General features: G+C 46.9%; 2 protein-coding genes across 2 annotated transcripts in view; both read left to right on the forward strand.

Annotated features, from left to right (window-relative positions):
- LOC119386216 (uncharacterized) overlaps window positions 1–148 on the forward strand; it is a 5,096-nt gene extending 4,948 nt beyond the window's left edge. The window contains exon 4 of the mRNA XM_037653553.2: window positions 1–148. This exon is cut by the window's left edge and continues 140 nt beyond it. The gene's annotated coding sequence lies outside the window, so the exon portion shown is untranslated.
- A 22,948-nt stretch (window positions 149–23,096) lies between these two features.
- On the forward strand, window positions 23,097–58,850 carry LOC119406383 (protein regulator of cytokinesis 1-like). Its single transcript, XM_037673157.2, has 8 exons — window positions 23,097–23,147; window positions 35,270–35,503; window positions 37,883–38,050; window positions 39,922–40,071; window positions 44,266–44,410; window positions 47,078–47,307; window positions 55,349–55,492; window positions 58,608–58,850. Exons 1-8 carry the CDS (start codon window positions 23,097–23,099, stop codon window positions 58,848–58,850), a joined length of 1,365 nt encoding a protein of 454 aa, XP_037529085.2.
- Window positions 58,851–60,948: the final 2,098 nt, after the last annotated feature.

A 60,948-nucleotide genomic window follows, 5' to 3' on the forward strand; every position in this document is an offset into this window, starting at 1 on the left:
ATCACCTTCAACACGCTTTGCGCACTGTGGCACTTACATCTGCGGTTCGGTTTGTTTCTGTGTGCTTGAATGTAAAACGATTTCAGATTTAGTCGGCGCTACGTGGTCATTCTATTCGCATGAAATTATACCAATACCGGGCGAAATAAAGGCAAAATATTATTGAAGATGTTTCTTGGTACCTTCGAAGGGTAGTAAAAATAGAACTACTGAGACTAATTGAAATCTGCTCAGAATCATAAAAAAAAAAACATAGGAAGGCAGCAGGAAATGATGGTTCTCCGCAGCATAGATGGTCAAGTTTATTTAACTGCAAAGGGCGTCAGAGTCAGGAACCGAGGGCGAGTCAAATGCCTTGTCTCCAGCCCGTGTCTCGTCTTCTATGGCACCGTTTGCGGCTATACAGGTTGTCCCACATAACTTGAGCCAAGACTTTGACAATGAAAGGCACTTCAGAGGCAAATTGGACCAAACGTATACTACTCGCACTAGCCTATAGATACTCAGGCTATTTTTAATTTTCCCTAAACTAATGAGTTAATTATTTTTAATTACATAACGTTTTAATTATTGGTTGAAAACCCAAAATATGAACACTGAGCTGTAGAGCACTTTTAGGAACCACGGCCTGAATTGTTTGCTGTACGATACATCTCGCGGTGTTATTTTTTCCGCGTTGTAAAGAAAGCCCGCGAAATTTGAAAAGAGGCCACGTGACGGACCGCGAGCGCACTGCTATAGTGCTGCTTTCAAGCGTGCAACCGGTGAACGAGGTCGCCTGCAGCTGCCACGGGGAAGCGACAGGGTGCTTTGAAAGTGGCCGATGTTTGGGCGTCCGTCTTTCGTTGAATGACGGTGCAAATGCACGCTGCTGGCCGAGCGCTACCGCGGTGATAAAGCGGTCACGACTGCGAGGAAAAAAAAACAGCAGTTTGATTCTGATTCATGCAGAAAGGGCGAAACGTGACAGAACGATGAAAGGCCCCGACGACTCCTGCAATTTCGCAGTTTCAACAAAATGAGACCCCACAAAGCGTCTGCGTCGTGCGAACCATTCCTGACGAGTTGTCTTTGTTCAGGTGCTCCTCAGACACCCGTAACCCTTCGTGTTCTGGGCAGCAACGTTACATTGTTTTAATCTGTGTAAGCAGCTGACATGCCGTACTCGAATGAGCAACGAGCGGATATGGTTCTGGCCCTAGGTGCATCACGCGGACACAGAAGGCAGGCAGTTAAGCTGTTTCAACGCTACCATCTAGGTACGCGGCCAAGCTCAATGACCATTGTGCGTACATATGAAACGCTGAAAGAGAATGGGACATTTACCACGAAACGGCACAAATCTTCAGTTTTGGGCGAGGAAGTGGAGAGGGATATCGTGTCCAAGTTTTCTGCAGACCCCCAGGCAAGTGTCCGTAGTGTGGGTGCTGAAGCTGGTGTCTCGAAACCTTCGGTGTAGAGAATACTAAAGAAGAGACAACTTCATCCCTTCCACGTGCAGCTGCACCAAGCAGTGGAGCCTCGCGACTTCCAGAATCGCACAGACTTTGCAAACTTGATCTTAATCAAGACAGAAGAAGACCCAGGCTTCGTTAACAAGTTACTTGGGACCGACGAAGCTAACTTCTCGCGCAATGCTCAAGTGAACATCCACGACGCTCACTATTGGAGTTACAAGAACCAATATCAGTGGTCTTTCAATGTGTGGTCTGGCATTCACGGTGGTACTGTAATCGGACCTGTCTTCTTCGACAGCACACTTACAGGCGAACGATATGTCAACTATATCTTGGATGGAACACTTCAAGATTTTCTGTGCGAAGTTCCACTGGCTAGGACTAAAGATATCTGGTATCAGCATGATGGAGCTCCTGCGCACGCAAGCAGCAAAGCGTTTTCCCGCAGCAGTGGATAGGGCGGCACGGGCCCATTGCTTGGCCAGCAAGGTCTCCAGATTTAAACCCCCTTGATTTTTTTTCTTTGGGGGTACGTCAAGTCATGTATACCAGGCACCAACCACAACATCAGGCAGTCTAAAAAAATAATGCAAATTTGTATCTCCATTCCCAAAACCATGGTCAAGAACGTCACAAAAAATCTGATAAAGAGATGCCAGAGTTGTATAGCAGCAGATGGCGACCTCTTTGAACATGTTTTGTATTCGCGGCTTAATTTTACAAGCACCGATTCACTGAAAAAAAAAGTCTCCTCATGCCGTTCGCCTACCAACCGCTACCCGTGACTTGCTTCACGTCGTCGCCTCCTTTTACGCATCTCAAATTCAAAAGAGACAATAAAGCTATTTTCTTGTTTTATTTATCCGCCTTGGGCGCTTATCTCAGCAGTGCTTGGCCAGCAGCGTGCATTTACACCGTCATTCAACGAGACGGACGCCCAAACATCGGCCACTTTCAAAGCACCCTGTCGCTTCCCAGTGGCAGCCGCAGGCGACCTCGTTCACCGGTTGCACGCTTGAGAGCAGCACTATAGCAGTGCGCTCGCGGTCCATGACGTGGCCTCTTTTCAAATTTCGCGGGCTACTTTACAACGCGGAAAAAATAACACCCCGAGACGTATCGTACAGGAAATAATTCAGTCCGTGGTTTCTAAAAGTGCTCTACAGCTCAGTGTTCATATTTTGGGTTTTCAGCCAATAATTAAAAAGTTAAGTAATGAAATATAATTAACTAATTAGTTTAGGGGAAAATAAAAAATAGCCTGAGTATCTATAGGCTAGTGCGACTAGTATACGTTTGGTCCAATTTGCCTCTGAAGTGCCTTTCATTTTCAAAGTCTTGGCTCAAGTTATGTGGGACAACCTGTATAATGCGTCCTGCCCCACCTGAAGGCGTATATCGCGTACACTATGGTATGCGGTGCTCTAGCTCCATCCATTGAGACGTTTCACTGAAACAAACACCCAGTTTGATCGTTGGTTCTGGCAAAACACCATCAGGCATACGTTTAATGTGTGCGACCGTCCCTTTTGGCAAATTGTGACGAAGACGCTTAAACGTTCCGGCAGATTCCACGCATTGTGGGAATCAATTTCATGCGTAGCAGTCCACGAGTACAGTATATACCACTGCGGCCTATGCCGCACTTTGAGCCAGGGCTTACTTGATGATCAACGTCTTTCTGTAATTTAGATAGATAGATAGATAGATAGATAGATAGATAGATAGATAGATAGATAGATAGATAGATAGATAGATAGATAGATAGATAGATAGATAGATAGATAGATAGATAGGTAGATAGATAGATAGATAGATAGATAGATACGGTAAAAGTGCTTTTGCTTCACAAATAAATACTTCACATTTAAAAAAAAAGCCGGCAGATCCCACGCATTGTGGGAATCGATGTAATGCGAAGCAGCCAGCAAAGAGCTGCATACATCGTCTTGTATGTCGTTTAGCAAAATGCGTGTCATGGTTTTCATGTTAACTCCTATTATTTATGTTCGTCACACAGTAACGTCGCGCAATACCAACTTCGGGGTAGATCAAGCTAGGGAAACGGCCGCCAGCGCACCATGAGCCTGGCACGTAAGTCATCCTGTACATGACATATGTGTCATGACTTTCATGTTAACTCGTGTTATTTATGTTCGTCACACAGTCACGTCACGCAATACCAATTTCGGGGTAGATCAAGCTAGCATCAAGCTAGCGAAACGGCCGCCAGCGCCCCATGAGCGTGACACGTAAGTCATGCTGTACATGACATGCGTGTCATGATATTCATGTTAACTCGTGTTATTTATGTTTGTTACACAGTCACGTCGCAAGGTACCAATTTTGGTGTATATCAAGCTAGCGAAACGGCCGCCAGCGCACCATGAGCGTGGCACGTAAGTCATGCTGTACATGACATGCGTGTCATGATTTTCGTGTTAACTAGTGTTATTTACGTTCGTCACACAGTCACGTCGCGCAATACCAATTTCGGGGTAGATCAAGCTAGCGAAACGGCCGCCAGCGCCCCATGAGCGTGGCATGTAAGTCATGCTGTACATGACATGCGTGTCATGATTTTCATGTTAACTCGTGTTATTTATGCTCGTCACACAGTCACGTCGCAAGATCCCAATTTTGGTGTATATCAAGCTAGCGAAACGGCCGCCAGCGCACCATGAGCGTGGCATGTAAATCATGCTCTACATGACATGCGTGTCATGATTTTCATGTTATGACTTGTCATTTATGGTCGTCATACAGTCATGTTACGCCATACCAACTTTGGTGTACATTCGATTAACCAAGCGACCAGGAGAGCACGAAGTCGTAGGCGGCTAGATAGATAGATAGATAGATAGATAGATAGATAGATAGATAGATAGATAGATAGATAGATAGATAGATAGATAGATAGATAGATAGATAGATAGATACGCTCAAAGTCGCAGAAGTTCGCTAAGAAATGCTTCGCATTTAATATATAACAAAAACATGCTATATTGCGATTGTCGTCTGTAATGCGAGCTCTTAACGCATTTCATCTTCCTCATCTGTATACATACCCATAATCATTATTAAAGACGATAGTCTTTCTTGGGGAACTTAAACGCAGAAATTTTGGTCTGTCTTTCTGTCTGTCCTTCTGTCTGTCTTTCTGTCTGTCTTTCTGTTTGTCGGCACGTCCCTCGATTCAACCACTCGGCCAAAGTTGAACCACTTGCCCAAGGGCCAGCCATCGTGAACGGCTGACTAGGTTCATACTTGTGTACATTGTTGATCAAAAAGCAAACATTACGCATATCTGAGGCGCAACATCACTAGGTAAGCATTAGGCGGTGTGTTCCTTTAACAGAAAATACATAGATACGCAATTTTAAAGACTTTGATGGTATGCGTTTAACGTTGAGACAGTAACGCGTTTATTAAAAGATTGCCACAGCTGAAGCGATCAGCGCTCCAAGCCGAGCAAGCGCGAGCGCCAACAGCCACCGTCTTCGTCTTCTTCTTTCGCAGGCGTTCTTGTCTGCGCCGTACCATGTTACAAATCACTCCCCCGTGGAAAAGGAGCCATCCTGGCGACCTAAGGAACAGGTACAGCTGGTGGGTCATAATGCGGCTTCAGTCGATCGACGTGAACAGTCTCGCGGCCGCGACGACGGCGGCCCGTAGATGATTGAACAGGCTCAGTCATATAGTTAACTGGGGATGCTTGACGTAGGACGCGGTAGGGGCCTTCGTACTTAGGCAGTAGCTTTGTGGAAAGGCCAGGAGTGGAGGAGGGAACGCGAAGCCACACCAACGTTCCAGGCGAATACGACTGAGGAGGCAGGTTTTCGTCGTGACGGTCCTTCTGGCCCTACTCGCCCTACAATGTTACAACCCTAGTTTCTTAAGCTGCGCTGAAAATGCGACTGCGCTGAAACTTGTCTTCCTCCGTGCCCTCTGCACAAGCTCATGTTGTGTTTCGGTTTCGGTTCAGTATTGCATTGTACGAATGACAGGGGGCGCCGCTCTGGCATTGCTGTTTTACCCAGGCGACGTGTAAATAAAAGAGTGTGTGGAGAGTACTCGCTGAGTGCGGACGTTTCTTCTCCTTCGGCGCATCGCGCCAAACAGCGTGTTCGGGCTGGCCGGCGTCCCCACCGGTCGCGTTGGTCACCGCCGGTCTTCGCCTGCCGCTGCGCCGGGAGTACCAGCCCGCAACACAGCACTCGTGTTTCCCGACGTATTGCCAGATGGCGTCCATATCTCACGCAGCGCCTCTTCTATCGTCTTTAGACGACATTTGCAGCGAAGCACGCAGATACGCGGCCAATTTTTTCTCGTCGGTTTCTTTGCTGCATGCCGCTTGTGCTCAGTGGATAATGAAGAGCGCTGGTTGCTGCTTGAACGTCGTCTTACATCAGACTATGCCCTGTTTCGTCGGAGGTCCTGCCCCTCGTGCAAACGCATCTTCCCACGCGAGGAGCGGCCAGCCGCCAGAGTTTCGGCAAAACCTTGTCTCCCCCCAGCAAAGCCATGTAGCTACGGTTCCAGGGAACAGGTCCGTCTTCGACGGACCTGCGCCGGCCTACGACGAACTGTCTGGGCCCCAACCACGCAGGTGGAATTACTCATACTTCCTGCCTGGGGGAATCAGACTGTCTTCGACAGTGCCGTGTAGTGTCGTGCATGCTACACGATGATCGGTCAACGCGCCGCCTGCGTGGAGGACGTCCTAAAAGTGGGCGGACCATGTGTACCACGCCCCGTACTCCCAGGTCATCCAAATCGTCGAAACTTCTTCTGGTTTTTCTTTCTCATTTGTATTTTACTGACATATTTCTGCGACGGAAATAGGTCACTGAAGTCTTGGTGGACTTCTGCATAAAACACTTTCGGGTTGAAAAAGGCAGAGCAGCAAAAACATCTGCGCATTCACAGGCGAACATATACGTGTACTGCAAGGTTACAAGATAGAAAAGAGCAAAAATTTGCGCTCGTGAAGCAAGCAAATCAAAAACCAAACTGGGATACTAGAAAACTATGAACGGCCGTTCAACGGCATACAAGGCTTCGTGGCCGAAAGCTAATGAGAAACTCTCAGGACAATGCTCATCTAGACAAACAAAAGGAAGACTGAGGTGCGTTCATGCGATATAACTTAAGTTCTTCAAAGAGGCGGTAAAGTATTTGGAGTGTTTATGCTGTAACGATTTACTGCATACGTTAAAGTGAAACGAAGGCATTGGTTACCGCACATCGTCCTGGTTCGGGGAACGTTCCACATTTGTTTAACCGAGCCGTTCCCCTTCGGCATTCGGCGAAGTCTCCTCTCGGTGACCCTGTTTTCAAAACTAGTTTAAGACATTCTGTTTCTCCCGGATCGTCGCGGGGTCTCTGGCCGACACCTGCCTTCCCACGAGAAAGGTTGGGGGATTGGGACACCTGCTTGATGTTTCTGTGAGCGGAATAATGGCCGGGCTTGTACTGCCCCTTACTGAACCGGACGAAACCGCTAACGAACCTTTTTAACGAGTCTTTTTATAACAATGTCTGGCGCCGAAACCCGGGATTCTCTGCGGTTACAAGACGTTCAGCGACAACCGATACAACTGGACCGAACAAAGATGGAGCGTCTCCGAACAAAGAGGACCGTGTTGCGCGTCGAGCTGGCGAAGCTGAGCGAGGAGCTCATTCTACTAAAGGCCAGAGACGACTTGAATTCAGACAAAGACTACCGCATCGCGACAGTAAGAGATGAATTGGAGGTCATCGCCAAAGCACTGAAGTAACAAGATGCGCTCATCGAACCGCACGTTAGCGACGACGACTTCGCCTAGGAGTACGGAGGCGTGCGAAAATACCAAGCGCTCATCATACGTATGCGAACACGGCTTGGGCGCTTGCAACGAAAGAACATGTCCGGTGGAGGTATACGGATAATGGAAGCACAACGGTCTTATCGTACACCAGCAACGCAGGATCCCACAAGCTGCCAGAACTGGAACTCCAAAAGCTCAGTGGCGACCGACTTGAAGAGATCCCTCCCCCCCCCCCCCCCCCAACGAAAACGGCGCCCTTTCAGACTGTACTGGAGTGCGGCTCCGACGGACGGGGCGGCAGCAGTGGTGATTGGCATACGTGTGTCTGAACAAAATTACGAGTGTGCCATAACGACATTGAAGGAGCGCTTCGGCCGACAGGACTAGCCTGTGCAGGAACACCTAACTCCGCCATTGAATGTGCAGACAGTTGAAACAATGGATGATGTGAACCGTGAACGCGTTCCGTTGCCTGTACGACAACACTTTTCGCAATTCACTTTTCCCGGTTTGACATCAACGATTCGCTGTCTAAGTCTATGAAAACATCTATGACACGATTATGGGATGACCCTGATTATCGCCAAGAGCGCCTTTACAGACATGACTCTGGTCATACTTTTCAGCTTCCATTCCGGCTAAGAAGAGACCAGGAAACACTACTACATAGATTGCGGCTGGGTGTTGCATATACACGAAGACACCTTTGCAAGATTGGGCAGGAGCAAAACCCTAACTGCAGTGTGTGTCGCACGTCAGAGACTATTCACCATATCCTGTGCATGTGCCCTCAATACGCGACCGAAAGACAGTCACTTAAGTGCGTCATAGGTCGTCTGGACTCTCGACCCTTTTTGTAGGAGAAGCTTTTGGGTGCTTGGAAACATGAAGACCACGCCCAACGGAGTTTAACGTGCCTCTTAAGATTTCTAAGCAAGACAGGTTTAGATGCTCGTCTTTAGAGCACGTGCGGTATAAAGACTTTCGCGCATGTCCATTCCCCGTGCAGGACTCATTGTGCCATACCATAGTCACCTATCATCGTACCTCCCTCTATCTCTTTCTTTTCCCTTTATTCCTGTGAGGAGTAGCAGGCTAGAAACCCGCTTTCCAGGCCGACCACTCCTCCTCCTTGCCATTAAACATCTTCTTAATGTTACTAACAGCGCAAAAAAAGGACGAGGGACCAGGAAGAAACACAGGCAGCGCTTGTCTGTGTTTCTTCCTGGTCCCTCGTCCTTTTTTTATTTCGCTGTTAGTAACATTATGGATCACCAACTTGCCCAACGAATCGCTATCTTCTTCTTGCGGCAAAGAACACTCCATCGAGGCGCTCGCGATCGACGAGACCTGCTCCGACAAACTGGAGCTACCGGACGACGTAGCTCATTTAGACGGAGTAACTGACCCACAGTGGCATATGGGACACTATCACCGACCCACAACGACCGCGAGGACATGGAAATACTGATAATGACCGACGGCTATTGGAGCATCGTGAGCTGTGAAGTCCGAAATCTTCCGGGAGTGCAAGTCGCAGTGAACAGTGACTTTGGATGGACTCTACACGGCGCGATCCCGCAGGCTGCTTCGACAGCGTGTTGCTCCACGGCGGCCGTCCTACGTACCAACGTCGTGGAGCCGGCGCCCAACCTCCCCAACGAGCCCCAAGCCATCTGGGGAATTAGAGAGCCTCGGCCCCTCGAAGAAGGACTGGCAATCAGGAGATAACGAACACGTGAGGCAAAGATTTATTGATTCATTGAGCTTCGTTAACGGGCGCTATGAGGCAAGCCGAAAGTTTGACGTCACTCCGGCAACAGCAAGTGACCTGCGCAACTTCGACGTGGTGTTCCTACACGACTTTCGCCCACGAAAAAGGTAGAAGTCTGGCCGAATTATTGAATTTCTTCCGGGTCCCGATGGACGCAACCGCGCCTGCACGATACGCCTACCTGGGGGAACCAACGTACAACGGCCTGTTCAACTCGTCCGCCTATTAGAGGCAAGCCCCCGAACTATACTGTCGCTACTATCGCCGCGCGCTCATATTGGGTTGCACCCGGGCTCGCGAATCTTCGACATGACTCATGTGCTCACAGCACAGCGAAGGCTTGGGGAAAGGGCGAGCACCTTCTCGCACATTCGTCTATGGCGGCGGGCGCGGCCGCTGTAGCCGCGTTGATTTCTAGAATTCTCCCAATTTGGCGCGGGAGCTTGATTCTGTTAAAGAGACGGGGCGTGCAAACAGGGACACAAGAGAGAAGTCAAGTCACCACAAACGCCGTTGGCTCTGTCTGTCTCGGCGGCGACTTCTCCGGAGGGAGTGAGGAAGCGCGCTTTCGATTCGAACGTTCTTGGCACCTTGTGTCGTGGCGGGCGCCGATCGGCGCCAGCGCTTTCGATTGCTGTTTAAGCGCTCGTTTGTGACAGTGACCCAAGTGCAGCGTTTTCGGATGTATACTGGCTTCTACGCAGTGTCCATGCTTGGGAGTGGCTACTTGAAATATAAAACCGCTGAAAGTGCTTTCCACGCTTTTTTGTCATTGTTTAAAGCACAGTATATTATTTAAGGAATCCACCGTGTGAAATGTTTATTTGTTGACTGTTTAACACCGCGCACTCAGAGAGTTCAGCTGTCGCGTGCCGCCGCAGTGACATCATTGCCGGCGCGATAAACCACGCGAGCAATGAACGCTTAGGGCTGCTGGCACGTTCAACCCCCCTCCCCCCTAAAAAAACACGTGCTGGTAAAACAACAATTACTTAAAACACACCAGGGTAATGCTCCCTGAAAGCTTCAGTGTAAAAAAATTACACCATCTCCCACTCAAGGGAACCATGAGGGGATGCGAAGCAGCATTGGGGGCGCGCACCAAGTTTCTGTTACGTTCACTCGGCGTTTCCGTTAGTGTGTCAGGTCTCTATTTAGTGTTTGTGTTATCATTGCGTTGTGTTTGTGCGTTGCTTTCGGTTAGCGTCGAGTGAACGAGTGGCGCCGACGTTGACGTTACAACTCATCTGAACGGGTGCGAAGCGAGAATGACCGAAGCCGACCGAGCGCATGACCAGGATTTGGGGACATATGCACGTAGCGCCATCTGTCGTCGGGGACTGCGGTGGCCTGCCGTAACTGAATGGGAAATAGGCGAAAAAAAATCGTATCTGACGAAAAAATACAGATATCAAAAACGACTCCCGGTTCTATACAGCAGAGACTTACTTGAACATTCTGTTAAAATTACAGTGTGGCGCTACTAACCGCGTGGCTTCCCAAAGTGTTTAAAATTTTACAATGGGGCCCCATGTATTTCTAATGGGCGGTGTTCAATTGCCCTGGGAAGCCACAGGCTTTGTAGTGCGATACTGCAATTTTACCAAAATGTTCCAGTAGCTCTCTACTGTATAGAACCCCGAGTCGTTTTTGATAGCTTGCTTTTTTCAAGAGATATGATTTTTTTTCGCATATCTCCCATTCAGTTATGGCAGGAGGCCGTCGTCACCGCCGAGAGATGGCGCCACACACAGATGTCCCCAAATCTTGGGAATGCACGCGCTTATATACACATGGAATGAGGGGGGGGGGAGAGGAGAGAGTGGGTTACAGGATGTATTTGGCTGTGGCGCGGCTGCATCACGTGGGAGGAGAGGCTGCGCCGCGGCTGCAGCGCGGGGGAGGAGAGGAGAGAAGGCGACCGAACACCTGCGTAAAGGAGGAGAGTGGGAGAGAGAGTGGGCGAATGCGCAGTGGAGCGCGGACGCCACCACCGCCACCGGATACAGCCCCGAGCAAAAGCTGCTTCGCATCTAAAATCCTGTGCACATCCACCAAAGATTGAATACCAGAAGCTACCGTCTATGTCACTGAAATAGTAGACTTCACCACCAACCGACGATGATAAGGTGCGTTCGTTTATTCCAGGCATGTCAGGAGCACCATAGAGCACCGTGACGTCGACGCAAATACTAGATGGCACCCTGACCATTCCCGTTTTGCTCAATAGCTAATCAACGCGCACTAAAGGCGACAATTTGGCGATTGTCGCCTTTCGCGATGGTTTCAGAATACGGCCCCACGATCACGGCGGACCCGCCCAAGGACGGCGTCGCCATAGATACCAGCGCTGCTCACAGCATCATGGTGACGTCATGTGAATAGGCGTGCGCAGGGTTCTCCATTAGCAGGGGGCGGCAAGTCTCAGCGCAGCTCGTCCCCCCTCCCGCCCAGAATCCACTGACAGCGGAGCGGATAAAAACATGGCTGATCCCCCTTTCATTAGAATCGGTATAACACGAAAGTGAAACCTGTCTTCACAGGGGTTGTTGAGCGTTTATTTCGCATTGTTTCGCCACAAGGGCGAATGAATGAATGCTATAGCAACAAATTGTAATGCCACGCGAAGAATGGCAAGCAGTTCGAAACTTGCAGCGCGCTCTAAAGCAGAAAGGACGCACGAAAACAGCATACACAGGACGACCGCGAAGTATTAACTGTCACAATTGTTACTTCTTTGTGTGTGAACAGCGCGCTCCTTTCGGAAACGCGGCCACTGCAGCGAGCGAAGTGACCTTCGTGCTCTCTGTAACGTCAACGGAAACTTGCGGTGAAAGCAGAAGACGTACAAACCACCCCCATCACGAGATAAGCGCGCGCGCACGAGAGACACCCCCTGTAGAGGAGCGCTCGCATCGCAACGCGCGGGGCGACGACCTTTAATAAAGCGTGCCCTCAGCACTCTTCACGCCATCTCGCTAGTGATAACAAGAACACGCTGAAGCCACCGAGCTCTGAGTACCGCCAATGTTGAATGGTGTATATAAATAGCTTGCCGTTAGTAAGCTGAAGAATGTACACTGTGTGGCCGAGTGGCTTCGCGCTGCGGAGCGAGGGGTCGTAGGTTCGACTCCTGAACACGGCACTTTTTCGTCTAGTTTTTTTCTTTGCCATCTGTTAGTGTATATTTTACAACGTCATATCCGTGACGGAAATACGTCAGTGGAGCGAGCTGTGGTGGGCCCCGGCATAAAACACTTTCGTGTTAAAAAATCACGCCATATCCACGAAGTGAATGATGATGAGTGGGCGAAGCTCCGGAGGTAATCTGGTAAACCGCCAATGCCCGTAAATTTTGCCCACTCGATCATCATACAAAGACATGACATACAAACGCGGGGGTCCTCATATATGACGGTTAGCTCAGGGGAACGTTTATTGTCGACGTTGCCGTTTTGCCTTTCGAGGCCAAGAGCGCCTTCACGATTGTTTTCATCCATGGCAGAAAGAGAATGTGTGGTCTGCAACACGCTTATACTTCATGGTCATCAGCATGCTCGTTATCACGTGTGGTGGGTACATTCCACTATACTGGAACGCGCTTATTCTTCATTATCATCAGTCGTCACCGTCATGGAACGCGCTTATACTTCATGGTCATCAGCGTCATCGTTATCACGTGTAGTGGGTACATTCCACTATACTGGAACGCGCTTATTCTTCATAGTCATCAGTGGTCATCGTCATCTTTATCACATGGAGTGGATACATCCCACTCTGCGTGGCTACATACTACATACTACAAAGGAGGGACAGGCTCACACCCTGAGGAGCTTCGCCCCTAAAAAATAAAGCGTTGCAATAGCTGCAGAAACGAAAATTTCTGGTCCCAGCCTTCCGGGGGTAAAGGTGGAAGCAGATAGTTCTTGGAATGCAACATCAGGGGTCCTAGGTCGCCATTATCATCCAAAACCTGCATTGTCATGACCCAGCACTTTAAACAATGACGTGTTAGGGCCGCCTGAGTATTGGGGCGAACTTGGAGTCTCTATAGATGTTCTTTGACGCGCCCCTTGGACGATTGGAGGGGCTGGCATATACATGTGTATACTAATGTCCAGCACAACTTGCCTCGCTCTGTAGCCACTCGAACGCCACCCCTGGCAATAACGGGGGCTGCCTGTGCTTCGTGTGCACCAACATCGTCGGGACAGCATCTTGCGTCAGCTTCTTACGGAAGTTTGTTTTTGTGCGTGGGGGCTGTGTTTGTAGCTCTCCGGAGTGAAGTGATCAGAGCACACACAAGCACTCGTACTGGGGCACCAGCTGACGCGCCGAACAGCGCAAAGCCACTTTTGCCGAGGAGCGCTGTTGGAAGGAAACGAGTGATAGCAGACACCCTTCGTCTTGGATGCTCCGTTCTTCCAACCTTCAGCGCAGCACCAGCTTCCACCCATCGCTTTTCACCGTACACAAAACCGAAGAATATGCCTTATCAGTGTTTCACTGCTGTCGTGTCGTTGAAGAGCAGCTAGCTTCGTTGTTACTGTTGTAGCTGCACGGCTGGCAGGGTGGCGAGGCAAGCAATGAATGAATGAATGAGCTTTATTAAAAGTCCGACAGTTTCCTACGGGCGAGGCGGGGGGGGGGGGAAGAGGGGATTAACGCCTGTCCCGTCCCACCCTCCGTCGATGTAGGCAAGCTCAAATTATATCGGTCGCGAAACTTGTAAAAAGTGGTCGGAAACCTATTGCCGCAGACATCAACGCACGCCGTGCGATTGAAGCGCGACTAAGTGAGGAGGGGACAAATAACGAAAACCAAAAACTTGGTGGATTTTTTTCGAATACTGTAAATTTTATACATGCCAAAGTAGACTTGAAATTTACTTTACGGTTTATCTGGTACTTGGCTGAATAGTTGATTGCCTCATTTTTTTTGGTCGAGCGCCATAAATGGGGGGCGTATGCAGACAGTCTTCTATGTGAGCTTGTGTTTAGTTCGGCGCATTGTCGGGTCAACGAGGCATCGCTCCCTTTTGCGCGGTGGTTTCGTGCATATCTTCCGTAGGTTATTTATTTGGTCATGTGTTGTTTACTGGCGTGATACTTCAGAGAAGCTCATCTAGCTCACAGAATGTGTAGATAACCGCTCCTGTGACTGCAGACTGCTTTCGCTAGCGTACGGCCGGCGTGCCCTCGCCTTTCGTGACGGTGAATGCGACACGCTAAGCGAAGAAACGTTGTACTCCTGTAAGGCTGCTAAAGTGATACTTTCAAGGCTGCTGTATCGCTTCAATGGTTTTCCTCGAGCGGGCAGCGTGAGCTTTGGATTGGATTGGATTGGAAAAACTTTATTACCAAGTCCGGAGGCGTGTGCCTTAGCACACGGCGGGCCGCTCCCATGACGGGACAGTCAGGCCGAGACCTACAGCCGCATCGTGGGCCCTCTGGACAGACCAAAGTTGTGACTGAATGTCCGGATTCCTCAGAGCGGAGCCCCACTTGCTGGCCGATGCTGTATCAGTGCCACGTACCGAGGGGCACTCCCAGAGCATGTGGTGTAAGGTGGCTAAACCGCTACATTTCGTACATGAATGAGTTAAATAAACTATTGTGCTATTGTGCTCGTGAGACATTGTATCATAATTTCTTAATCTGCAAAGTAATTTTGGTGTACATTGCAAGTACACTATTTGGCTAATAAAACAAGCTTGCTTTCCCAATCTTTCTTGTTGATCTTCCGTTTCTCTCGTACACGCAATTGCGAGCCATAAAGACGCAATAAAATCGCGTAGTTATCAAAAGCATGCTAAAGGTCAGCAATTAAAAAAAAATCAATTTCGCGCCATGTAGTGCAAATGTACGACGTCGCTACCGCTTCTGGTTGTGACGTTATATTTTATTATTTTTTATTTTTTGCTTGCTATTAGTTGTCCCCGCAATACGCAGATGGCAACGGTGGCAACGAGCCGCCAAATACTTGACACATGGGCTCCTATTGAAATTTCGCTACCAGTTTACATATAGCTTCAGGTAGGCTCCGACGTCACTGTGGACGTCACAAACACAGGGCGGCCCGCAAGAAGTCACACTTGCTTCACTCACCCCGGTTCTGTCTTTTACCAAATTTTGCAGCAACATCACATTTTACGCTATCATATGTTCACTAAACATTCACCTCATTTTCTAAAGAAGCAAGAGGTCACACGAGTAAAGCAAAAAAGAAGAAAGAAAACGTGTGTCAGTTTAGTCAACAAAGGTGAGTCTGAATTCTAAAAAGTGTGCTATTCTTGTTTTCCCTGTTAATGACCATGTGCACATATCTATTAATTACAAGCTGCAGGATATTCTACAAGTGGATTCATTAAAATACCTTGGAGCTATATATAACGAACATCTAAATTGGCGCCCTCATATTGAATATGTCTCGACAAAAGGAGCACGTGCAATGGGGCTTTTGCGCAGGTTGAGCAGCCGTAGATCTGGTATGAGAAGGAATGCACTCTTGATGGTATACAAAATGTACATCCGACCGGTTTTAGAATTCGGCTGTGTTCTTTTTTCCGGTGCGCCAGCATACAAGCTTCGGCCACTAGTTCTATTAGAGCGAGAGGCTTTACGGCTGTGCTTATGCCTTCCAAAATACGCTGCAAATGCTGTTTTATACCTGGGAGCACGAACGCCTCCCCTTTTATGCCGTTTTAGCCTTCTTACCGTACAAACTTTCTTAAGGTTGTACGATTCCCCTTCTAACCATACTGAAATAGTTTTCATCACCGATCCCGACTTATTTTTCTCCGAGCAGTGGCCCAGATTCCGCAAACCGCAAATTATATTTGTTCAAACGCTACTTGATTTACTAAATGCGTAAATTGGTGATGCGCTTCCCATGACTATGCAACATAACTCTTCAGTAATTGTCTACCATGATATTTTTCCGAGCCACGCAAAATTACTAACTTATGGTATTTTAAATGGGCTGTTACAAGAGCACCTAAGTACTCTACCAACGAATGTTGTTATTGCAACGGACGCATCGCTATCAGAGGAAAGAGCTGGCATAGGAATATCTTGTCCTGAATTTGACTGGTCTTTTTCATTACGGTTGCCTGATTTTCTTCCTGTTTTTCTAGCCGAATTTATGGCAATATCAGCTTTACGCAAGTTAAGTATTTCAGTTAGAGTCGTTGCAATTCTAACCGACTCTTTATCTGTATGCTCTTCTCTCTCCACATCTGGTGAAACGCCCATACTAAAGCTCTTTAAGGTACTACTTCCCGCTCATCTTCAATATATTCATTTAATATGGGTTCCAGGACACAAAGGTTTGTTGTTAAATGAAATGGCCGATTCTTTAGCAAAGGCGTCGCTTTTGGCGCCAATTATTCGTGTTTTCCCGCTAACAGCTTACATCACGATGGCAAGATTTCGCTCACTAACGTTCAGAAAAAGTTTCTCAGACTCAGCATTGACTGGTTCTCCAGAGTATAAACACCTATCATTTTCCTGGCGCAGCGATTTATCCACGTCAAGAATAATGGAAGTAGTCATGACGAAATTTCGTTGCCGCGTTTGCTCCCTCAATTTTTACTTACATAGAGCAGGTTTAGCGATTTCCCCACTGTGCCTCTTCTGCAATCAGGAGGAAACAATCGGTCATTTCTTTTTATCCTGTCGACGGTTCATGACATTGAGGAAAAAAATCGTAGAACCACCTCTTCGAAAGCTGGGCCTGGAAGTATCAGAGTCGCTTATACTTTCTTTTGGGGCCACCACTTTGGGATACAGCCACAGGGATGTTTTCTTCGCCATTGAGGAATTCATTCGACAGTCTAAAACAATATCTATCTAAATTCTGCCTGAGTAAATATTTCATTACCAATAATTGAAACATCAATTCATTATATTAGTTAATAATAGCTTCTACGAACGACATGCTTAAGATAATATTAGCAAAACTCACCCTCTACTCGGCCAATCCCCTGCATTGGGTATGAGCCATGCACAGAGGACAACAACAACAAAAGGGGTGATGGCGCCGGTAGCAGAATGTTTGAGGTGTCGCTGTGGTTCCACTGACCACAAGAAGCATCCCTATATATACATCAGGGCCATCGTCATCGGCCGCATTGACTCGCCGTGGTATCAACGATTGATCAGTCACGGTTCAGGTCACAGTTCACGGTTCTTCAAACGTTTCGATCGTCGTGCCTTCGGCTGGTCAAGAACACGCCGTAAACTCTCATCTCGGCATGGCAGACATGCCGGGAATTCAAGAGCTGAAGTGAGTGGGACTTCTCTAGTACTTGGAGGGCTTGGGGCGTGGCGCACATGTTAGACGCGCGCGTCTCGGGTATTCTCAGTTTGGTTTTCCAGGCGACAGTGACACTACATTGCTGTTAATACCGGTTGAGGAAACGTAGCGCAAACGTGGTAGGCCGACTTCGGCATGACGGCCTCATCCTGTAGTGGTTTTAGCAGTGGCACCAGGCAAGGGTTGTTCGCTCGCATTTCGCCTCCGTCAGGCCGTATACCATTAATTAGCGGTTGTATATTCTATAGCAGCGTAGTGGACCTTCCACACAAAATTAACTCTTTTCAAGGGTATGGGCTTGAGCTGTTTCTGTTTCTTTCTGTGTCCTCGTACTTTACGCGCTGTTTCGAACCCATGAAGGAACACTTTTCATGTCACCACTGCCAAATGTATTGTTTACCTCACGCTCGGTGCATAGTAGTCCGGCTTGACTGCTCCGGTCAACGCCGGCTGAACCCCCGCCACGCCCCATGCACTTCCCGTTGTATTACGTGGTCGTATCAGTGTCCATTGTCATGTCGGTGCAATTGGACGTTTTCACGAACGCTATCTAAAGGGCTTAGCTGGGTTATATGGCGGAGTACTGACGCTTCATCCAACGCCAGCGCTTGACAGTATCAGAAAAAAAAAACAATAAAACAATGGAGACGCAGACTAAAGGAGCGTAATAATGCCGGCGTTCTTACAGTTCTTCAGTCTTTCTTTTCGTTTCCGTGTTTTTTTTTTTAATTCTGTGAAGCTTTGGAAATGCACCAAATTTCACGAACGCGTTTGTGACACGTCTAACGCGTCAAAGTGCGTGTTCCCTCACTTTACTCGAATATTGAACATATGTGAGAGTGAGTAGGGACGCAATATTGAGAAGCGGCGTCGCTTATTGCTCGTTGGCTGAGCTGTTTCGAATTAGTTAATGCTTTAGTTTAACCTGACAGAAGCCTAACCGCCGTTACCGTGTTTCCATGGTGCGAACAAGTTACGTAGCAACTCATTACGTACGTAATGGATAAAAGCGGTAGCAATGTTCTGACATGTAAAGTGTAGCGTTTCAACTTCCATACATGCGGAGCCATATTCGGCATTTTCAAGTGTCACGTATTCTGGAGAACCTTCACATGGGCGTTCTCTTTCTGCATTCTCGGTCTTTTCATGTTTAGAGATAGCCGCGACACTGCAATCCCAGAATGACATGTGCTTGCAGTACGCTGCCTTACTTAGTCTTTATATTGCCGGCCAAGTTCACTATTTTTCCACTTAAAGGTAGTGTTGTATAGAAATAAAACATTAGCAAGGTTCAAGTTGTCACCGTCACAATTTATGGCATCACCAACTTTTCCGGCCTATTTCAAATTTCCCCAATGTAGGAGAAACTTTTTGGGGTGCTGCAGGAGCGTAATTTACTACTGTTGCTCAATTCATGTCTATAGTGTATACACTTAAACCAGGTGATCTTGGTTTGATTAGTGCAACTTCTCAACAGAAAGTCGCATTTTATTCACATCTTAAGTCATCATATGCAACGTTTGAGCACACCCCATCTGTTAGCAAAAGAAATAATTTCATATGTGCAGCATTTCATATGTGCAACCTTTTTTGGCTAGGCAGGCACGTCATGCAGAGCAGCAGCGCTTGCAACGCTGCTTGCGTGTTAGCGCCGCCGTGATAGTAATACGCGTTTTGGGCGGGTGGAATAGCCCATGGTCGCATTGGAACGCTGTTGTAGCGTTCCAGTGCAGCCGTGAATGAGCATATCGTCGCCCCATAGCTTAACATAGTGTCAGATAAAGTGCAATGGCACAACACCGAAGTATTTAGAAAAGACGTGCAAAAAACAATCGTAGAAAGGCAATAGTCTGACTAAGGGGGGAAGGGGGGGGGGGCACCAGCTTCGCTGTTTCGTGGGCTTTCACGGAGTGGAACTGGCTGCATCGTTTTTTCTTAGTTTCGAGGATTGTAGCGTGCAGTTCATAACCACAACTCTTTGCCATACAAGGTTACGAGCAATTTTATCGTGTTGTATGACATGTTTTCTAAATGCGAAGCATTTCTTAGCGAACTTCTGCGACTTTGGGCGTATCTATCTATCTATCTATCTATCTATCTATCTATCTATCTATCTATCTATCTATCTATCTATCTATCTATCTATCTATCTATCTATATATCTATATATATATATATATATATATATATATATATATATATATATATATCCCTCTCTCTCTATATATATATATATATATATATATATATATATATATATATATATATATATATATATATATATATATATATATATATATATTAGGAAAAAGGTATACAGGGAGAAGTAAGAAACCTGACGAAAAAGAGTCGCGAATACGCTTGTGCACATACTTTGACTGACATAAGAATAACACGTGTTTCTTGAAGAAACACGTGTTATTCTTATGGAGAGCACAAAATCGTGTGTATATATATATATATATATATATATATATATATATATATATATATATATATATATATAATACGATTTTGTGCTCTCCTGGCCGTTTCGTTAATCGGATGTTTACCAAAATTGGTATGGCATAACATGACCGTATTACGAACCTAAATGACAGGTCATAACATGAAAATCATGACATGTACGACATGATTTACATGCCACGCGCATGGCGCACTCGTGGCCGTTTCGCTAGATTGTTATACACCAAAATTGGTATTGCACGATGTGATTGTGTGAAGAACATGAATAACAGGTAGTAACATGAAAACCATGACATACATGTCATGTATGGCATGATTTACATGACACTGTCATGGTGCGCTACCGGCCGTTTTGTTAACTGGATATATACAAAAAAAAGTGTATGGTATGACATGAGTGTGTGATGAACATAAATGACAGGTGATGCACTGTATATACCAGAATATACGTTTCATAAGCATGGTATATACCAGATTGTGCATGCATGCGTGCATGGCAAACATGCAATATATGCTGAACTAGATGCCATGGCATGAATGATTTCATTTAATTCAAAGACAAACAAGGTGATGTATGCAGCCCTTTGCTGGCTGCTTCGCATTACATCGATTCCCACAGTGCGTGGGATCTGCCGGATTTTTTGGGGCTTGTAAAAAAAAAAAGCGAGCTATTTTGCTTTTTCGGGAAGAGATAAATGGCCTCTAGGGAAGGACAGTGTGTAAGAGTTTCGGGCCACGAAAAAAAAAGTGATGCCACAGTGAGGTGTGCATGCTTGTTTTTTTTCTGAACGCAGGGACAAAGCAACACAAGGGATCTGTCACATGGTCAGGGAGAAGGTCAGTGAACTGACACGCATCTGGTCAGAGGTGGGAATAGAGTACGAGCCCACGCGGAGCCGCCTTGAACGCACAAAGTACCACCTTGCCAACCTTCTCGATCAAATGGTCGACAGCGAGATCGACATGAAGGAGAGGCTGATCGATGACATCACACAGCTCAAAGCCGAGGTCAACCAGCTGTCGTCGGAGCTCGCGGTGTCAAACCCTGTGGTAAGATGACTGCAGAAGGCCGCCAATTACTTGCATTTCAATTTTGCAAAGCAAATGAATAATAACCAATGACTATTTGTAGCCTTTCAGAAGAAGAAAGGGGGGGGGGTTATGCTGCTTTGCTAAACGTTGCCAAAAAAGAAGATAATCTACGAACTAGCGCAGTGAGTGTGTTGGAGACAAGACTAAGTAAACAGCAGTAAAATAAGGAGCTTTCCTTTTTTTAGCCGCATTTGTCACTTATAAGAACATTTTTATCATTCAGTGGCTATGCAACGTGTGCTGCGGCCCTCTCATTGGTGTCTGAGGCGCATTCTGTTTGAAGCAACTTTTCTAAACGAGTTGTGCACAGCACAAACTGAATATAATGCACCGCCTCTCCGGCTCGTACTTTGTGGGGTCCGCCGTCTACTCCAAGGAATGGGCACTCAGCGGGATTAACAAGAAACCATTTATTATTAGAAAGAACACTTTAAAGAAAACGTTACGGCGGCAAGAACAAACATGGAACGAACTCATAGACAGTTTCTACGCACAACTTCCGTGCCGGTCCCGCTAACCTTGGCCCCGGCGGACCGCACGCCGCGCACACACGCACACCTGACCACAGTTCACCGGCAACTCCCCCTTGGTCGCTCGTCGTGCCTGGTTATGAAGCCTGTCTTCATCCGCGCGCATGCGCAGTGGCCCTCGCTGCTGTGCCTTGTCACTGCCCGTGCGGACGAGGGTGAGGGTTCTTATCCGCGATCCCCACACATTCCCCCTCTCCAAAGAAGGCGTCGCCTCACCGCCTCCCTTGACGACGTCCTCGATGTTGGCGGTGTCCCACGCAGCAGCTCCGGTCTCGGTCTTAGGCTGTGGCTCCAGCAGGGCACCACTGGTCTCGTACTTCGTGCGCTCGACGAAGAGCATTTGTACGCTCACTTCGGTGCGGTACCAGCGCTGAATGTAGTTGTCCGCTTCCTCGGCGGTGCTCACTGTTTGGAAGCCCAAACTGGGTGTGTTGTCGATAGTGCCGAACTTGGCGGACACCGGCTTACCGCGCTTGCCAAACAGCGCCTTCACGTAGACTGCTTCCTTGGCTTTGGCCATCCCACTGCCCCACAGGTTGCGCACGGGCTCCTCGTCCGCTGCTGCGTTGAGCCTCGCATTAGTAGCCGTGCCGGCAGCCCTCGTCGCTGGCGCCGCGGTCCTCTTGCTCGTGGCATTGCCGGCTTCAGCGGCATCCTTATTTACCTCCACAACAGCTGCAGCCATTTCTGTGGCCATTATGCCACCGCCGGCATCTTCATCTGGTTCCGACGTATCTGTACCCTCGCTCTTCGTCGAGGCGGCCTGGTCGTCCTCCGCGTCACCGCCCTCCTTGATGATGTTCTCTGGCTCGTAATTCAGCACCATTTCTTGACCGACCGGAGGCGCCGTGTCTTGACCAGAGCCTTGGTCTGATCTGCCGTCCGGGCTCGAGTCGGCAGCTGTGGCACGTGTCGACGTCGACACACTCGTCGCGACGGCTCGGTCCTGCTCCATCGTCGCGGCCACGCCCGTGTTCAAGCAGGCGTTGTCGTCGGCCTGCGTCACCAAAGCCGCCTCACCCTCGTTGGTGGCGTCTGTGTCGTCCTCGCCTGCATCCATTGCCGGGCCCTGGTCCACTCGTAGCTCCCCAACTGGAGCCTTCGCGTTGGTATTACCGGCGTCGGCGGTCTCGTCCTCTTGCGCCGGTGTACAGTCTCGCCCAACCGGGGCCGTCAGCCATCCGAAGTTCATCGTTGGGACGACCACGCCCTTCGCCGCGCAATAGGCTGCGGATTCGGCGTGTCCCCGCGCCGCGCAGTACACTGCGGAGGCTACGTCGAGGCGCTCCATAGTCTCCAGCAGGTTTTGCAGTGCGGCCTCCATTCTTGCTGGCAGTAGACAGGGCCAAATTCACGTTGGGCGCCAGTTGTGGGGTCCGCCGTCTACTCCAAGGAATGGGCGCTCAGCGGGATTAACAAGAAACCATTTATTATTAGAAAGAACACTTAAAAGAAAACGTTACGGCGGCAAGAACAAACATGGAACGAACTCACAGACAGTTTCTACGCACAACTTCCGTGCCGGTCCCGCTAACCTTGGCCCCGGCGGACCGCACGCCGCGCACACACGCACACCTGACCACAGTTCACCGGCAACGCCCCCTTGGTCGCTCGCCGTGCCTGGTTATGAAGCCTGTCTTCATCCGCGCGCATGCGCAGTGGCCCTCGCTGCCGTGCCTTGTCACTGCCCGTGCGGACGAGGGTGAGGGTTCTTATCCGCGATCCCCACAACTTGTAGGGGATGAGTGCGGAAAAAGAGCAGGAGGATGAATGACGCAAACTGGTGCTCCTTTTGTCCTTCCCTGCTCAACCCCTGCAATATGACTAGCCAACAAGCCCGCATCGCTACTCGTTGATTTCGCTTCTTCGGCAACAATGCTCCGCTGGAGTGTTTAGCCAAATGCGCACAGTCGCCATGACACTAACAGCAGCCCTCTTCTCATGTCTCCGGTTGTGCACCTGCAGTTCACACCTTCCCCGGAATGTGTGGTACCGTTTTTCTACAGTGCCGTGCAGGCAAGCTGGCAGACATTTTTTGAAGTCTGTTCTTCCTCACTTTCTAATTAGGGTAAGAATAAACAAGTCAACGCCACCTCTACAAAGGTGGCTGCGGCGTCGCTCGCTAATCCATTGTAGCCACCCTGCTTTGAGTTTCGGTCGCTTGTAAAGAGATGGTGCCATCTGCTCTCTATCTCCGCCAAGAGGATTGGGGTGGTGTTGTGCGCATGCGCACATGTGTTTTGCAAGTGGAAACCACGAGGTTCCCTAGCTACCGCCTCCAGTAGAAACGTCGGAAAAGGATAGGACAACAGGTTTTTGGCGAACACGGCAGGCATCTTTCTAGGGGAGGCGTTGCACAAGTAGAACATAGAGAACAAGTTCCACTGACAAACGTTTATTCGACACGCCCTTGGGCACATAAAGCACATGTGTCGTACCCCTTCTTGTGATTGCTAGAAAAAGATGCTTTTGGATAGCATTCAGTCTTCTGCATAATTGAGGCTTCTACATTTTATAGCGAAGCTGCATACCTCTACCCCGCAACAGTTTCGTCTCCGTGGGCAGAAAAACGCGTGGGCAAACTACAAAACGCCAGGCCCCGAACCCACGAACACGGGCTCGCGTGCTCGTCTGCTAGCAGATGCACGCGCTCCTTGAGTTTTCACCTCGGACGCTGAGGAAGGGTATTCGGAGAGGTGGACAGACGAGCCGACGAACAAAAATTCCGACCTCTGGGTGGTTTAGGGGCCCTTCAACAATTGAAGGCAAACGGCATACCTTTCTTTGCAATCGGGCATACAGCATAGAGCCCAGTATTCGTTTTAATAAAAACCACAAAACAAGCATCAAAACCGCATGCTGGATAAGGCGCCTGTGAACAATGGGAACAACCTTCCACGCGTTCCCGGTAAAGATTACCTTGCAGCTGCTTTGCACTTCACACGAGGGCTTCAAGTGACGTCAAACAACCCTTCCTTCTACCCGCGTGTTTCCCGCTTTCATATATAAAAGGGAGACCCGTCTAGCAACTCATTCAGTTCATTCTAAGTCTGCCATGGGTAGACCTTGAAAATTAGACACCGGAAGAACGCGAATACAATGCTCGACAAAAGGAACAAATTCGTCTTGCTGAAAATGGTCGGGGATCCAATCACTGTCCACTACAGCGACCACACAACGATTATCACTGCCATTACTTTAAAGTAATAATAAAACATACCCTACCATCAGCATGTTTGGTGTTTTATAAAGCTTCGCTGGACATCCAAGTTCGCAGGGCGGTATGGTGGCAATTTTTTTCTGCTATGCTTAAACTGACTTCTTGAACTCTTTTATCTGAAACTTTCAGCATTCTTGTTTATTTTATGAAGCGGTCTGTGCCTGAAGCGTCAAGGGAGCAAGATCACGGTAAAGAAAAGGGGTGTTTGGCATGGGGAGCGTAAATGGCGGACGACATCAGTCTCTATAGCTCAATCGTGACGTTAAATCCCCAGATATTATCTCTAGCTCAATGCGTGAGTGAATCGCCTTGAAGGAACGCTACATTTTGGCGCAGCCGTCAAGGGAACATGTGGGTGACATTCTTCGTTGATCGAACGTCATCAACTGGTATAACCTTGAGCAGCTACCGGAGAGATAAAAGCTACCAGCTACTAAGTGCAAGGTGAGCCAGCGAAGAACCTTGTCAGCGATGAAACGACCACCAACCTCGTCAAACTGGTGCTTCAAAGAGCTTCAATCAGCTGCGAGGAAATTCTAGTGACGAGATCCACCAGCCTTGCCCTGCAGCTGGAAGAGTTTGTGGACTGGATCTTGGAGCTTTCACGCCGACGCACCGTTCAAGCGAAAACATCGGCGGCGGTCAGCATTATCATGAACCTCACCGAACAGCAATGAGAGATGACGCAGCAGACTGAATTTATGGCAAACTCATTACGATTGCATGACCTTCAACGAAACATGGTGGAGCCATATATTTTTGAGGAAAGCTCCGCAGGCCCCGACTACTGGCTGTCGTTCTACGAATATGGATGTGAAAAGATGGGTGGGCCTCTGATGACCAGAAGATTCAGGACATGCGCCGCTATCTTGGTGGTACAGGAAAATAGTGGTACGGCATGCGCAACTTCTGCTTGAACCACCAGCATGTCCGAAAAACTGGAAAATGATTTTTTTATCGATCTTCCATCGAAACGCTGTGGAAAGTTGGGACTCTGCTCTGCGCTTTACCTACGAATGCGGTTCATTACTAGAATACTTCCTTGAGAAACGGCGCCTGTTGTACGAAGCGGAACCTAAGCTCGCACCATCGGTATCCCAAGGTTTAATTATGCAAAGCCTATGCGTCGATTTACGAAGCAAACTTCAGGTGAGACCAGAATACATTTGAGGATTTTCTACATTGCCTAGAATTCGTGTTGTCAGCAGCTGCATTACCGCAAGAACTACCGTACTGTAAAGCCGAACAGGTTTTTATTTCGGCTGAACTGACCGCACCACATAAACTAACGCCTATGAACAGTTAGTTCATTTTCCTAGCTCATCTTGTCTAAAGGAAAGCTCATACCATCCCCCAATTGTAATGATAGCAGTGGCCAACGCGACACACTGTTGGTACCTCAACTATTGCCGCCAAGAGAACTCGAGGCCGATGAAAAGTCCCAAATGACAGGCTTGCATGATGGTGTACGTCGTGTACACCTGCTTGCTTAACGTTCCAGTTAGCCAATGACGTGGAAATGAAAGCCTTCGTCAACAGTAGAGCATCCGTGTCGCTAATGGACAAGATGCTAGTTGATGTCAGCTGCCTGCATGCTTTTATGACAGGGGTCCCAACACAAACTTTCTTGCTTCGGCAAGGCATTCGAGCTGGTAAAACGTCTGACACAAGTGGCGCCAACATCGATAGACTGTCTGATGCAACCAGCGTCACAACCAGCGAGGTGCCTGATGCAACGGGTGCTAACCAAGGCGGGAGTCTCATGCAACCCACGGCAACTCTTGCGGTGAGCCTGACGTAACCGACGGCAATTCCTCACGCAACGCGCGGCAAGCCCTCTCAATCACGGATCCTATTCCAGGCAGCGACCAATGGCGGTTCCTGATTGGAGGCTTCGAACTACTGGCTGATGCAAGGAATCGGCCAGGGCTATAAAAGAACCAAGCTGCGCGAAGAGACGAGGGACAGCGAACGAAGAAATCCCGGGTCGTCGTCGCACCTCAGTGCGAGCCCAATAAGCTGTCCGCCGCAGTGCCGAATATGCAACGCCGCTGTTTATATGTATATAAATTTGCCTTAACTCCCCGTCGCCTTGTCCGCTTCGTCTATCAACTCTGCGCAGATGCAGCCGCAAGCTGAGACACCCGATACCCAACAATTCTGGCAGGACCCTGCGCGTTCAGGGATACGATGGAACTGTGAGTTCACGTCATGAGTGGACGTCTGTAATTCTTGAATTCCAAGGCCTTAGAATTACAACCGACGTGCTGGTGCTGCCAGATGCAACTTATCAGTTCCTGCTATCTCGCCCTGACATATAGAAGTTAAATATGAACATTTACTGGGACGACAATGTTCTCATTGAAGACCATCAAGGAGGAAAGGATGCGATAGTCGCCTGCACGCTTAATACAAATCTACTACGAGGAAGACATACAAACCAAATACCCAGAGCTACTCTGCATCCTCCAACTATAAAATGTCATGTAGTTCCTTTTGACCTCGCAGACAAAGCAGTTGTTCGAAGAAGTCCATATAATAAGTCGCGAGAAAAACATATGGTTGTAAGCAGAATAGACCTTTTTCAAGCACACGAGCGCCACCAACGGGCGCGCAAGCGCTCATGGGAAAAGTCTGTACGCCGCAGCAGTCGCCGCACCGAGCGCGCGGGCTTCACGCTTTAGTTTCCGCTTACGTCGTGCCAGCACTTGTCAGATCAAGTAAATGTGACAAGGTGTAACGTATTACTGCGTAAATCAGTCGTGAACTTCTTATGTGTTCAACTACGACGGCCTCTTTACGATTTCCATCTGTCTAGTGTTCCCGCATGCCACTGTCGGACCACCTGAGTGGTTCCGAAGCGTCTTTTTTTTTTTTTTTTTGGCGCCAGCATGCCCTACGGCATAAATTAAACTCAAAGATACAACTCGGTTTCGTAGACGAATTCCGCGAGCGGTCATTACAATTCGTGAATCGTGGATCCATTCGAAATCAACGCCCACCGACACTGTTGACGAGCACAATGTCAGGCTCTAATATTTAGATTGCGCGAGACAGTATGCACTCAGCAAAGTAAGATACATTGATTAGACAGCGTGCGCGTCGCTCGTACTGCAGGTAACAGAAGATACGCTTTTATCACCATTCGCTGACACTTACGGCAAATGTTATATTTTACAAACGCCGGTTGTGTTTTCGCTTGTTGCCTCACATGTGACCACGCTGTGGATATGTATAGTCGTGCTCGGGACCAATACGAAATTACCCTTTTAAGGCCATAGCGACTAAGTGCAGTCGGCAAGCGCAAGAGTGTTCATAAATGCTCAAGCGAAAAACTGTCTCTGACAATACGATTCGTCTCGCTGACATCAGTACATTACAAGTAATCGTTGAATAAACATGAATTCGGTTAGATGGCCGACATCTACATCTTTAACCTACATCTTTTAGAGGTAGGTTATCATCGCGCTGCAGTGGCCACTGTCGCCGAACGTTTAAAGAAGTCGGTTTTGTTAAGTCCGAGCATGATTGTAGAAATTCGATAGGAAAAAAAAAACGTCTCGTATAAGTATTGCTTACATTCATTGCGTATCTCGCAGGTTATGTAAGATATGTGCCGCTGTGCAGAGAAAGAATGAGCGATTAATAGACAAGATGCGGACCGACATTTGTTTCGTAAAACACCAACAAATTCACCGATTGCTGTATACAGGTGTGGTATATAAGGCTCATTTTAGCTGCGGCCGCTTCCACGTAGGACAGACGGGCCGTTGTGTTAGAGGTTGGAACATAAGAGATCGCTAACCGGAGGCTCACCTCCTAATATTTCTTTACATTGCCGAGAATGTAAGTGCACGTCGAAGTTGGATGCATGCGCAGTTTTGTACCGGCTGTTGTGCCAGAGCACCTGATCGAACGTGGAGGCAGGTCAATGTCTGCATTTCGGCCGAACACCACCTGCACTTCGGTCAGCACCTGCCTGGAGAGGACACGTCACAATGGGCTGATACCTGATTTAAGGCCATGCCGGTCCATTGTTAGGAGTCGCCCCAGCCGACTTGGTCGTGCTGGCAGGCTCTGTACCTGTTATAACCTGCTATACCTGCTATAAACGTTGTTACTGTTTCGTAAACGTTTGCCTTCTTGATCTGATCCTAGCGAAAGTCCGATCTTCGGCTACATCGGCTCGCCAGCCTCACGGCTTACAACGAAACGCAACCCCCATTCGTAACAGTGGTGGCAGCGGTGGGATACCACGACCCCGTATTCTTCGCTGTGCACCAGAGAGGCCTACCTATTTCCTAACACGGCACAGGAATGAAGAAACGCGTTCAATGATTGAGGCATGGCATATCGATAGCTGTGATAGCACATGCGGGAGTTAATCGTCGATTAACTTCCATAAAAAGAAATCAAATGTCTTAACTGTTATCTGTCATGTAGACTCCCACGCGTGCCGGATTGATAGGTTCGCCCAATGCACGGGATTGCGCAGATAAAAATTTTTTTTTCGCCATTGTGCGCCTTTGCAGTTGTTAGTCGGCATCTGGGGTGTCTTGACTTCTTCCTTGTGTCCGTGTTTGCGCGCCCTGTCTTTTAGATGGAATTCAGTGTTCCAGCTCATATTTAATACATATTGGCATCGGCACGCGATAATGCGCATGCTGCTTAACTGCTACATGCGATGCATATCCGCTCGGTAAAACCGACACTGCACTGTGTTAATCCTTTCGTATTTCATGCATAGAGATACATGCAGATGCGTCCGGATGTGTGAAGTATTTACGGCGTAAGAATAGTCGAGAAGCGGTGACGGGCTCTTTGTTTCGTGGTTCCACCGATATCACGGCGCCAACGAGCAGCAGGCGAGCGAACAGCCGGCTCGCTCGGCGTACACACTTTTCCCATAGTGCTCCGCGCGCCTGCGGGGCGTTCTGGGATTGCTTGAAAAAGGTCTATTACAAGAAATGATAGATGCCATGGTTATTCGATCTTCGGTGTCGCAATCTGTGTCGCCAATAGCTATTTGAGAAAGATGGCAGTTCTAGTCTGTGCACAGATTACAGGGCACGTACGGCAAACTGCTAAAAAGATTTACGTGGCCAGGTATGAAAGATAACAAAAATACAATTCAATATTTTATTCCATTTTTTCTTGACACACACAAAAAATGGAAGAGGCCCGAACAAAGTGACACTGTTGTTCACTTGACGGGGATTCGGGCCCCCCTTACAAGGCATACAGCATGAGGGTGGATACGGTACAAAGAAAACCACCCAATACGCGCATTTATGATAAGAAATACCTCAAGAGTATACATTTTGTTTTTCTGTTTTTGTATAAAATAAGACTTCATACGCATACCAAAAAACACAAAACGACGTGCTATTACATTTTGCAAACGAAGTCAAGAGAAATAAGAACACTATAGAAACACAGATAAACTGAGAAAGAAGCGTACAATTGTCCACAGGTGTAAACTACTGAAGAGATACAAAAAAATCTCTTAATCTTTTCTCTCTGGTAGATTCCATAACTATTTCATGTTCTATGAAGTAGTTTAGAAGTTTTGGAAGTCTATAACAGAGCATCTGCTCACTCATAATTTAAGGAGTATATGGAATAATCCAGTTTTTTTTTTGCTTTACGGAAAGGGCATGGGTGAGTTTTTTTCTTAAGATGGGCTAATGTACGGAGTGTTCCCATCAGAAAGACACTTTTTGTATCTGAGGGCTAAATTGTAGGCGTTGTGAGCAGAAATTGTGGAAAAACTTGTAAACAGCGGTCCGGTGGGTGCTTCGTAGTGTACTTCAGCTACGTGACGGATAGCTTTTTTTTGTAGTATATGTAATCTATTTGTGTTTGTTTGGGTCGTGGTGCCCCAAACAAGAAAAGAGTAGCTAATCTGAGACGAAAACAATGCATGATCGAGCTGTAATTTAACACTACTCGGAAGCAAAAATTGAGATTTTGCGAGTAGACCTACGGCTATACAAATGCGGCGAATCAGATGATTGACATGTGTATCCCACGACAAATTTTTATGAAAGTGCACTCCAAGAGTATTGACATTATCAACAATATCTATGGCGCAATTCCCCAAGACTAATGCGTCCGTTAGCGAAACGTTAATTTGGGGTGGTGAAAATATGATTGCTTTTGTTTTGTTTACATTTATTTGTAACGAATTCTAATTGCACCGCGTGCTGAGATATTTGAGAGCGTCGTTTATCTCATTTGTTAAATTTCGTAAATTCTGTAAATTAAATAGTGTCGTATCATCTGTGTATAATACACATTTAGGTTTGTTAACACATGTTATATCATTTATGTAAAGATTAAACAGTAGCGGTCCTAAAATGCTCCCTTGTGGAACCCCTGTAATTACGGGCTGACATGAGGATGCTACGAGATCTAACGGTAAACCACGAACGCCATACAACTGTAATTTGTTTAATAGTGTTTGATGATTCAGTCTATCACAGGCATTGGAGAAGTCTGTATAAATGCATATTACTGATTTCTCTTCTTCGAATGCTCTGAGGATAGTCTTTCTGAGTTGGGAGTGCAAGCTCCGTGGAACGCCCACTTCGAAAGCCAAACTAAGTATCATTGAGTATATTAAATTTCTCAATGAACTTGGTTAACCTTATCTACATTATTTTTTTTCTAGGCCTTTAGAAAAAAACAGGTGATATATAAATTAGGCGGTAATTAGAAAAGTTACTTTTGTAACCTCCTTTAAATATCTCAACCTCTTTTGATATCTGCATTTTTTTTAGGGAAGACTCCTGTAAAGAGCGCAAAGTTGTAAATGGGGGCAAAGATGCGGTAAAATGTCAGACAGAAAGTTAGGTGGACAGATGAGATTAAGAAGTTCGCGGGTATAACGTGGCAGCAGCAAGCACAGCCCAGAACAGGGTTGATTGGCGTAACATGGGAGAGGTCTTTGCCCTGCAGTGCACGCAGTCAGGCTGATAACTTACATTCGTCCTCTACTGGAATATGCCTCATTCGTATGGTCAGGTAACGGTTAACAAGCCAGAAGCTGTTCAAAACCACTCGGTATGCTTCATTTTATCAAATTATCATCTGACATCCAGTGCGACTGCCATGAAAGCTAGCCTCAATCTCAATTCTCTTGCCATGCAGAGAAAGCTGGCTTGCTTGTGTCCTTCGAAAGATCTATTATCACAATCTCTAACTGAGATCGCGTTTAATGCAGCCTGCATCTTCCATACTATCTCGCCCACATCACCATAACGACGTACATAATCTTTGAAATCATACTAACGCACTCTTTCTTTCCTCCTGAAAAAACGGGCAGTGACTGGAATCACTTGCCGACATCAAGAGGCATTATGTATTACTAACCCTGACCAGCGCCTCCTCTGTTTTTTTCAGCGAACGCTGTCCGCTGGCGGTCGAGCGCGCGCTCCGCTCGCCGCTGCTGCGTGTCGGTGCTGTGCGAGTAGTCTACGGGAAGCTGGCGCTGAACGGCCACCCGTATTACGAACCTCACGAATTTGTGTTTGCATCAGAGTTTAATTGCAGTCGTGCTTCTCGCAGGCTTTCAAAGGTACAGGGAGGACGGAAAGAAACGCGAACATCGCCTCGCGCTGTTTTCTTTGCGCTCTGACCGTGGTGGCAATAACAAGGTGCCAGATAGTCTTTGATTGTATAATGGATGGCTTTTAAATGCGGAGCATTTCTTAGTCGCACTTGCGGCGTCGGCGGCGCCGTCCACACCCCCACTGCGCATGCTCGGCTCGTCTCGTGCCGGCAGCAAGCCTCTCCTCTCCCTTCCTCCCTTCCTCCTGTCCGTCCCTCCCTCCTCTCCCTCGAACGCGGGCGATGTGTATATAAGCGGCGGAGCGCGCGTTCGGAATTGGAATTCAGTCAAGGGCGTCTTTACTTGGCTTTCGCTTGACTTGACGCTTTGCTTGACTCGAGTTGATGCGATGGAAGCAACAGTACCTTCAATCAGCGTCCCACCACTCGTTGAAGGCAACGTTACCCCACCCTCACCGTCGTCGGCGTCAACAACAGCAAGCAACGCAGAAGACAAGGCTGCGAAGAGACGAGCATACGACGCTGAACGCAAGCGTTTGAAGCGAGCTGCGGACCCGGAACTTCGTGCACGCTGGAGCCGTTCAAGTCGTACTTGGTGTGAGCATCGTGTAACAATTAAGCAATCCCAAACTATACCAAATTACGCAACATTCACGCGATACCCCCACCACTCTGCGACGCATTTACTCGAGTTCCCCCCGTGGGAAGATGCAGGTGACATTTTTTATCAATCATCCAGGCTACAACCGGTTAAAAATAAATGCGAAACAGCAAAGAATGTAGATGCCGCATGTTCATGTTTCTTTCCATGCCCACTGTACGTATTAGGCACGGCCTGGCAGGCCGTGTTGCCGGTTTGATACCTGCATTCGAGTTTGATAGCATTCGCGTTTTATTTCCTATTTCAGGCTATTGCAACCACACCATCCGCTTGCCTCAGTATGTCATACTGTTGTGTTCTACTCTGCTAATCGAACAAAAAAAAATCACGATTTTTTATTTCCCTTTATTGATAAAGGAAAAGAAAACTCACCGGGGTCCATATGCATAAACCTGAGACGACTGAAAGGCAAAAACCACCTTCTTTTTCTTCCCAGTCAACGTATTGAACATCTGCTGCTTCCCTCCGAAATATTTCTGCACCTAACGTAGCTTTCTTACTGCCTCAAGGATCGGAGGCACAGCAAGCTCTCTGCACCTCAGCTGGTTATGCACTGCGTTCGTGATCGGCCCATTTTGACCAAGTGAAGATGTAATATGACTACGTCACGTTATGTGACGTCACGATGGTGTCACGAAATTTTATTGTTTGTGACGTCATATGATGACGTCATCACGTAATGATTTCTTGCATCACTCGTGTTGACGCCGCCGACGGTGAATTTTCGCGTTTGATGAGGTATCTATATAAGGCTTTCGCTTCAATGCACTGTTCGGCTGTCGTTCCATGAAGTTCCAGCTGCCGCTTGTGTTTGGGAGACGTGGCTTACAGTAATTAGGCGGGATAATTGGTCTCCTAATACATCTTCAAACTGCACTAGAATATGTAGCCGTCACTTACGACCCGAAGATTTCATAGAATATAAGAAGCGGTGGCTCAAGAAGGATGCAGTAGCGTCGGTCTTTGCAGACTACCCTTGACGTTTGCAGCCCCAAAAAAGGAAAGAAATAGCAGAGAAGGAAAGGCAGGGAGCTTCACCAGTTTAGAAAAACCGGTTTCCTACCCTACACATGGGAACAGGGTGGGGGAGATTTAAATACGGAGAGGAAAGAGAGAAAGACGGTACATAACACAGCGCACACACGCAGTCACTCTTGCGTGTTACGCGACATTACGGTCACAGTCGCTTGTCCAAGTCAGTTTCTCTTAAAAACCTCAGAAGTGGCTTCGTCGCCTTCAGCTGCAATGTCCAAGGTAACAACTGAACCAAGCATGGCAAGTATCACTAAAGGTGAACTTGCTGCGTCCGAACAGTCAACTAACGAATGTACAAGTAGCAATGCTGCCTCGCGATCGCCATCATGTGCAACGCTGACATTGGGTCCCAAAGCTGAAGAATCTGAGCTCATGGACACCACGCACTAGAAGGCTGAGCAGGCTGCCCCATGCGACAAAAGCGTCTAGGTCGACAGCCATTCGGCCTGTACTTTGCTCGCTACCGAAAAGGCCAACTGGAAGAGAAAAGAAAGAAGAGAGCTGAGAGGAGCCAGATACTGAGGCTACAACAATCCGTCGACAAATACAAAGACGACCTCAAGCAACTGACAACAGGCCGCATTTTTCACGACTATCACACTGGCTCAAGTTGAGAGTCGGCACTACGACTTTAGACTCTAAATAAAACAGCGCCTGCTCGCACACATCGGTCAGTGTTGCAGGAAGCGCGCTGCATATGCAGCTGTTTTTGTTTGTTTTTCGTACCACAACGCTTTGATTGCTTTAAGCTCTGAAATGGTGGAATCACCTGGCATAGTTCTTCATTATTGTGGAATCACCTGGCATAGTTCTTCCCGTTTAAAAATTGGCATATACTTTAAACAGCGCGAATACAGCCGAAAACTGAACCATATAGCAGCTTCCAATGCAGCCACGAAGACGCGACGGCGGGTCTACTCCGGTGGCGGCTAAAAGCCGCCCTAACGCCGACGGCCGGTTCCCATCGCGCTCCTCTCTTTCGCACAGGCACAGATAGATAGAAGAGGCGCTGCCCTGACACACTCCAAAAGATTTTGAGCTGGCTGATTTTATTTTGTGTACGTAGCACAACGACTTATATTTCATGTGCGTGTTTCTGGGCGGGTTTGACTTTTTGAGGTCTATGTATTCTCGGTTATTTGTGCATAAAATCGCGTTCCTGATTTTTTGTATTCTTAATGATCCGCATAAAACGTGTTGGTTTTTTTTTTCTCTACTAAGCTTTACAGCGCTTGAGACTATAATTAGTAGCACTCGGTCTGGCAGCACTACACATAGCTTCATTGGCAACTATGTCGGATCAAGTAGCCCAACAGACTGTCCTGTTACTCTTCAGTTCCCAGATTCCTTGACCCTACTCGAAAAGGGGAACGCCCTTTCCGAAAGGCTGGAGCACCTGAAGGCGATCAAGAACACTCGCAAGCGCGAGTACAAGTACTTGCGGGCTAAGGAAACGAAGCTGTGTGCTAAGCTGGGCATGCCGGACGTGTACCGTTCCACCGTCGACATTCCCTCCGAGAAGGACCTTCAGGAGCTCGAGGAGCATGTCGAAGCGCTGGAACAGGAAAAGGTTTGTTTCTCTTAACATTGGGGCATCCAAGGGGTCGTTCGTTAAACTTTGTACAACAACTGCAGCTATCATGCCAACACATTTTTTTTAAACACTAAGGTTGAGCGTTGGGCTAGTTGGTGTAGCATAATCCAAAGGTTTCACAGCGCATACAACGAGGACGAGCAAAGAAGAGCGCTGTGTGTGTCTCTTCTTTGCTCGTCCTCGTTGTATGCGCTGTGAAACCTTTGGTTTTTAAACACGAAAGTGTTTTATGCCGGGGTCGACCAAGATTTTAATTACTTATTTCCGTCACGGAAATACGTCAGAAAAATGAACGCCATCAAATGGCAAAGAAAAAACCTATAAGAAAAAGTTCCGTTGACAGGATTCGAACCCATTACCTCTCGATCCGCGACGATGGCTGGCGGGCGTTTAGCCCACTGAGCTACCGCAGAACACATAACGGAGGCTACATGAACGCGCCTTTTATCTTTCACACTTTCCTCTCGCAGTGCTCTTGCATGGATGGATGGATGGATGCTATGAGCGTCCCCTTTATAACGGGGTGGTGACATGTGTGCCACCAGGCTCGAAAAAAAAAAAACAAAAAAAAACGCGCCGTTGCTGCGACCGTCCCATTCGGCGCGTTTCCAATAGAAGTGTAATTTCGTTTAACACACTGCGAGGTGGTGGCTTTAGCCCAAGCCTCGCTCATAGCATCCATCCATATCGAAAGATAGCTCTTCGATGTTCGCCTGGCTGTCGCACCGCGTTCCCCGCTCGCCCTGTGAGAATTAACTGCCGGGCTAGAGGGAAGACACAACGCGCGTAGCGTTTCTGTTCGCGTTTCACGACGCTTTGGAGGAGTGCATATCGAGTATCAGTGATTATTATGTGATTGTTGATGCCATATTTGCGCGGAATTCACCATATGCGGTGTCCACGTAATGTTAAGAACTTCAGCTACCGGAAGGGTTAAATCATGATCATGGGCGTTAGTCGTCGGTACGGAGATGTGCCACTAGGCGTCAACGTGAGTGCGTCCACATCAGGCGGTGCTAGATCTGCCAAACAGCAATAGACCAGCAAAGCTCCGACCAGCAAAGCTCCGATATACCAACGCACTAAAGCAATCAACCACTTCTGTGACGACACGTTTCACTTTCGTATTATGCCGATTTCTATGACAGAGGGATCAACCACCTTTTTGCATCTTTTTCATAACTGCACCAAAATAAGCTACACGTGATTGTGCAACTGTTTCCTGCATAGAATGTGGGAGAAAGTGGGGTGGCATGGAGCATAGATCCACTTCTAGCGACCTGGCTACCTTGCCTGTTAAGGTCGCGGGATCGAATCCCGGCCGCGGCGGCTGCATTTTCGATGGAGACGAAAATGTTTGAGGCCCGTGTGCTTAGATTTAGGTGCACGTTAAAGAACGCCAGGTGGTCGAAATTTCCGGAGCTCTCCACTACGGCGTCTCTCATAATCATATCGTGGTTTTGGGACGTTAAACCCCAGATATTATATTACCTCGCCTGTTGGAGTGAAGCCCTGCATGCCGTAGATGGCATCGGGAAGTCTTTTATAGACCGGGGCATGTCTATGGGAGATGAAAGTTGGCTTCCCACACTCCAAGACAAAACTGGCCGCTGCTCAAAGCGGTGTCAATCTAGCCCCGCTGTTTAGAACATATATTACATTGGTATTGATATGACGAAAAAGATTATTCAGCTTTAAATAGTGCATTCCTCAAGCCAGGTTGTAGGCTGCAAACTCTATCGCATTAGCCCTCTAGAAGGCGCAAGCAGCCCACCCCCTGCACGCTCTAGACAAACAAAAATCTGAATGTAATTTTGTTGAAGATAAGCCACCAGAGCGAAGTTCTACTGCAACGAAATAATTAAAACTGTGCATTTAAACATAACGCAAGCTGATAACGACCAGCAAGGGCAATGAAGCCAGCACCCTCAGCATAAGCCAATTCAGCACCTTATATTTTGTGAACAAAGCAAATAAGGAGACATAATATCGAAACCGTGTTTTGACTGGTATTAGTGGTCTTCGATCCAAAATTTTCGTTAAAATTGGGACCTGAGCTTAATTGAAAATAAGCTTTTTTTGAAGAAAACTTTCGTATATTATTCCTTTACACTGCCTGTAAGAACACAATCGTTCTTAAAACGGGGACCCTGACGCCGCCACCTTCAAATGTTTTATTTTTTGTGTACTGGGAGTATTTTTCGGAAATAATTTTCGCTTTCGTGCACTTGAATATGCCCACATAACATGTAAAAAACAGAAACAAGAATATCGAGCTGACATGCATGTTGACCTCTCGTGGAACCACCCAGCTGCTGATAACTGCATGCCATTGATGAACGCTGTTTGTTCCAGGCTGTTCGTTCCTGCAGAGTCTCTCTTCTGAGGACGGACATCATCGCCAAGCTGCATATGCTCCACGCTCAGCCCCAAGCTCAGCTGGAGATCCAGCTCATTGACAGTGAAGACGGTTTTATTTTGTCGCAGAGGAACATGGACGAAGTCGCTGCTTGCCTCGATCGGGTGAGTTGCAATTTCAATTTGAATATCCTTCACCGCATAACTACATTAATGTTGTAATTCGTTGTTTCAGTAATTCCTGCTCACTTCTTAGGGAGCAAGTTCTCTTGTATGGGTCAAGATGAATAAATCGTGAATGCATTGGGATGTCGCGTTAAAAAAGCCACAGTATCTAGGCCCATGGATCTTTGTAGCAGTGATGCGCTCCCAACTTAATCATAATTTGCTATATCAAAAATGCGCATCTCTATCTTGCAGAAGAAAAGCCGTAATGCATCAATTGCACCCTCGCATGATTTGTGCACCGTCAAAATGTCACCCCCGTTTCTGGAGAATCTTGCTCGTGTATTCCACGCTCCTTGCCATGCCAACTGGCGCGCGATCACAAGGTCGACTTGAGGAGGCTGCGTACAGAGATTCATGCAGAAACTCCCCGACTGTTAGTTCACGTACACAGTTGTTTTTGTCAGGTTTGCTGGTGCCCGTCTGGTATGTAGCTCGTGTCTGGCTTCATCGCAAGACAGAATTAATGACACGCACTTCACGAGGACAGAGAAAAGAAATGCCAGGTACCCGTGCTTCACGTTTCTTTTTTGTCCTTGTGAAGTGAGTGCTGTTCGTGCCTTCTGATGATCAACAAACTAGCTCATGTGTTACTCACTTCGTCCTTGTCTGTCACACTCTTGTTCTCAGGCAGGGTTAACTGTACCCCCCCCCCCCCCAACTTGCTGTGTGGCCGCCATGCCACCGCCACAACCTTCAAATTTCTCAAACCGGATGAATTTTTTAAATACAAGAAAAGCCTACTAGTATCAATAGTACAGTGAAGTTCTTGATCATGACCTTTTGATATTTTTCTTAGAAGGCTACCATGAACTGGGAGAACAAGTTGAGAACCACGCCGCCTGCACTGGTACAAAAACATGACAGACAGAACACTAAGAGACAGAAAGACAGAGTGGATTAGAGATCAGAGGAGCGGCAGATATCCTAGTTATCGTTAAGAGGAAAAATGGACCTGGACAGGTTCAGGGGGCGGAAAAGGGTTACGTAGAGCAACAAAATTAAGAAATTTGCAGGCATAAAATGGAATCGGCTTGCACAGGACAGGCTGCGTTCGAAATCATTGGGAGAGGTCCTCGTCGTCGTGCAGTGGACGATGTAGACAGTAGAGGGCAGTGTCCACTTCGTTTAGTATGGGACAACTGAGAAATTGTTGAGGCACCTTTCCACTCTTCTTCTATCGGCATCACTTATGCAGCTCTCCCCATGTCAGTGCCATGTCTTTTTTTCACTTGTTTTAGTGTGGCGAGGAATAGGAAAAAAAACTATTAGGACTAAAGAAGAGGATCAAAGAGTGGTTTTGCCTCGTTGGCCTTTTCTTCCCATTTTAGCACTGTGGGAAGCTTAAGCAAGCTGGCAATGTATTTTCAATCTTCAGCACTGTTTCGCCCCTGTCACTGAATAATTGATTTAGAAGTACATTCTCATGTTAATGTCATCATGGTGCAGCACAAGTTGTAAAGGCTCTTGGGATCTCTTAGTTGTGGACTTAGTTATCTTGGCTTAGTTATCAGATATTAATAAAAGCTTAGCAGACAGCAGTCCAAAGGTTGCGGTGACTGGTTTCAGAGCTTGAAGAGTGCTTATTAGGCCTTTTCTCAATGTGAAAGGGGTATCTCGTTTTGCCCAAAGGCATCGCTAAACTTAACCTTGTCTCTTCAAAGGTCTGTAGATTTCAGTGAGGGCGAGGTAGCCTCGATAACTGTGCTTGTGGTGTTCTGGATGGGGCCAACCTTGCTCTTGTAAACTGCTACCACCATTTTCCTGGTGGCCTTGTGTGTGAACTGTTGTGCCCATGATTGCATGGTCAGCTCAAACTACTCGAAGAGGCTCGTCGTCAAGAGCTAGCTGCCCTGCTGGACCAGCTGGCATTGTTCTTTGAGAGACTCGACATCGCTCCAGAGGAGCAAGAGCGCATCCGCAGCTCTAGCGCTGGCCTTACACCGTCGGCTCTGGCTTCAGTAAGTTGCACACTTAGTTTCTTTATGTGTTACCTTACGGGTTCCCGAAGTAGTATTGTGTGAGGGGAGGAAAGTGACAAATGAAAAAGAAAGAAATTATGCAACAGTAGTGGTTAACAACAAGAGTTGCTAATTCGCAATAATGGAAGCAGAGGCTGTTTTCAGTAGTAGGTACTATTCGCACCGAAGATGTACGGTGCAGCTTCTGGTGAGTGTCCAAATAAGAAACAACACGATGCCCCGGTCACCATTCCTCATTTCGACGAAGTTTACTCAACGCGTAGGTTTTAGACAAAGAACGATTTCTTAAGTTTCGCAAAAAGTTTCTGTCTGAAAAAGAAATATACAACTTTTGTCTGCAAAAAAACTTCCCGCCAATTTCGCGATTCGTGAACTTCGAGCACAGCTGGCGCAAAAAAAAAGAAACCAACAAAACTGGGCACTTCTCAGCTACAATAATTATTCCCATTAATAAAGAAGTGAAATTCAATCTTGTGACTTTTTCTTTTTCTCTCGAAGGACTTTTCAGTGAAAAAAATGTGGAGTCTGATTTGTACGGGAGTGGAAGAACATGTATTTTTTTGGGGGGGGGGATTAATCGGAAGCCTGTTAGCAGCAAACCAATCAGCAAGTTTGGCTAGTTCAGTATTCATTTGGTCTTCTATCTTTGAAAGATTTTTTACCAGTAATAATTAGGGCGGTGTTGTCAGCATACATAGGCATCTCTTCAGTTGTTAGCACTAGTGGGAACTCATTTATGCATAGTAGGTAAAGAACCTAATAAGACGTTACGGCACACCTGTTTGTATGGACTAGAGAGGTCAAGTAATATTATTAATTACCACCTGTTGTTGATCTTCAAGGTAACTTTTAAACAACTTAATTTTAAACCCACTTGGAATTCGGTTCATGGTTTTTAAAAATCCTCAGAAAGTGCTCCCTTTTATACCGCAAGTGCCAATTGACCATCATTTCATTCCTGCAGGTGACTGTGTATGTTTTCTTGGCATAAAATTAGACCCTTATTTGAAGTTTACAATTCGTATTGCGTACGTTAAACAGAAAACTGCCTTCGGTGTAAGAGCCCTCATTAAATCTCGGGCATTTTTCTCACTTGATGCCTTATTGTCTTTGTACTTTGCCTTCATATATCGTCGCGTCACCTATTGCATTACTTCATGGGGAAATACGTATAACGCACACCTTTCGTCCACACAGCACATTCAGAATCAGGCCATTCGCGTTATTTCCAAAACTTCTTTTTATTCTAATGCTTCTCCACTCCTTCAGGCTAATTATATTCTTCCTGTATCTGGCTTCCGGTGTCTGGTTCACCATTGACGGCAATGATGAACTCCAACGCGGAAGCTGCCGTATGACCAAATATTTTCAAAATATTTCTTCCCTCAAAATATTTCCTTCCCTAAAACAAAGCTTTATAAAACTTGCCATGTAAGAACTATTCATTTACTTTCGATTGAGGTATAAAGCTGATTTTTAACTGGAGCACCACGCGGTGTAAATTGCATTTCAATGTGGATCAAAATGACGATTTTCTCAAATTTTTGATTTCTTTCTCGTAAGATTTAGAAACATCAGTGGTCTTAAAATATTTTTAGCACAAAGTATACCCTCTGCAGAATAAGTATTCATTACTCAGATATTCATACGTAGCGCAGTATTATAAGGGAAAAATACAAGCACAACATTTTGTCGAAATTTCTTGAGGCGTAAATGGCAGAAAAATTGCAGTTTTATTGAGCTTCGAACACCTTGCACACACGCCTGTGCCTTAATATGTGAACCAAATTTGGTATTGAAACAAGAAATGATAGTCTCGGAATAATTTTTCTGACAGACCACACTCGGACGACATTCTGCGAAATTCGGAAGGCTCCCACGTGACCAAAACATCTTTTTCTCTGCGAAATATTCTAGCAATTCACTGCTTTCAGCGCACTAAATCAGCACAATTTTTTTTCGAATATATTTGAAATGGTCTCCGAAATGGCTAGGACGTTTGGCTTGGAATGACCCTGTTGCGAAAACCATATTTACATAATTTCTAAAGTGAAATGTCATAGATGTGCATTTACCGGTATGTAATAACTGGTTAAAGAGGTTGCATAGTACTTCTCCGATTATATCAATGTTCGCTTTTATAACGCGCGCTGGAATCTGGTCCAGACCCGGCGCTTTGCTAATTACTAGTTTACTGAGAATAAGCAGAACTTCTTTCATCTCTATACTGTCTATAACGAAACTATTGGGCAAGGAAGTCGGTTCATACAGTGCTTTAGTAATAGGCAACATTTAGCCAAAGGACCAAAGTAAGTATTCAAGTCATTGACAGTATCCTTAGTAACTTTGTCAGGTAGTCTTTTTCAGCACGAGTATGCCCAATTGCTTCGTTTATTATTTTCCAAGTTTTCCGCGAGTGGCTAGAAGCTTGCTCAAAAATCTTGGAATAAGTTTTCTTACACTTACATGACATGGCTACTGATTTGCTACGAGCTTTTCTGTACTCATGCAGTACATCATTGTGCTCATCGCGTTCCTATTTATGATGCCAATACTCTTCTGCGCTTTCATCCAAGAACAGAATGGTATTTCATATGTGCCTCTACTGGTGATCTTTTTCGAGTTTTGTACGGATTCCGGAATAACATAAATTAGGTTAGTAAATTCCTAGTCTACGTCATCGTGATAAACCTCGTGCCATCTGAACGAGCGTAAGAAATTGCGAACCTTTGCATAATCGGTTCTATAGGAAGTAATGTTTCTCTTACAATTTATTATAGGCCCTCGATCTCGGCACCGGTGACGGCGTCGTTTGTGAGCGAAAAATCGTCCGTGACCAAAAAATCGAGAAAGATGCAAATAAAATAAACAACAAAAATCTTCGGTCCCATTGACGACCGAACCAGGGCCGTTTGCGTGGCAAGCAGATGTCCTACCACAAAGCCACGATGTTACCTACAACTGCTTCGAAAAAAAAAAAAAACACTACATAAATGCCATGTAGTGGAAGGAGTCTCCTTAACGCATTTTGTTCCGCAGGTGTCACGACGAAAATGAGCCCATTCGGCGATTTGTAGGCGCCTTGGCGATGCCATCAAACTACGTTTTTTGCGCGACGCCATGCTTCGAAAAAAGCCGGGATAGTGCACCCACCGCCGCTAAAAACAAATACAAACTCCTACAGAACACAAACACCTACAAAACTCCTACAAACTCCTACACAAACCTCCTATAGAATTTCGCACAAGAGTGTGTACTACATTGATCACAAAAGAAAAATTATACGAGAACATGGGTATCAGGCGAAAATCTTCTTTCATACTGCACACATACCTGCGAGCTTTAGCGGTTTTATTGTAAAATGCCTGACACTTAGTAGTCGTGCCGCTCACTTCAAATCGTATTTTTAAAATTTCAGGCAGCATTGCCATGAAAAATATGTAATTACAGTTGCCGACAGACTAGTATTGTTTTCAAAGCACACTCTTCGGATGCATAAGCTAATTTTTTCTACTTGCAGCAATGATGCTAAATTTAAAAAAAAAAGCTGCCTAACAATTGCGTGCACATTTTATTGATACTAACATTTCTGTTAGGGCACAAGTTGTGCCACGTTGGCTCGTAGATCAGTATAATATCTGAAATTTAAAACCCTTTTAATTTCTGAAAACTACTAGACCTTCACATCCATTTCAAAGAACAAAAAATTTACTTCAAGGAGACTCACGAGAAGGCTTGTTGTATCTTTTATTTCACTCGTTTTTGTTCATTGTTTTTCAAGAAGGCAATTAACCTGGTTTTCTTTGTTCCTATCCTTTTCTGCGTTTTCTTCTGTTCACGTTGTGCTACTGTTGCCTTGAACTGTAAACTACCGTGACTGTTTGTGTACAAGCGGTACTGGCACAGTTTTCGACTGTGGGACCTCCTTTTGTATACTACATACCGGTGATATTACTGAACTTTCAATAAAATTCTGATTCCGCGCTTTACTTCGTCTTTCGATTACAAGGTTGGCAAATACAAGTTCCATTAAATGATACAGGGCGCCTATAACGAACAAGATGAGCATATCTTCGCAGGCTTGCAGCACTTGCTTTCAGCATGCCTACAAAAATGCTAAACTTCGGCCATGACTTCCCGCTCGCTTTTGTTCATGTTCTCTTGCCTTCACAGCTGCGGGCCCAACTTGCCAAATATGAGCTTCAGAAAGATGAAGGCCGGCGGGAGTTCGTCTCTCGCGTTAAAGACGAATTGCTCACGTGGTACAAGAAATGCTGCGTCCCAAAGAATCGTGTGTACCTGGACGACGACTCGGAAGGTACGTGCTTTACGTCAAGTTTCCCAGAAGTTTGTCTATTGCTTCTTACCATGGTGCTTTACATTCGCTGTGCGGCTCCCATAACTTGCTGGAACACTGCAGGTTTGGTCATAGTAGGCCTCGGCGCCGCATCAGCCAGCACAACTTGCACAATCTAGCATGCTCTTGCATGTGATTCAGTCTGCAAGGGTACAGCGTGGTGTGCATGATCTTAATGATCAGTTTACTCGTTTCTACCCGTTGGATACCACGCGAAAAAAGAGGGGGAGGGGGCAATGCATTTATTACGCACATGTATGGTATACTAGAATTGGGTAGTGTGTCGTCTTCGCAGGAAACTAATGGGAGAACTGTGGTCACTTTTGCTATGTCGCCACCAGCAGGGCGCCACGATCGAACGGTGGGCCCGGAGCGCGAAATTTAAATCGGCATTACGAAAATTTCTGCCGTTCTTGAGTCAAATGGTCACGTAAGAAGATTGAAACTAAATATACTAATACAAGATTTAAACACGTAAACACGTTTGGATGCAATATTGCAATAAATAAAGATGCTTCTGCGCCTTCTGAGCTTGCACAATTCCTATCGCAGAGCAGCGTCCCGGATCGTCTGCATGCTTACCGTTTTGATTGCAAAAGGCATAAAAACGCACATCGCTGTTCATTCCATGCATACGTACGCCTGTCTAGCTATCACATTAATTTGAAGTTACGCGACGAAACACACGAGGAGGTCCGGAAGCATAACATTAACAGCGTCAGGTGAGTTGTACGACCAACCGTCACCTGCATCAACCAGGAGAGCAGTCGTAAGGTCTTGGACAGAAAAAAAAATATAACGCTCAATGACGAATGCTGCTCCATTTCTTTAGAGATTTTACTCCTCAAAGGGGCGCCAAAGGACAGAAATGCAGCTAAATGCACCGCGATCTATTCGGGGTGTTGCATTTATCCTATGTGAATAATACCGTAATTCCAACCGGTCTGCAAAAACTAGAATGCATCAGGCTTCCTCAAACACCGAGTCTGCGTTGCACACGAAAAAATTCGCTAACGCGTCACGAGAAACAGAGGGGAACAATCAACAAGTTTCCCACGTGCACCCACGACCAGCGCGGCAACTACCGACCTCGGAGGCTTTGTATCTCGGCTTATAAATTTATTCAGGAGGCGGGGACGGGTGGCGACGCAGTAGAACGGTGTGCTCTGGCGCCGAAGGCCGTCATCGCAAAAAGAGCCACGTTTTCGGCGCCAAACGGCACACTACCCCATTGCCGTATAAATTTCAGTACACCATAGTACAGGTGCCCCAAAAGTAAAACGGAGCACGCGAGCTGTGTCCAAACGGGGCGAAACAATATATCCAGGGACTTTAGGCGAAACTGCGTGCTAGCGCACTCTATCAAAAGATGTGCTGCAGCTAGCGAGAGTGCGGCTTACCGATCCCGATATTCGGATGCTCGCCTTATCGCCGGCTCGAGCGAAGCCGCGCTGCTACCATCACTTCTCGTGAGGGGCACTTTCAACCTTTATGCATTCGTTTGCCCGCGTCGTGACGAAATCTTAGGAGGCATTGCTCTTTTTGCATCGCCAAGAATGCCACCACTTTCGCTCAGATCAGTGATGGTAGCAACGCGGCTTCGCTCGAGCCGGCGATAAGGCGAGTCAGAATATCGGGATGGGTCAGCCGGATATGCCGACGCACTCTCGCTATCAGCAGCGCATCTTCTGATAGAGCGCGCTGGCATGCAGTTTCGAAGGCGACACTCTCCTCCACTCCGGCGATTTCCTCCTCTATATCCTCTCCCAAAAGGCCCAGCCTCCTCTCCCAACAGGCATCACCTCCTCAGTATCCTCGGTTAAAAGAAAGGCGGTAATTTCCAAAAAATATCAAGGGTCTTTAGTTTCGCCCCATTTGGCCACAGCTCGCGTGCTCCGTTTTACTTCTGGGGCACCTGTACATCAGCAAAAAAATTTCACTTGGAGGACAATAATGCATCTGTAATACTCTTCAAGGAAAAGGGAACAAATAGAATATAATTGCAAAGCATCAAAGTGGCTACCGCTTTTGTACAAAACCAGGGACAGTGATGAGCAAGTCACATTTTCGGAAAGGTGTGTGTGTGCGCGATATGGTCCGCCGCGGTGCTGTAGCAGTTGCGGTACTCGGCCGCTGACTCGAAGATCCCGGCCGCGGCGGTCGCATTTCGATGGAGGCCCATGTCAGTGCACGTAAAGAACACCGGACGGTCGAAATTTCTGGAGCCCTCTACTACGGCGGCCCTCATCATATGCCCCCTGACATATTCAATCGTCGTCATCATCAGCTAAAGCATCAACAAAGTGAGCAGCTGCGTAAGTTCGCGTGTTGCCGCACGGACGCGTAGTGGACCCTTCGCTGATTCAAAACGATGAATTATGGCGTATTGGGCACCTCGCAAGTGTACCAGCAGTGGACATTTTAGAGCAGTTTGAAGCGGCCAATGTTATGAGCACAGACATTCATTTCCTTGCGGCACTGTTGAGGTATCCACCGAGCACCGAAGCCAGGCTAGCAGTTGAGAAGGCGATGCGCACTGGGCCCGATTACGCTATCGCGTTCTACTCTTGAAGTCGAAGATCGAGCGTCCTCCAACTTTTTCGTTTACTTTAGCATTGTGCATTCCAGACATATCAGAGGAGCGACTGGAGCTGCTGGAGGAGCAGCTGAAAGCCTTGAAAAGGTTTTTCTCGGAGAACAAGGTGATCATAGCCAAAGCGGAGCGGCACGAAGCCTTGTGGTCAAGGTCGCTTGAGCTAGAGGAACTCGCAATGGATCCATCGCGCCTGACAAACCGAGGAGGGCGCCTCCTGCTCGAGGCCAAGGAGAGGCAGCGACTGAAGGTCGAGATACCCAGGGTAAGTGTCTGCTGCTGCAGAAATGTGTGTGCGTGTGTGTGGGCGTGCGTGTGCGTGCGTGCGTCCGTGCGTGTGTGTGTGTGTGTGTGTGTGTGTGTGTGTGTGTGTGTGTGTGTGTGTGTGTGTGCGTGCGTGCGTGCGTGCGTGCATGCGTGCGCGCGCGCGCGTCTGTGTGTCGGCATCGACTACCAGGCCTTGCAGGACAACGCGATTGCGGTAAACCAGGTCTGCCCTATCCTGCCGCTTTCAGAATGTTGGAACCGGTCGCAAGAACTTCTTCGCTGGTTTCTTATATCAAGAATGAGCTACTAGCATTGCTGCCAATCTGTTATCTAAAGGGGGAGGGGGGAGGGGGAAGCTGCTGTTTGAGACCGAACATTGCCAAAATTGTCATCTCATCGGCACAGCGACGCGGAGTGGGTACACCACACCACTGCAGACTCCATGCTGATAACCTTTATTCCAGCGAACATACAAGAACTTTTATACAAGAGCGCTGTAGTACCATCTGTAGCACTTGACCTGCATCACATCGGCAGTACCATCTGTTGCGAAGGCGCGATACTACAGATTGCCTTTTGGGAAATGTTATTTGTGGATTCGGCCATTACTGATGCATAACCGCATCAATTTTTACGCATCCTAGATCATTATTTTAGCCATAACAGCCTTTTCTATCGCATCGTCAAATGAGTCTTTTGTTCATTGCTGTTTTCTGTTTCTTTTTTTTTTTCGTAACCTTAGTCTTCTGACAAGCTTTTCTCATCTTCGGCACTCTGTTTCTTTCACTCTTGTCGCGCTTGAAAGCGCAGTGCTTAGTGAGAGCAGTAGGGTGCCAAATGTTGCTTTGGGAAGTGAGTGATTCCACTCCTGCGCCAAAGTGCGCCAAATGGAATTTACTTTGCCATCCTGATAATATCGACGGAAATTGCGCCAAACTGCGCCAGAGTCTCGGGTTTGGGGGCGTCTATCACCGGCAGTCGCACCGCCGGCGCATCAACATGTGCAGCTTGATCTTGGGGCAGCTAAAGTCACAACCACGGATCAAGAATTATTCCGCTGAATAAACAGCGCTGGCGCATGCGTCCCGAGCAAGCCACGGTGCCGACGCAGCTTCTGTTGTGCAAGTTGGCTCGACGGCAAGACGCGCTCTCACTCAGACTCGTGACGTCTAGGCCAATCGGTAGCGAGAAAGTGGCGGTGATTCATCAACGGACGTCGTCTGTTACAAAAGTGCTGCTTGTAGCTCGTTTCAAGTGTCGCACGGCAAGCAGTTAAAGCAATGTTCACTTATAACTACACGCGTACCGCGAAAATGTGTCACTCCTGTTTTGGCACATCGCGGAATGAAACCTGGGAACGCTAGCAATAGATATATTAAACAATATCGACAATATCGAATTTTCCGTGCTTTGCATCTATGGAAGAGCACTTGAACGGTGGGAACTTGTGCATACTTTTCCTCAAATATACTTTATCCATGGATCTTTATCCAGAAGAGCTTTTTCGCAATTCCTTCCACCACCACAACCGGGTTTGTTGCGGTTTTCGTGCTGTCAGTTCTCTAAACGCTAAGTAAGCGTTGAGAGCACAGCAAGTTTACGAGCCGTCTTCTGATGCCTCGAGATAGCGCGCGCGCTCCAGCTACGCAGCCGTTCGAGCGACGCAGCTCACTCTTCTCCCTTGGCGTCCCTTCATTCTCCTTACGAAAGACGGGCCGGGCGTTTCCTCTGTTTGATGAGTAATTCACGGCGGGCCTCGCACTCGGGTTGATGTCCCCGCATGCGCCTTCCGCTCGACGGGGATGGCCGGCCCGGCTCGTTTCATTTCCGCTTCAGCCGTGTTCGTCGCAGTGCTCGCGAGCGCTCGCGGGTAGAACATACGATGCGCGGGGTGATGTTATCAATTTGTACTTCATACGGAAAATGTCGGTGACGGCAAAACCCCGTCGAGTGTCCATGTAATTGCTATCGCAATAAGAAAAAAAATTGAGGGGCCATTCCACTCTGTGAAGTGGATGACGAGCGAAGCTATTTAGCGCACGACACAGAGGTGACATGGTGGAGGCCATTTAGATATGCAAGGCCAGGTTGTTAACGGCAAGGCTGTTAACGCTCAGTACGCAAGATTAATGCGAGAGCCTTAGATACCTCACCAAATGCGAAAATTGATCGTCGGCGGCATCAACACTAGTGATGTGAAAAATCATCACGTGGTGACGTCATAGATCGCCAAAACTTGTAACGTCATCATGACGTCATACACCATGACGTCACATGATGATGTCATCACATGACAGTCTCTTTGCACTGCCTCCGGGATCGGTGCGCCGATCATATCTGAGGTGCAGAAAGCTTGCAATGCCTCAGATCCTGGAGTCGGTGCAAAACCACGTTAGGTGCTAAAAGCTTTCAGAGGGGGGCGGGGGAGGATCAAAACATCGAGTGAGAAGTCCGCCGCGGTGGAGCAGTGGTTATGGTGCTCGGCTGCTGACCCGAAGCTTGGGGGTTCAATCCCGGCCATGGTGGTCGCATTTCGATGAAGACGAAATGCCAGAGGCCCGTGTACTGTGCATTGTCAGTGCGCGTTAAAGAATACCACATAGTCGAAATATCCGGAGCCCTCCACTACGACGTCTCTCATACGTATCGTGGTTTTGGGACTTAAAACCCCAGATATTACTATATGTAGTGAGAAGAAAAGCATGGCTGTTGCCGCTGGCGCAAATCCCGGGGAGAGGGGGGGGGGTCAGGTGGGTCCTGACTACCCTCATGTTCAGGCTAGGGGGAACACCCCTGGCAAGTGGCCCCCTTAAGATTTATCTTTCAAGCAATATATATTTGCAGTGCGTGACAGTTAAGTATAGCGTATTCAACTTCTTGTAATGCCTGTTTATTCTGTAGTGTGTACTTGTGTTCAATACGCCTCAGCTGTTTGAGCCTTGAAATCGCAACTGCCGCTCGACCGGCTCCAGAGAATAGTCAATGGAACAATGCAATTACACGAGCTGCAGGAACATGCTCGTCATGTAATCTTATTATTTAAAAAAATGATCTTACTTTTTATATAAATAAAAATAATACCTGTATTTATAAAAACAAAATGTTCCCCATGGCAAGATGTGTGTCCTTCCTTGAGATTTTTCTTGATTTATTCGAAGGCGAAAGCCAGTGGTGTAGTCTTAGGCAAATTCGTAAAACAACCCGAGCTTTCTTTTCTCTTTTACACTGCTTCCTAGAGGGCACTCGGCGGTTTTCGGCGTACACATTGTCCTAGCCATATACAGCTTTGCTGTACAAGGAAAACGAAGTTTGTTCTATCATGTAGTCCCTCGTTGAACGCACTTTCGGACACTTTCGAGGAAGCTCGACTCCAAGCGGATCTCCATCTTTCAGGAAACCCGGCGCATGCGCGAACGATTGTCTGGAAGTACTGCGAGAATGCTCATTCTATAGCACAGAGCCTCAGAAAGAGGGAAGGGAGTGTTGGAGGACGTTGGCTTTTTGAGGCCAGCTAAGTGGCGCCACGTTGCGCCCAGCGATACAATCGACCGAGAAGAAAGAGAACCTGGCTTTCGCCGTGGAGTCGTCTTAAGGGTATGTATTGGGGATAGCGGACTTGTCTTCTTCAAGGCTGGAAGTTTCAGCCTTGGAGAAGTCCACTAGTCGAAACGTCGGCTCGAGCACGCCTGTTTAGGGATTTTTTCATCGCATGTTTCCATCTTCCCCTTGCTCATACTGACCCTATTGTGGAGCGAAGCCCACGGTGTATCACTGCGCCTGGGAATGTCCACAACCACCGGGCTGCCGCCATATTCCTTCACCCTCACAATCCTCCTGGGAGACTGCGCTGACCAGCTCAGAGCCGCAGAAGCAGCGTCGGCTGATCTAGCGGGCACGTGGTGTGGCGCGAGCCAATGGGGCCCTGAACTAAGGGCTACACCCAACGAGGATAATCCTTGAGGCCTCCACAAATAAAAGTTTTCTCTCTCTCTCTCTCCCCTTGCTGCCGTTATTCAGCATTAAGGCACTGTTGTACGTCGTGGCATTTGTCTACCATGTCTTCTGATAACCATATAGATAACCTTATATAACCATATAGATGTATTTAGTGTTACTAAATGCGAAGCATTTCTTAGCGAACCCAAAGCACTTTCAGCGTTTTTATCTGCGCATCTATCTATCTAGCCGCCTACGTCTCGGTGCTCTCGTGATCGCCTTCTTAACTTAGTGCAGACCGAAATTGGCATGTGAGTTTAAGACTATTTGACGAATATGACTGTCTGGTGGTGACATGAATAACGTGAAAATCCTGTCGCGTACGTCGTCAAAGCCTTTCTCCCCGACACGTGTGGCACATACCCATTTACCACGGGCCGCGTTATGCGGGTATGGGTCACATGTGATTGACAGTTCATATCAACCCAGGAACAACGAGAACAGGCATCGGCAATTTAAATGCGAGAGCGTTAAGAAAAACCGACATCGGCAGAATTGACCCGACGAATGCAAACAATAAAAATTGGGATCCCAACAGGAATCGAACCCAAGCATTCTGCGTGGCAGTCGTGTATTCTGCCACAGAGCCACGCCACGTCTTGAAACTGCTTTGAAAAAAAAAAAAAAACATATGCTGACGTAATATCTGTGCAGCGTCAACTGTGGTTGCAGTGCTGGCTACCTAATTTTATAACAAAGCAATAAACATTACACATGTTATCCTATGATACAGTCGTCATGCCGGGTTACCGTCAGTTGGGGTTGCAGTGTTGGCTCCGCTTTTACAGCAGTCTAATAAACATTACATTTGTATTCCTATGATTCAGCAAGCTATATTCAAGCGTTGCTCGACCCCGGAGGAGTATACGCTAACGAAAGTTAGAATTCTGTTGACATTATCGCACCGTCGCATGCTCTTCGTGTCGACATCACAGACGTCTGTGCTCTAACGCGAGTGCCGATACTACGTCAAACCGTAAGTTACTATTTAAACGTCAGTCTAGACGGCGTGCCTTGTAAGCGAAGGATGCGCACACAACTACTACACTTACAAAAACACGTCGATCCACATTGTAACGCTTGGCTCAAAGCCAAGAAATGCAGCATAGACTCGCTGACTGCTTCGCATGAAACAGATTCCCACAAGGCGTGGGATCTGTCGAATTTTTCATGAAGTACAGTTTTGATTGATCGAGTGATTATTTTTGACACTAGCAAATAAGCAGAATATTGAAGAGGTTATTCCAGAACACTTATCTGCATGACGCCCTTATTTTTTCATTATCGAGTGAAATATAGAGTGCTCCTGAGATGATTTTCGCCCATGAGATTTGCAATGAATAAAAATATTTCTAGCTCTTATAAGAGGCCCATCATAATTATTCAGGTGCTTGAATGTAAATGAAACTTGCTTCTCCAGTGGACTCCAGGATGTAAAATTAGCTGCTCCAGAGTGCTCCCAGATGCGAAATTACCTGCTGCAAAGGGCTCCAAGATAGAAGTTCTCGCTGCTTCAAGTGCTCTAAAATAAAAATTTTGCTCTTCCAAAAATTGCTCCAAATCAGAAGTGCTTGGTAGCGTCACTGGGAAGTTAAACTTTTAGAAAAGGCGAACAAAGAGAAGTGCTTCTGTCATTCAAATGAACTTTCCCGCTTCATAATTTTTGTTTTGGGAAAGGTAGAACCATAAAATTATACTTGTTGTACGGCGTGCGCAGAATTCAATGACATTTAATTCGGGAAGATCTGTTCAGCCGCTTAAATAAAAATTTGACCAGATGTTTTCATTAACTAAGTTTATGATTAATGCCATAATTCACAAGAACCTGAGTCTGTGTTTGACATCGGCACATGAAAATCTATAATCACTGGAGTTTTAAATGCCAAGCATTTCTTAGCGAGGTTCTGCGACTTCGAGCTTATCTATCTTACTAGCCGCCTACGACTTTGTGCTCTCAGCAGTTTCGTTAAAGGTATGTATACCAAAATTTGTATGGAATAACATGACTGTATTACGAAAATAAATGACAGGTCATAACATGAAAATCATGGCATGCGTGTCATGAACGGCGTGATTTTCATGACATGGTCTCGGGACTCTCGCGGCCGTTGAATTAAATTCATAAATACCCAAATTGGTATGATGAGACATTTCTCTATGACGAACATAAATGACAAGTAGTAGCATGAAAATGACATGCATGCTATGTACATCACGATTTACATGCCATGCGCAAGGTGCACTCGCGGCCGGTTCGCTTGCTTGATATACACAAAGATTGGTATTGCCTAACGTGACTGCATGACGAACATAAATGCCAGGTGCTAACATGAAGCTGATGACATGCATGTCATGTGCGGCATGATTTACACTACACTGTCTTGGTGCGCTTCCGGCCGTTTTGTTTGCTGGATATTGTGGGGGTACTATCACCCCTTGTAAAGTCGTTTGCGCCTCATGGCGCACGCGCGTCTCGCGTATTAGCCCCAGTTAGTTTTAACATCCGTCGAACGGGAGGCGGCGCTGTGATCGCGCGGTGTAAGGTGGCGTGGTGGCGCCGCCCTGTCGGCGAGGATAGACCGGCGTACAGAAAACAGCAGCGAGTCTCTGGGGTTAGGTAGGGTGTGTGGATGGACGCCTCCCGCGGTGGGTCCGTGGGGGACGATACCGCGGCTCGTTTCCTGCGGATCCCTCGTGGTGAGTCGAACATCGGCGACGCCGCATTCGCGGTACATTGTGTGTGTTACGTTTTCTGTGTATTGTATTGGCATTGTATAAGGTTACTTAGCGTGTTACTAGTTGTGTATTAGATTCGGCAGGCGAGCTCGTCGCATGTAAAAGCAGCGTTTAATAAATGTACACATGTATACACGCGGTTGTTTCCCGACGGCGTGAACAGTCTCCGTGTGTTCAGAGAGCGGCGCTCCTCCTTTCAGACCCCCCGAATATATACCAATATTGGTATGGAATGACATGAGTGCGCGACGAACATAAATGTGAGGTCATGCGCTGTATAAGCATGATCTCTCATGACAGGAGAGTGTGTCTCTCCTGTCAGCAAAAATTTCCACATCGTTTCAGTGTAAATGAAGCGTTACACTGTCAGGAAACTTTTTCTTGCTCCTTTGTGTTCATCATTTCTGTACCGTATTTTCTTGCGCATACCGCCACTGTAAATACTCTGCTAAGCTAATTAGGGCGAAAAAAGTGGTGGTACTTCTCACGTGATTACAGAATCTCTGCTCCCAGTACATGGGCGAAAGCAGGGAAAGCATGCTGTTTGTGGTGGCTAGTCGAGGCATGTAGGGAGGAGTGGCGGGGGTGTGCTTCTGCTGACAGCGATTGATAACATCACGTAGTAGAGGTAAAATGTAGTCAAGCAGGCACCAAAAGCGTAATGAAACAACCGAGAAAATTCTTTATTGAGCGAACTTTTGTCCACAAGAAGAAAAGTCAAAAGGGGAATGACACGGCCGCGGATAGCCAGCCGAAAGGAAACGCCACCCGGCAACCCTGGTTGAATCCTATGCCAAACGAAATCGGCTCGCACACCCTCCTCACCCACTATGCTTAAAATCGGCGCCTGCGCAGAACTTATTCCAGTGTGCCCCGTTTATTTGAAAGAAGCGTTGCCCTAAAACCAAAGGATTCATTATCAATACAAGCAAGCCTGCGGCGAAGATAGCCGGTTCGTAGCAGCACGCGTGGCAATATTCAGTGTGACAAATTAAGTTAACACAATTATATATTTCAATAATGAACATACTTGAAAAATTATTTCAGACGCTCATTATATGATGCTTTACAAGTTCCAGCACATAAACTCGATTTGCGAATGAGCACCAGTGAGGGGCCCTTCGAAATGGCAACGTTACCTTGTCGGTGCTACACTTGCAACGTTGATTTTATGCTTTAAAGTCTACTGTTATTTTTTTGTGCCGCTGCTTGTGAAACATGACCAATGTTTTAGCCTGTGCTAGACACTTGACTCAGACATTTTTTTGTTCTGACATGCTGAGCTGTGTTGACATTTTCGTTTTCAGTTGCGAAAAGAAATCGCGACATTCATCACGACATACACGGGGACCAACCCGATGTTCGCCCTGTGGGGAAAAAACTTTCTCGAGCATCTAGATGCTCAACAGCAAGCTCACGCACAGCGACAAGAACGTCGGCGCATTGAAAGGGTAAGGACGATTGCAACATTTCTCTTTAAAGGGAGATGCTATTCAGGGAAACAGAAAAATTTTCAAAAAAATCGGTTTTCTGAAAGATTTTTTTTTCAGTTTTCAAGGTTCATAAAAGCGAGTTCAAGAATATTACACTTGTACTACGTATTTGTCAAGTTCTTTGGTGTTAAATTCAGTTTTATGGCGACTTTCGCTCGCCAAACCACCTGTCATATTCAACAGCGCACAACAGCACATGCTAAGTAGCACGGCCATTTTGCTCTCATTTGAAAGGCACACTTTTCTATTAGCTGTCCTTTGCTGGAAGAACTCTTTTTGTCCAGTAACGGTGGAACCATCGCAATTTTAAGTAAAAATCTATTTGCGCAGTATCGGTGGATTTCCATTACGTGGGGTAAATTCTTCCTTGTGTCTTTGATGCTTAAGGATCGACCTGCTAGTCGGTGGCGCATTGTCCGCCATTTTGCGAAGATGCCTAACCGACGACGGTGCGATGGCAGGCAGTCGTCGGAGGTTAAGAACAGCGCATGCATTTGGGAGGAAAATATATCGGTGGCTGCAAGCACGCAGCGTATCACCGGCGAGACCACAGTGAAAAGGAAGTCATCACTGTTCTCCCTAATATGCTATGTTCTTGGTGGCTTCTAGGGTTGTAACAACCCATGCCTCTTCCTGCTTAAGAATGCTCACCATGTTCCTAAGCTTCTTTTCTCATTCTCTCAAAACCACATTTTTCGTGACGTCATAGGCTCTTGCCCACAATGTTTTGATGTAGTGGTTGGACTTAAAAATATTCTTGTGGTATTTGAAAGATTATGCATTGGAAAGCGCTAGAAAACAAAGAAATGTAATTTTTATTTACAAGTATGACTTAACAATAAAATGAGCAAGTTTCTGACTAATTAGTATACCTGTTGAGGCCGTAACTTTTGAATAGAGTAAGCTAGAAATGCTATGCTTTTTTGTACTATCTGGACGTTATAGGATGCTGCAATATTAAATCCGTATGTGTTTTGTGCGAAAACTGTTAAAAGGCTGGGCAGATTTAAGTTTATTGAACAGTAAATATATTAAAATCTATACATTTAACGAAAAAAGAAAACACGGTTGATCCCTCCGTCATAGGAATCGGTATAACACGAAAGCAAACCGTGTCCTTGCAGGAGTAGTTGAATGTTTACTGTACATTGGTATAAGGGAGCTTGCACAATGTATGGTGTTTGGCAGCTATAGCACCGTTTAACGTGGATGCAGCCGCGTTGACGCTTGGTGGTACATTTCCATCCCGATGACTAACGTCCATCATCAGTGATTAAACAAACCCTTGTTGTAGCTGTATTAGTTAACGGTGAGAGCGTAATCAGAGTAAGCGGTGGGACAGCCAGAAGAGCGTCGCTCATTCGACGAAGAACTTGAGCTAAGGTCGCCATTCCGCGGCATGTTAGTTATTGAACACCACGGTCGGACTATACGGAAACGCAACGCGCGTCGTGCACCCCGGCCGCGATTTTTCTCGGGGCGAGCGTAAGCGGGGAACGAGGTACTGCAAATCCTCTTTGGGTGTTGCAGGCGAGCGAGGCAGGCGCGCATCGCACAGCTATTTCTGGTATCGATGGACGCTAGGAGCGAGGCCGACGCTTGGGCTAAGACCGCCACCTCGCGGTATGTTAAGACGTTGACAAAATTGCACTTCTCCTCTTGTAAACGCGCCGAAGGGGGCGGACGCGTAGCAACTACGCGTTGCAGGAGCTAATCGCGGAGGCCACGGTCGTGATGCATTACTTCACTTTGCCGCTCCCAGAGGGCGACACCACCCCGCCGACCAAGAGCACTGTGAGAGAAAAGTGTGAGATATAAAAGCCGCGTTTGTAAAGTCTCCTAAGTACGTGACCGTGGCGCAGTGGATAGCGTGCCCGGCATCTGCTGTCGCGGATCGAGAAGTCGTGGGTTCGACTCCTGTTGACGGAACTTTTTCTCTTTGCCATCTGATCGTGTTCATTTTTTGACGTCATTTCCGTGACTGAAATACGTCACTAAAGTCTTGGTGGACCCCGGCATAAAACACTTTCGTGTTAAAAAAAAGTAATATGTTTTCAGTGGTCAGAAATACATACTGTGTGAAAATTTCACGTATAAATACACTACTAAATTAAGACAGAGCCATTTTCTGACCAGCGACTTTTTTTCTCTCTACCTGTAATGCTGCGCACGTAGTCTCGCGAACCTTGCTCCACACATTTCGCATTAATGTTTACGATGCAAGAAGCTTTGTACTGTACTAAGGTGTGCACTTGTTGTAGCAAACAGCCTGTTATAATGCGGGGTTCACAGTAATGCCATTACAAGTCTTTCTCTGGACCACACAAAAAGCTCGTAGTAAAATGTGAGCACCGTAAACTTGAAACAAAATTTATGGCCAGAAGTTTGGCGAGACAAATTTGCAAGAAATTTTAGCGTCATCTATAAACTAGTATTCTGCAGAGCCCGTAAACCAAATCGTCCCCAAAAAAGGTAAACGAGGAAAGATACTGCAGTGCAGGTCTCGGTTGATATTTTATTTCATGTGACGGGCATCTCGATATTTTATTGCATTTACCTTCAAACTCACTGTGCATTACAGTGCAGATACTAGTGGAACTGTTTCAACAATATTTGCAATATACTGCAAACACTAGCATATTGTTAATGCACTTGGAAAGGTAGATATAGTGGCGTATCGAATTTCTCTTAGAACTCCTCATAGAGATAGATGTATTTGAATGTTGCATGCGTGGCTGTAGAGCATTAACCCAGGCTGTCACACGGTATCCTCGTTCGTACGTTTCAAGGTTTGCGCGGAATGTATCTCAGTAAAGCTCAATAATGGGGATCACAAAGCAACTAATTTGACGAAGTGATTTTAGCTCTGCCTCTGTCATAACGAGGTTTGAGTGCAGCAAAACTTCGATTTGTCTTCAATTTCCTTCTCGACATAGTGTAGCATCTGAACAGCATTTGCGCTTGTTTTTTTTTTTTTTTCGCCTGCAAGCGACAAGCCTGCTCTTGGCGCATTGCAATCGTGATGCCACTGCGCTGTTACAGAGTCAAATGTGCTCGTTCGCTCTACGTTCAGGAGAGCCGCTGCAGTGCTACACCATCGGCACTGGGCAACAAGCTGGAGCACTGTGGCGCATCCTACCGCTGTGCCTCCAAGATGTCCCGGCCTGGGACAGGCAATGAAACTCCCGCCTCCAGTAGCAGGCGCGTGGGCACGCCAGTAGGAAAGAGCAACCTGGCGGCTCGTGGTGGCACGCCAGTCGGCGCAGCTGTGAGGAGCATCCGGCGGCGCTCGTTAAAGGCACAGGTGTTGTCATAGTACTTTAAGTGCCACATTTAATAGAGGTGTGCAAATATTTAATTTGAATGGTGCAGTATTCGATTAGGATCGAAACTCTTACTATTCGAACTATTCAACACATCAAAATATCAATACATAATTACATGTTTTTAGAGCGCACAACTGTCAAACGTTTTTTTTTTTTTTTAAAGCAAGGGTGCCATTATATAAATTGTCTTATCAACCATGGTGGCAAATAACATATTTGCCCTTTTTTTAGCTGCTGTAGTTCCACAACGGCCCCATTGAGCGCCGCTGCCATCTTGGTCTCCTTCGAAAGCTCATTGCTCGGTGTTCTTTTTTAAAGGTAAAAGTATAAGTAAAGCGCAGATGAAGAGTCGCAAAGTGTGCATGCGCTTTTTTTTTTCAATCATGTTTTCATTGCGCACTAACCTTTTTTAAATGTGGATTGCCAACGTTGCTAGACTGCCTTGTTGGGAAATATTATGTCCGTTTTCAGGTTTGCCGCCTTGGCTAGCCCCATTACACCGAAAAAAGTGCACAAAAGGCAAAAGCTTCTTCTGGGTTATCCAAATATCAACAATTGCAATGAACGTCGTGCCAATCAATTGTCATTGCTCCTCCTAATTGAGATAGCATGCTTAAAGGACTAAACTTTGGCAAGATACGCACAACAGCATCAGTGTATCTAGTGAGACGCTGTTTTCGTTGTCTGGAGGAATGGTGACATGCACAAAGGTGTCGATGCTTCTCGAACATTCCAAGCAGCTATCCTTCCTTCGTGAAAGCATTAAATAATCGCAGATGAGTTTATGTCCAGCAATAGTGTTGTACAGTGTAGTGGCGTAGGCAGAAATTTTTTTCGGGGGGGGGGGGGGGGCACGCCCTTCATCTGACGTGGGTTCCGGGCAGGTAAGTGTGGTCGAGTGTCATTTCGTGCTCTGCAACACATGGCAGGAAACAATTTCGAGTGGGAGGAGGGGGGGCACGGGCCCGGTGTGCCCCCCCCCCCTGGCTACGCCACTGGTACAGTGCACACTTTTCCTGTACATTATTTGCTGTAAAAGAAGCTATTCATATTCAAAAGTATTAGATTCCATTCGGACTACGCTGTCTTTATTCGAATTCGCTTCGAAGTTAGAAATTCGATATTCGGACATCCCCTACTATTTACAGGTTGTGATGTGAAAGGCGCGCTTTCAGTCCTTTCAATTAGGAACAAATAAATCTACAAATCTAGGGCGAAGCACTAAGGCAGAGGAAAGCATTACCTTTATGTATGAATAGTCACGGCCAAAAAATCCTCTCTTTGAGGAGAGGTTGAATGCTCGGGGAATTTTTCCTTGTCACTTTAGGCTACCCAGATGGCATGTTTGTTTCCGTTCAGTTTATTAAATTTAGAACACTTCTTAAACCCTAATACTGAAAAGAACACGCGAATGCCATCTCCTAGTCAAAGTCTTCACGCCACACCAATGAAACTACAAGCACAACGGGCACCTGCTGGAGCAATGTCTAAAACGGTTTTGACTGGCGATGGATTCAACCTTGGATGTGCGTGTTGCCAACATGTAAAATGAAACCTCTGAAAATGGAGAGTTGTAGTCAAGTTGTGCATTGCGGTATGCTTTGGCTAGTATTAAATTGTAACAAGAGTGTCATTTCAGGAAAAGAAAATCGGGCGGAGGGGGGGATTCCTCTCATTACAATCAATTAAATGTAGTGCTTACAGGAACAGTGTTTGTTTACACACTTAAAGCCTCGGTAATACGAGCGTTATTCAGTCCCATCAGGTGTCCGCATCATTCAGCGACAGCTCTGCTTTATTCTGGCATTTTTGCGTCCCTGGCAATCGCATCATAGTTTTGGGACGTGAAACTCCTACACTTATATTATTGAGGCATGTTTGGCGGCCCCAGTTAATTAATAACCCTCTGGGTACTCGGTGTGCTGAATATTCCAAAAGCAAAACTGGCACTTGCGTGCATCAAAAATGCCGTTTGGCAAAGCCGACATCACCGAAGGCATCGGCTAAAACCATGCTGGCAAGAAAGGCTTGCCGGGACCACGGTGCTAGATGACGGGCACTTTGTGTACCACCAACCATGACCCCCTT

This window comes from Rhipicephalus sanguineus, chromosome 1 (genome assembly GCF_013339695.2).
Source record: "Rhipicephalus sanguineus isolate Rsan-2018 chromosome 1, BIME_Rsan_1.4, whole genome shotgun sequence".
NCBI lineage: Eukaryota > Metazoa > Arthropoda > Arachnida > Ixodida > Ixodidae > Rhipicephalus > Rhipicephalus sanguineus.

Excerpts from the sequence above, each read along its gene's own strand:
- LOC119406383 (XM_037673157.2), top strand. The coding sequence starts at position 23,097 with ATGCGCAGTGGCCCTCGCTGCCGTGCCTTGTCACTGCCCGTGCGGACG. Across the intron at positions 38,051-39,921 it reads TCGCTGCTTGCCTCGATCGG|CTCAAACTACTCGAAGAGGC; the intron begins GTGAGTTGCAAT and ends TTGCATGGTCAG. Across the intron at positions 55,493-58,607 it reads AACGTCGGCGCATTGAAAGG|GAGAGCCGCTGCAGTGCTAC; the intron begins GTAAGGACGATT and ends CTCTACGTTCAG.